Below are 59390 nucleotides of genomic sequence, written 5' to 3'. Positions count from 1 at the left end.
TGCGGGGAACTGTTGTGCAAAATGCAAAAATAATAATTAAGATGAAACAGATTTTGAAAAGAAATGAAGCTGGGGTTTGTGTCACCGTCTTGCGGCACTTTATACACGATGTGTTTTAATAAAATTGATGTTGTTGTTTCAACTATGGAGGTTAATAAGTCATGAATAACAGAATATTCATAGAATATTTTAGAATGTGCAAATATCATGACCGATTAATTAAATTTGCACTGGGTTTTTAAAAAAAAAAGGTGTGCTTAAATTTTAATGTCAGTTATCAAACATTAAAATGTGATTGTATCCGACAACTAAATATGCAGCAATGATCTAGACAAATGGTAGATGAAAGAAGCCGGGATCTGTGTATTCAAACATTTCGCAGCAGAATAATTATTTACGTTAATGTAAAGAATTTACTGCTCATGCAACTACAGCAACGCAACTACTGCGCAAAGCTGCGCAGAGGTTGCGCAGTAGTTGTGTTCATCAACACCCGTCGCATTGCTGACGTCATCATTATTGGCGGTATTTTGAAACAGTCGCAAACAGTCGTAGTGGAATAAAACAAAGAAAAAACATCTATAATGGTAATTCCAAACGTAAATTTATTCTTTCATTGCGCATATGTTAATAAAATAGCCTGCTACAAGTTCCCGTCAGTCTGTCATTGTAGACTAATGCTAAATATGCTTTAGCATCAGGAGCTATTCGATTGAATAACAGTGTGTGCATGGAGCAACTGGATTTTTGTCTTTTTATATGTGTGTTTTTAGACCGAAGAGGTGCTCGGCGGCCTGGCTCCAACACAGCTGTCTGGGGCCGCTCAGGGTGAACTGATGGACCTGTGTGAGCAGCAGTTTGCTCAGCTGGAGAAGGTAAAGGCAGAATGGAAACCACAGCAAAGCTACGAGGTGGTGCAAACCTGGACTTTCTCTGTGTTGCAGCTTCAGAATGAGATTATTCTGTGCGAGTCCGATTTCAGCGATAGTCCACAAGAACAGGTAGGATTCCTATTTGTACGTTGTGTAGTAGTCAGAGGAAGATGAACATTGCAGCTTCAGGCTTGGATTTGTGTTGCAAAGGCTCGTGTAAGATTATATAAGACGAATTAGTCCAGAAATGCTACTTTGGCACATATCAGTAATTAACTACACACCAAAGGTATTTTGGAACAAACATACAGGTATTGGGGAGCCATCACCATGTTCTTCAAAATGTAGATGTCAAGCTTTGAAAAGTAGTCAAACGGTGTGCAATTTATCGTGAAACCAAACTGATGTATTTTTGCAGCCAAGTTCTGTTAAATTGAGCACATTTGTTGTGAAAGGCCCGTGCCTTCGTGTCGCTCCTTTTTCTGTTGTTTTTGTGGTTCTGCTGACATGTGCATCTTCACTCTCCATTTGAAGTCGGTAAACCGGCTGATTGCAACAGAAGCCGAGCTGAAGCAGTGGCTGTCCACAGAGCCGGAACGTAAGCTCCTCTTCACACACCTCTTGTTTCCCAAACATTGAAATATGAATAGTTCAAATCGGCAGAAAAGATTAAGAGATCTTTGCTTAAAGTTGCCTGCAGGCCGCGTGAGTTATAATTCCAGAATATTGCAGTACTTCCACACATTTTAACAAGTTCTTTATCATATTTGGGGTATTATTTTTTCCCCCATCAACATGTTTTTTTTTGACACATCCAGTGCTGGCAGAAAATTCAGAAGTCTTACTACGAGCCGGTAAAGCAGAGGTGCGTTGAAGCCCTGCTTCATAGATTCTCCTTGTCTAAGTTCATTGTTCTGGCCTCAATTGGTTTTTACTCTGATTCATCGTAGATGCTGAAGTTGTGCTCTGAACTTGAGATGGTTTTCTCTTGCTCCGAAGCCAAAAGAGACAAACTCAGAGAAACCAAAGTGTGGTAGGTAACTTTTTGCAACATTGCCCACAAACTAAGCTGCACTTATTACTCAAAACGTGAGATATTGATTTAAATTACATTCATATGACGTGACTGAGACTATAAAATGGCTTAGCATAGTTTGTGTAATAGAAGCTATAAAGAAAATGAATGCAGTGACTTGAGCTGTGGTCTTTTTTTAGTGAAGAGAAGTGGCTGGAGGATAAGACGCAGGTGCTGAGCGCTGCCATGAACCACGTCGAACGCCTAAAAATGGAAAAAGAGAAGTTGTCAGAGCAGAGGTGCCATACTTATTCCCCTTACATTTCTTCTTCTTCTCTCCTTTGTTCACTGTACCACAAAAACAGTTTTATTAAAAGTATTTTTAAGTGGTGATGGACATACAAATTCCTGACAGTCAGCGGTGTCTCCGCTAGAGGGCAGCAAAACACATGAACGGAAAGTGAAAATAATTAAAATAGCCTTTTTATTCTTCTGCTTTCTAAGTGTGTTGAAGGACACCAAGATGAAAATCGAGAAAATGAAGGCATACGAGGAGAGCCTGATGGACTGTTTGGGGGACATACTGGAGAAGCACATCCCTCACCCTCAAAATGGAGCCAGTGGCTACAAGAAGACAAAGGTGCCTGGAATGTGTTTGCTGCCTGTTGTCTGCCACAGACAGTGTTCTGTCAATGTTTCTGTTTTCAGAATGCTTCCACAGAGCCGGAGGAAGACTTGATTTCACTTGGCGAAATTCTCGAGGTGGGTCCAACTGCATGAGCATTGTTTTCTAAAGGACGACTTTTGGACTTTTTGCATCTTTTTTTCAAAAATGTGCTTCTCTTTTGGACTTTTTGCATCTTTTTTTTCCAAAAATGTGCTTCTTTTTCCCTTCAGCAACTCATGAACAAGGTCTTGGAAACGCCACACGACCCTTACGTGACGATAGACAACACCTTCTGGCCCCCGTATGTGGAGATGCTCCTTCGCTATGGCATCGCAGTGAGACACCAGGAGAACAACTTCAAGATCCGCCTGGAAACCTTTTGCTAAGACGGCGGTTGCGTCGCTCATTCCAGCATCAAACTGGACCAACGCGAACTCCTTCTGCTTTTAGGTTCCGTTTACGATAGGTGGATGTGAGACGCTGTATATATGTTGTATCCGAACAAACGGGTTAAACAGTTAGTAGGAGGATGTTTAAAGTTTAGAAATGTTTAATAGGAGTTCACGATTGAAGCTTGTTCATATTTAAAAGATTCTGAAAGGTCACTGTGTAAGATTTGTCCTCTGCTATTATTAAAAACTTATTACAACCTTTTTCCAATCAAAGGTTAACAATGGTGGTTATTGAAAAACTTCTCCACACCGAAACAAATGTACCGGAACCTGCATCATGTTGACTTGCTCTAAATATCTCACCTGGGTATTTTGTCTCTTCTGGAGTCTTTTTATCCCACCACTTGGGTTAGAATTGATGTTTCATTTCTTCTGTTTAATAATTTTTTTTAAAGTTGCATTTAACAGTTCTTGTAACTGTTTAATCACAATCTTGAAACCTGAAAGCAGAATTTTTGAGTTCTACTCTATTAAACATTCCATTTAAATACGTGTGTATATATATATGTATTTTTTTTAAAGAAAGACCTATGTGTTTGTATCAAAAAGTGAATCAGTTAAATGGTTTCTAAATAATGATTATATGTTAATGCAATATAACTCACAAAAACAATTTTTAATACAATGTATTACAGAAACAATTCACCAATCTAACAGTTAATGTGACCGTTTTAACAGTCGCACAAAAACGATGCTAATTTTCTCTCAATTCTGTGCAACAGCAGGATGCAGAGGAAAAAATCCATATTCCGCTTCTGTTGCTCCCCATCATCCATTTAAAGGAACCCTGGCCGTTTCACGTGTTCCGGGAATACGCTGAGGTTCTCCTGTAGCTGGAGGGTCTCCGAAAAGTCACTCTTTTGAAAATAAAATTGGACATCTACAGAGCAAGATCCCGGAGGAATGGTCAAAAAAAATCAATAATTATCGATTACATTGGTGTTGCAGATGATAAATGACATCAACAAAAGCCAGAGAAAAAGGCTTTAGAAGAGGAGTTGTGCTAAAACATGACAGCACAGAACTTTACAACAGGCAGCTCGAGCCTTTATTACAATATCGATTATTACAATAATGATATTCTGGTATTCACTGACATAAGAGAATATTCAAAAGTAGCCCAAAAAATGGAGATCGAGGATTGTCCCTCCCCTCTCCTTACCTGGCAGAGTGAGGTTCCAGTGCACCTCCCCATCATGTGTTCCAGCCCTCTGCAGAACTGCACCATTAGGAGTCAGTCCCAGTTTCAGTCCCACAATTCCTAATAAACTCACTAAGGATCATTCCCTCTGGCACAGCTGTCACACACATGCAGTTTTTAAACCATGGCAGCAAAACTGTATGAGAAACTAGACCCTGAACTCTTTGAAAACTACCCAAAAACAATGGCAGCTCTGTATCGTGCCTGCATGAGCAGACTGAGGAGATCGGAGGGTGTGTGTCCCTTTAAAAAGCCCAGACCAGTAGGAGAAGGGTGTTGGAGCATCTCCAGGAACAGTGGGAGGAAGAAAATCATTGCCCCCAACAGACTTGTTGTTGTTTCCTTCGTCTTGTACTATTTTAGTAATGAAAACAAAACATTTTCACACAGGAATTACATCCATTTTTTTTTCAACATTTCTTTTTTTGCCTTCAGGCAAGAAGACCGACTGCATCCACTAACAAATGCCACCGATGATGTAGGACAGACTGTTCCAGAGATTAATGCTTTAATAATATTACTGTCCCATACAAACAACGTTGGGGGGCCTTAAAAACAGAACATGCCAGTCTCCTCTTCTAATTTGTCAAAACTTCCAACATTTTTGTCACTTTAACAGCAGAAGAAGCCTCGCAAACGTAAAACGTGTTCTTTGTTATTTCGACTTGAACTTAAGAGGAGACGAAAATGACCACACACCAAAAACGACTGTTGGTTTCAGCGACCAAAGTCAGAATCCATCAAGAGTTTTACTCGTTTGGAGGTTGAATCATTGCGTTTTTAATCTCAAAGGCATCTATGAGCTCCTGAAAAGAGAAAAATACAATTTTAATTAGCCCAGTCCCCTTGAAAAACAAAAACTAATTAAAACGTCCAAACCTTCCATGTCTTTGGGGATAACGAGATGATGCACTGCTTCCTGTTGGACAAGTCTCCATCTTCCATAGCTCGCACCTCTGTAGGTTCTGAGACGTAAAAAAAACCCACCAAAACATTCAGCACTGCAATAAATTTTTCCCAAAATATGTTCCAGTCATTTTTGATGTGCGCTGTTATGCCCTCTCACCTATACAAGGCAGATTGGAATCGTCCGGGTATATCCGAGCAAACCCGTCCTGAAACACAAAGGCGGGTGTCATTTCCTCCCCCGTCACTAGAGGGCAGTGATGAGTGCGCTTCAACTCACCCTAATCAAGAAGGAGGTGTGGAAAATGTTCTCTATGGTCCGGGAGAACGAGTTGGGGTCAATGACAAACTCATAATATGATATCGGGGAGGTTGCTGGTAGCGGTAGAGGCAGAGGGGCTTAATTAGGAATCATGAAATGACCCCAAAGTAACGACAACAGTTGACTTTAAACTCACGCTCGTCCCTGTAGTAACACTGAAGGTAACCCAGGATCCTCTCCACCTCTGTCTCTGTTGCCTCCTGATGAGAGCCCTCTAATTTCTTCAGGTAGTACAAAAGATAAACACAAGCAAGTTCAAGATGTAAACATGAATTTATATATTTTTTAAGAACAATGTACGGTAATGGTCGTGTAACTAGACAAAAGATTCAAATTAGCCTTCACATCAAGCAAATTAGTGCATCAGGAGCCAAAACACTGCAGTAAATGACAGAATGCTTCACCTAATCAGAAAATATGATGAGAGTGTTGTAATAATAAAGACTGAAGAAGTGAAATCTGTGAGGAAAATACCACAAACTTCAATGTATTTGCAGAGTCTCAAAGATCATTAATTATTCTCCCTGTTTACCTGAATTGGTTTAATTTCAATGACCTCCTTGCTGGGATCCTTCCTTTCCTGTTGCATCCTTGGCTTAGGAGGAGGTGGCTTCGCATGGAACGCACCATTCCTAATGAAATGAACCACAGGAGTGTGTGTGTGCGTGTGTAACCATAGATAATTGACCTCAGTTAAGATTTGCTGGCACATACAGAGACTCACATGAAATGAAAAGAGGGCGCTGTCCTGAAGCAGCATTCTGCTCTCCTGGCCAGCCGTTGCCAAGCAGCCAGCGACAGGTAACCATCAACCACCCGTCCGTCCTGCTGCTCGTCCCCTCTGTCTCCTAGTCGGTTGAGACCCATGAAGGACAGCTGTCCGCGGAGAAGAGAAACACATCTCACAGGACATCTGCAAATGCTGGACACAGATGCTGGATATGGACACATTCTACAACGCTGCTTCCACTCAGTCGTGTTAAATATCAGAGTGGGGATGGTTTCAGAAAGTCAACCCTCTCTCAGATCCTGTTCTTTTTGGAAAAAAAATGTCAACCGCACTTCTTTGATATGCCGTCGTTGATCTGGTTTCCCTTTTACAGATGATACAAATGCATGCAATGAAAGTGCATGCACGGTGTATTCACTTACAAGGTGTTCCGCAAAGATGTTGGGGTCAAAATCACTGCCTGAACAGATTTGGGTTGCTTTCTCCTTTGCAAGGTCTGTGGCCACAACAAGGAGCTGAGCATCCAGAGCGGCTTCTCTGACCTGCCGAACTGCAGAGAAACACTCAGAGCTCTGTGGAGGCTGCACGGCGTCAAAGACAAATCATGTATCATCCGTCATTCCTTTCAGATAGGATAGTAAAAATGATCAAACATGTGAATAAATAATGCTTCTAATCTTGTTTAAGTAAATGCCAAAATGTGCTCCGCTATGCGACTTCATTAAAAAATAGAAACCGTAATTTTCAGAGGGGAAACAAAGCTCCCAGCTCATGCTGAGGAGTCGTGTGGAACGAGGAAAAATCATCCATTCAGTGCAGCTAATGACTGACAAGATGTTTGCACATAGCAACAGGAATTAATCCAATCAGCGCCTCAAGGGCGATGTGTGCTGCCGTGTGGTGGCATCGCCACGAGGGGGCGCTGTTGTAACATTCAACGGATTAGTGTGTAACAATGTGTAAACCTATACAGGTTAATTGTTCCAGGTTGATTCTGAGCGTGTGTTGGCGAAAATAGTTATGTATGGTTTTAACAAATATGCCTCAATTTATTATCATTGGTATTTAAAAAAACAAAAAAAACAAGCAACGAGCACTGCAACCAGCTCAACTTAGACTGAAATCTACCACACATACCATCTTTGAAAAGTTCGTTGGCTTCTACTAAAATGTCTGTGAGAGCGTTGTTGGAAGGGTTCAGCATATCTTCTCTATTCTCTGGAATCACGACAGGAAAACAGCATTAGCAATGATGTGTCACAAAGCCTTTTTCAATGAGGAGAGAAGCTGTCCTGCCAGACTCACTCTGCATGGTGGCGATGAGCTCCCTGTACCTGCTCCGTAACTGCAGCCTTTCATTTGAGCAGTTTGGGCTGCTTTCTGGTTCGTTCGAATCCAAAGGAAATCCTCCGACTTCTGCTTCACTTTTCACTTTCTTTCGACCATCAGAACCATCCCGGTGGGATGATCCATCGTCCCCGTCCACACAGCTTCTCTTCATTTTCTTTTAGTCACTGTTCGATGACGATGTTTCGTTATTTATACTGTGACATTTCTTTTTAAAAAAACAACAACATAAAAACACACACCGTGACCGTAGGATTAGCAGCCTGGCGACCGCGTCTAAAGAGCTACAAATCTATATAAAAATCATATACAAATCCACTGATCTGTCAGATGGAAATGCTAAAAGTCAAAATAAAAAGATAAATGTAGTACATTTGCCTTACCGAAGACAATTTTCTGCTGTTAACGCTTATTTCTCTCTATTATTTATCATATTAAAATACAACCAACACATAATATGATATATTCAGAGCAAGCCGATGATAAAACTAATACTAAAGTAGTTCGGGCTGGTTTTTATTAAACCACAATAAGTCTGACTTTTGGGCATTAGGTGAAAACACGCTGATGCGCATACATTCGCAAATATGTGAGAAGGGAGAAAAGAAGAAGTGCAAATGTTTAATAATATTATTATTCAGAGGCTTTAATGCAAATGCGGAAGTACTGAGCATGTGTTGCTCTTGGTTTGGCCACGGTAACAAGTCTAGGCAGATACATGGCGCAAACAAACCTCCCTCACCCATTTTGTCAATGGTTAGAATCTACTTTGTTTATTAGTACCGTTCAGATATTGTAAATAGGCAAGACAACCACCTACGCTTCATTTAAATTAAAGAACAGATGCTAATTTTAGGGGATGTGCGCGTGCTTATTTTTCTCCCTCCAACTCACCGACGGAGATACTTCCTGTCCTCTCCTTCACAATAAAATCCCAAACGCCCTTTCTCACCACTAAACCGGAAGAACATAAACTGACTGTTGATGCTATTGGTCTTACACCGCGCATCCATGGCATTATGGCTCACCTTAAAACCGGAATATCAGCTTTTTTTTAATAAACCAAAAATATTCAAATAAAAGCCAACAAACTGGCTTTTTAGGAAGGTACACTAATACTTGTTTTTTTTTTTTATATGAAAACCTTTGGGAAGTGTCCTATAGGCAGAAAAGAAGGCTGTTAAAAGCGGGGCATGGCGAGTTGGCTAGCTAGTATTATTTGACGTGGGCATTTGCGGTACATTTATTTGTTTATTTGCTGTAATACATTATGGGGGGAATTTCTCTCTCCTAATTCACAACGAACTCGTCAAATGACGTCACTACCGCTGTCCAATCCGGTGCGTCCGGTGCGTCAGCGTTCGGATTCCTGTAGGCGGAGAGAGGGTTCCGGTTCCGGGTATTTTCATACTCCACTCGGCGGCGTTTATCCCTCCGATTATGGTCTTTTATCTGAAACTTCTTCTGATTGTCCACTGATTAAGGCTGGTTGTTTCGCAATTAAATAAAGTCTGGATAAAGGCGCGACCATGACGACCCGATCGGAGAGAGAGAAGGCCCAGAAACTGAACGAGCAGCACCAGGCCATCCTGTCCAAACTGCTGAGAGAGGAGGACAACAAGTACTGCGCCGACTGCGAGGCGAAAGGTGCGACAACGACACCGTCAGATTCACTGAATTCGCCCACGGCGTCTTCCTCGAGCACTTCCTAATAACCTAGCATCTGCGGTAGCTCAGCTACGCTAACCTGCCCGTGTGTAACTGGTTGAGGCCAGTCAGCTGACAGCTCTTCCCCACAGCTAAACAAAGTGGCTAACTAGCGGGCTAACTTCCCTGGAGCTCCACACAGCGCCCCTCCTTGACCGCCGCCTTCTGCTCAGCTGCAGCAACCTGTGGCTGAGCCTTCAGATCAATCTCTTAATGCCTGTTTTATTACTGTTAGTTCTCGCTTTTGCCGTTTTAAGCGACTTCACGGCGTGTTTATTCTCTGCTGGCAGAAAGGGTTGACAATCAAAACCGATCTGTGGTTTATTTTATTTCATTTTTTCCTTGTGTTGGCAGGTCCAAGATGGGCTTCCTGGAATCTGGGAGTGTTTATCTGCATAAGATGCGCGGGCATCCACAGGAACCTGGGAGTACATATATCCAGAGTAAAGTCAGTCAACCTGGACCAGTGGACCTCAGAACAAATCCAGGTACCGTTTTTTACGTCTCTATTTGGATCTAAATGGATAAATGAGTAGGAAAAAATTGAGTAATCCTGGCTGTTTTGAACCTTTAATGAAAGAGAAGTCAGTCTTATAAAATTCTGAGGTCTTATTTTTATGATAATGTGGCCCAAACTCTTTCATTCAGTTGGTTAGACCACACAAAACAAGTGTTAAACAAGCAGAAACACGGATTCAATTCAAACTGAGCTTTCTTTTCTTCTTAAAATATAGTACCCTCTATAGTCACGACCCAAAAGTGTCATGGTCGTCTTAATGATGATGTTTCTAATGCTTCATGGATAATAATGATAAACATAAGAAAGCTGGAATGATATTTTACTGTATTGCTGCAGGTCTTACAATGCAAATTAGGAGTGGCTGCTAGCATGCTGCACATGTTAGGAAGTTACTTTTAAATGACAGATGGGCTCATTACGTTTGACAGAAAACTATATTTACTGTTTAAATAATGATGACACATATATTAATGGTCTATAATGTGAAAAGAAAGGCGAGTTGCCACAGAGGTTTCAAAAGTATGACTATGTTTCAGCCCCTCGGCCCAGATCTGTTCTGTGTAAGGCTCATATATATCCATGTTGATACTATCGGCCCCTCTGCTCTGTTTTCCATCTCTCTTCTGGATTTTTTAGAGTATACAAGATATGGGAAACACCAAGGCCAGAAAGCTCTATGAGGCCAACCTTCCAGAAACCTTCAGAAGACCTCAAACAGACCAGTATCCTTCATCCTTAGCATGTCCCAAAAAAAAGAGTTGACACACGTTACACTTTATACGCTTCCTCCTCTTCCTTAATTCTGACCACAGAGCTGTGGAATTCTTCATCAGGGATAAATATGAGAAGAAGAAATACTACAGCGAGAAAGTGACCAACGGGAGCAGTGTATGTACCACCTCGTCTCTCATGACGCCCTGTAGCGTCTACAAGATTAACGGTTTTTGTTTTGCCAGCCAAAGGATGCTAAGAAGGAGCGGGACACAGAAAGAGGGAGCAGAGCCTCATCCTACAGCAAAGTGAGCATAGGTTCCTCCGCCAGAAGCTTCTCACAAATACAGTTTTTCTTCCTTCATGCGCTATATACATATTTTTTTATTTCGATCCCTTTAAAGAGCGAAGAATCGAGGCCAGTTCCTAAAACTAGCCCGGCTAAACCTACAGAACCCTCCGTCAACCTACTGAGCCTTGGTGAGTGTGGATACTATTGATGATGGCAAGATGCTCAATTACAGGTTTCCTGGGTGTGTTGTGTCTTTTCTTTTTAGAATGTGTCAATTAAAATGGTTGATTTTGTGTATTTTAGCATAGTTTTAATGTTTATCCGCTATTGGATCGAGGGATCTGTTACTCGAACTGCAATGAGCCCAAATGTTGTTCATGGGGCTCCTGATGATGAAATACAGAAATTGTGCAAAGATACATAAAACAACAGGCAGCAAACTGGCTTAAAGGAAGCAGGTCGGTTGATGGGAATCCCCCTGTGAGGTGATTTTCCCTGTTGTCTCACAGGTCCATTCATGGATCATAAGGATTTCTTTCAGTAAAATAGCTTTAGTAGTAATGTGGAAGTTCTTTGTGATTCAGAACGGTGTTGATTTTGTCTTTTGACATCCAGGACAGGACAGCAGACAAGTGAATGCAATGGCAGCACATGTTCAGATTAGCGGGACCGTTTCATCTGGCACCTCAGGCATCTTTTGTGCAAGTTTAACCAGTTTTTCCATTACAGACGCACCGACAGCTGCATCAGCTAACAATGGTAGCACGAGCACAAACCAGAGTAACAATGACCTGGATATATTCGGCCCCATGGTGTCCAACCCCCTCCCAGCGTCCACATCAGCAGCCCAGTTTACTCAGGTAAACCAAAAAAGGGAAAAAACGTCTCAGTTTGTGTAGCTGTGCCAGCGTGTTTAAACATGCATGAACACGATATTGTCCTACTTTTTTAATGCGAACACAAACATGAGGTGGAAGTGTTGTGGCATATTTTCATCAGTATTCTGGGCCATTGTCCTCCTCTCAGGTGAGCTCCAGTAACATGGTCTCCACGCCAACACAAGCGGTAGGCGGGGCCAGCACAGCGTCCGGACAGGGAGATCTGGACTTGTTCAGTGACACCAGTAGCGCCAATAAAACTGATGACACAGGCAAAAAGCCGCTGTCCAAGGACTCCATCCTGTCCTTGTATGGAACCAACAGCATGCCTCAACAGGCGGCGCCAGGTGAGTCTTTTCTCATCCAGATAAAGATCAGAATTGTCCAGATTAACAGGCTAAAACTGTAATTATCTGTGTCACCTCCCTCCTCCAGCTGGCATGTTTATGAGCCCCTCCCAGATGCAGTTTCCTGTCCAGGCCGCCCCAGGTTATCAGGCCTTCGCAGGCATGGGTGCTGCTATGCCCTCTACAACCGTCATGGGTGCCATGATGGCTCAGAGCGGGGCGGCCATGATGGGGCCCAGTCCAGGCATGATGGTTGGAATGACGATGCCTAATGGTTTAATGGGAAACACACCAGCCACGGGTGTCATGGGCATCGCGCCGAGGATGATGGGACCGCAGAGCGGCCCGATGCCTGCGGGAATGATGCCCGCTCAGGGAATGTACGCCATGCAGCCTGGCCAGCAGGCTCAGTGGAACATGGGTCAGGTATGCTAACACTGACACAAAAAAACCTCTCACAAGGATGGGTGTTGATGGGTCCACCATCAAGAGAACCGTTAACATCTGAGCTGCAAGGGAGTAGCCCCTCCCTCTGTAGAGAACCAGGGGTTCTAGTGAAGAACATTAGTGGTTAGATAAAGAGACACTATTATTATTTTGGTTTTAAAACGGCCACATCGCAGCCCCGTCTTAGCCAGTAGAAACGTGGAGGAACCTGAAGCTCACATATTGGTATTTTTCCTTCGGGTGGTAAATAAAGGGGCAGGTGGAATTTCTGCTGTTTTGAGTCTCCCTGTTGCGGTGCTGAAATGTGGTCCCCTCTGACATCCTCAGGTCAATCAGCAGATGTCGGGGCTGACTCTGAACGGCGGACAGATGGCCTTCAGTCAGCCTCCCTCAGCCATGGGCGGATGGGCTGCGGCTGGTTCCGGCCAGACTCTGAGCACGCAGCTATGGAAGTGAGTCTCTGAGAAGCCCGAAGGTTGAGTCAGAGTTACGGAAAGTACAAAATATATCTTTGTGCTTCTCTGTCTCCAACTACCGAGGCCCCCCCCCCAAAAAAAAAAAAACTGGAGCCCATTCCCATCACGGACCAGCCTTCAGAACATGTGTATCTCTTTAATTCCTCGTCCCTTCTCTCTGTCTCTCTTTCTCTCTATTGTGTGAGTGAATTGGGAGTCAAACAGGATTACAGCCTGGCAGTTTCTGCCTGTCGTATGGTTTTTGATTACAACTTTTATTTTCCTTTTTTTGGGAAAAAAAACAAACAAACATAAGGAAATAACAGTCCCAACAAAAATGATATCGACATATCAGGAAAGCTGCAGGACCAGTTACACAAGCTTTTATTGTATCACTGTATCATTACGAGATTCTAGATCATTTAAAGGAATAGTATTTAACGGGAGACGACGCGCCTATCGAGTCTCAGTGCCGCTCCCACATGTACAGCGCTGTATAACCTTCTTTTAAAGTACTTGTGGTTCCCCTACGACAATAAAGTGGTCATAAATAAGTGACGGCTCCTTTGTTTTCTCTGTGCGTGAGATCATCAGAGGGTATGGTTGAGGTTGAGCCGTAGCTCCGCGTTTGAGGGCGTCAGCCCTGTTTTGTCATCTGTCTGCGGCGGGAATGAAGAGCGTGCGAGGGTTGTCGGTTCGTGCCCCTTGTGCGGTGCACCGGGGTCTCCATACTGTTGTAGAAGGGGAAAAAAGGGCGCCTGCGCTTTTGTTGTCACGATGGAAGGAAGCCTGGAGCCTGCTGGGATGCGCTAGGTCAGGTTACTCCTGAGGTAGGATGTATTGAATGTCCCAGTCTGAGTTCCGGATCCATGGTCGAAGGTACGGTGGCTCACACCAAAGACGTTTGTCCTGACTCCTCTTATCGTTCCCGTTTCAACCTTTACTTCAAGGTGATGCCACAAACCCACCATCTGGCTACACCCCCGTTATTATATTATACACCTCTCACTTTCCCAGTCACATCCTGCCTGTTTTCCCAGACGCATCATATTTCCCGGCCATCGTCACTGTCAACACCTCATCAACCTGTAATTTGTGAAAAGCCTTTGCCATTAGGTGGTGTTTACGGTCACTCTTACTCAGTAGGAGTTGGTAAATAACAAAAAACACACCAAAATAAAGATAAATCTTTAACAGAAGATATCCAGATTTGATATTATTGTTCTTTTTTAAAGATTTTTTGGGAATTTATTCTACAATCTGCCTGTAAACAGAGTTTAATCAATAACTGTACTGTGACAAAGAGTTAAATTATTTAGGCTATTCCAGTTTTAGTAACATCTTTAAAGCCTAAATTCATTTAATACCTGGAGAATCCAATAACCAATTAATGAGTTAGCCTATCAAACAGGAATCCATGTTTTCCTTGACTATTCAGGCTTCATTAATATGAAGTTAGGTTATTTTTCTAAGAGAAAATCACCATCTTAACAAGATGGAAAACACATCACAGTGCTTAAATAACATACTAAAATTAGGAGGTTTGTAAATAAAAGACATGCAAGGTGCAGATCATAAAAATAGTACTATCCTATATAATCATTATCCTGTAATAAAGGTGCAAACTATTAAAGATAAAAGTATAAAATCAGTAACATGGGTCCACAGAGTATTTGTGTAAAATAAGTAATCCTGGACATGCAGGAAAATGCAATATATCATTTTATTGGATAATAACCATTTTTAACTTAAATTGTTTCCTTAACTTTAGACCTATACACGTGGATGTATTACTATAATTTACCAGTAGGTGGCGCTGTTCGCCAATACGTGGTTTTGCAGGCCTGTGTTCAGAAAATGAAGTTAAGTTTCATTAAAGTTTCCAAATTCTGGCATAAGCAATAATTTCACTGTGATTATAAAACTGTGGTATGAAAATGATGTAATTTTAACTGTGATTTACATGATTTTAACAATAAAACTGATGCAATTTCAGAATCCACTCTACATATGCCAAATGAACTCGTGTCTGAATATAACATATTCATTTCAGAATTAATTTTAACTGGAAAATGAAGTGTTCAGTTTTACTTTTATAAAGTAAACCAACTCCAGTATTTTGAAATACTTGAAATAAATCCAAAGGCCGCTGAAAGCAACACTTGGTGGCGCTACTGATCAAGGTTTCTAACAGAAAGGGCCTCAGCCTGTGGTGGAAATCACCGTTAAACCTCCCCGGCTCTTTATGCTGCAGTCTAATTTGCTCAAATTGCCCTTTGCAGTTGTAGTTTTTCTCCATTTAAGCACATTTATTCCTCCCCTGCTGGTTTCACTGCTGATACACACTAATGTTAAAGTTTTTTTGTCAGCCGCTTGGTTCACTTGGCCAAAAAAGACCGAATGTGGAAAGTCGGAGTCAGTCTGAATGCTTATCGTAAGCAGCATTTTTGTAGGGAAAATGTGCCTCACTGCCTCTGAGCCCCTTTCATTAGTACTCATTTCACTTCTCATTCTTGCCCTTGCTGCCAGGATTTGTTACCTAATGCATTCTGGGACACGGTCCGCAGGCCTCTGAGATCCTAGGCCATGTCCCTGACCATGCAGTTTTCTTATGTTTTCGTTAATCACCGTAGCTCAGGCGCAGCTTGAGCAAGATCGGATGCAGCGGCGTCTCGAGACCTTTAGCAGAGAGGATCGGCATTCCTCCCGGCATGTGTCAAACCTAACACTCCTCCAGAATAGAGTCCTACAGGCCAGTGAAGAATGTTTCTCCTCTTTGCTGCCCCTGAATGCATTTTCTGACCCTTATACATCAACATTCCTGCCAATATGGGCGTCAGCTTCCAGCGTTACTGTAGCAACCGGTTCAAGTCAACCAAGCGTTTCACTGACCCCCATTCGGGAACTTTTTGCAGCAGAATTGAAGTAACTTTATTTGGGAGAAAAAACCCACAAAAGGGGTTGTGGGTCTTCACATTCGGGTCTCTATCACTTTAAAGCGTAGACACATAAAACAGACGTCCCACAAAAGAAGCACTGTTGTTCCTGGACCTTGATCTGCTGCAATCAAAGGCTGTTTTTCTGGCATTATCGCTGTTACCAGGGCGATAGGCGGGAGGCTGTGACTCCCCGTCTTCCATCTCGTCCTTCGTGACTTGACCGTGAACCTGTCTTGGTGACTGAACCAGCCAACAACTTATGTGTCAAGTATTTTGTCGTGACAAATGAGCGGCGCTCTTCTCCTGTCTGATCTGACTCTTTGCTGCCCTCAGGCTAGGCTTGAGCGGCAGGCAGCCACCGCTGATAATAATCTTTTGTACGACTGCATGTACAGACAATCCTCCCTTTCACGCAGCATCAGTGCCAGTGTCGGCTCCCTTGTTGCCCTCTGTCTGCCCTGATCTACTAAAGCCTGAACTTGCTCCACAGTTTATTGCTTTATGAGCTTGATAGGTTGAAATAAATCCTCCCGCCACTCCCACTTCCACTTATGTTGACAATAAAGGGAAACAAGCACTTTGCTGTTATTGACACCCAATTACTGAGCTGTGGCTTTTGTCAAAGCCATCAATTCAACAGGGGTTTTCCTATTTTAATAGAACCCGTCCCTCTATTCAGCAGGGGTAAAGATGTCATGATTAGAACGGGACCTGGGCTGGATTATAAACAGTCGATTGGGCGGAGGAGTGGAAGGTTCTTGGTTCAAGACCTGGTGCAGACAAAACATGGAAGGTGACCTTGTTGACCCCGTGACCCTGACAGGGATGAAAACAAATGCATAATACACATGTGAAGGTTCCAAAATGCAGCATCTGACAAAGGAGTGCTTGATTTATCAAACAAAAAAGATTTACTTTTGAATGTATGTTGAGAGATTTTCAAATGCTCCTTCAGTGTCTGCCTATTGTACCTACTGTAGATACTGAGATCAACTCAGGTCAACTCGTATCTCCTGCTGAATATTACACGTTACGGTTTGGCAAAATGTTGAAGTTAAAATGTTAAAGTTGATTTAATTGAAAGCGATGGGCTCGGACGAATCACATCTGTAATAAGAAAACTTTGACACGCTCTGGTGAAATGAAACCGGCTCCAAACACAGGCGGGTAAAGTTCCCCGGGACCTGTTGGAGCACACATTTTGATCTCTGTAATCTCCTTTCCCTCTCCAAAACCAACATTACGTTATCATTTCAAAATACGGTCATCTTGATAGGATTTCCCTGAAATCCCAGCGGCTGGAACCGCTGTACCGGGGGGAGGGTGAGAGCTCAGATATCCCCCTCTCTCCCACACTCTGACGCACACACACACGCTCAAGGCCTCAGCACAGTTCCACACAAAGATACCGGCAGCTGCGGCGCTGCACCCACGTGTGTTAATCACCGTTCACAAAGTATGTCAAGGTGCAGCTCGGATCACAATCTCTCTTTGTCTACACGACTGTGTGCTCTCACACTAGCAGTTTCTGTCCAGGCTCATGTATGTCGTGGTTGCTAGGTGACAGGAGTTGCTCACTGTTACACTCTGGTGAAAGTCTGCGGGCAGGGATTAGTCAACCGTTGGGTGTGTCTTGTTTGAGAGGCCTCATGGAGTTATCCCCCCCCCCCCACACACACACACACACAAACACACTTTCTTTCACTCGACATGGTTAAACAACTTGAACTTTCCTGCCTTGTTAGAGGTTCTGAAGCGTTTCTGCAGGTTGTTCTCTTCCCTAACCGCTCCTGTTAATCATTGTTTCCCAGTTCCTGGCATCCGCATTACGTAAGAAATTTCCTCAACTCTGCACCCCGCTGTAGAACAGTTTCCATGGCAACTGTATAAACAGACTGAAGTTTTTCTACTTCCTTTATTCCCGACAGAATAATAAAGAGACAGAACCTTGGGTCATGTATGCACCAGCGGGTTTTATTTTTCTCACGACACACACTGCAACTACATGCACGGACAAACGCAGCACTTTCGGCATTTTCCTTTCAACCTCCCGTTTCAGTTTTTGCGAACCACGCAGCGGCTCCTCACAACAGCCGGGCTCCCCATTATTCTCAGCTTGTCTTTTCAGTACAGTTTCAGTCGTCTCGTGTAACAGCTTTAATTTCAAACTATGTGTGCGGATGTGGTGTGTGAGAACAGTTGGTCCTGCCAGTTACACCTCTCAGCTGGAAGTGCGCACAGTGGTGGTGGTGATTGTGGCCTTCATTCCCCCTGTTGAAAATAATGGAAAAAGAAGTTGGCAGGGCTCAAAACTGTAACTATGCTCGACTGTTGTTGCGTAAGATGTCATTAAATCGGATCTTTCTTACCTGTGCTGATGGTTCTAAGATGAGGGAAGGGGGGGAAAAGGAAAAGAAGCCATGAACAAGGTGCTATGCAGTATTTCAATTGTAATATTGACTTAATTATATTCTTATTAACGTAATAGATGAATCATTCTATGTACCTGGACTCCTCTGTCTCCAAAAGGCCCCTGTAGGTGGCGATCTCCTGCTCCAGCCTGCTCTTGATGTCCAGCAGCATCTTGTAGTCCTGACCCTGCTGCTCGATGCTGGCGCGCACGTTGCCGATTTCTGTCTCCAGCATGTTGATGGTGCTCTGGAAGGTGGTGAGCATGGCGCTGTAGCGTGCATCCGTTTCAGCTAACGTGTTCTCCAGCGCCCCTTTCTGTGAGAGATGGAATGGGAGGACAGAATCGGACACAAACGGAGGCAAATCTATTAGCACGTGTGCAGAAATTCTCAAAAAGAGAATTTGACATTCTTTTCTGAAGCCTGAGTTTTAAGGGCATGTGTTTGTTGGCTGCCCGCGACTGTTACGACGGAGCCGTCCGCCCTTCATGAAGGAGTTTAATGATTTGCTGCAGCTGGGCAGAGATAATCTGTGGCAGGGCTCCGTTTCGGTCAGCCGGTTCAACATTCCTTTCGGCTTTCTTTTAAGCTCTTTTATGTCCTGTAGACTTTGACCAGATATCTGTGGGTAGTGTTCAGCAGGGGCCCAACCCTCCCTTCACCTCATCTCCCACCAGGCTTATCTTTCTCTACCTCCCACCATTCTTTCAATAAATCCTCTTTTCTTATCCTCCCTTCTTCTCGTTGCTTATTGCCAATTTTCCATTCCCCCCCGACAAGACAGCTATTTTGTTCATATAAGGCAGTATGCTGCGATGTGGACAGATGTTTTCTGTTTCTCACCATGCTGAGCTGAGACTGGAGTTCAATCTCCAGGCCCTGGAGTGTGCGCCGCAGGTCAGTGATCTCTGTCTTGGACGTCTGGAGGGTTTCTGTGCTTATGGCCACCTCTTTGCTCAAGACTGTCGACTACAGTGGGATAAAAAGTCAGATTTATAAAGAAGAGCTCATGTAGGTTTAATTAAAGTCTCTAGATATAATTCCAGTAATTTAATGTGGGCTTGTGTACCTGCTCATTAAACCAGGCCTCCTGCTCACGGCGGTGTTTGTCGCAGATGTTCTCGTATTGGGAGCGGATCTCGTCCAGGACTCTGTTGAGGTCTTGCTGGGGTTTGGCGTCCACCTCCACGTTGATAGTGCCAGTAAGCTGAGAGCGCAGCGCTATCAGCTCCTAAACGACCATGAGCGAGAGAGACGAGTCAGCTTTACGTGAGGAAACAAGCTCCTTGCCACACCAAACACTGATTAAATCACCTCTGCATGGTTCTTCTTGAGGTAGGCCAGCTCATCCTGCAGCCCTTCGATCTGCATCTCCAAGTCACTCTTTGTGAGGGTGGTCTGGTCCAACAGGCGGCGCAGGTTGGCGATGTCCGCCTCCACCGACTGGCGCATCATCAGCTCGTGGTCAAACCTGGTTAGAGATCAGAAAAAGCTCACATGAGACATCCCTCATCTTTGGACTGTCATGATTGTTTTTGAGGACCTAAAATTGGGCCATAGGGACACAAAGACTCCAGCTTACTTGATCTTGAAGTCGTCAGCGGCCAGTTTGGAGTTGTCAATCTGGAGCAGGAGGTTTGCATTGCCACAGGTGGCAGCACCAATCTTCAGAGAACAAAGTTTCAATGCGTTAATTTTATATGAACATATCAAGTCCTGGTCTGGGCTTGATTCTGCACCACTGTTTCAATTCAACAATAATATACGCTATCAAGGCAGTTAGCAATGCGCTGCACGGTTAAACCCACACTTGCTAATCATTAACAGAAGAGCAGACAGGCGACTATCTGGTGTTGCAGTTTGCACGCTCTACCTTGTCCTTCAGGTCATTGATGATGGCCCAGTAGTGGCTGTAGTCTCTGTCGGCAGCGGGACCCTTATTCTCGTAGTACTCCCTGATCTGGATCTCCAGCTTGGCGTTGGCCGCCTCCAGAGAGCGAACCTTGTCCAGGTAGTTGGACAGTCGGTCATTCAGGTTCTGCATGGTGGCCTTCTCGTTCAGGTGGACGGTGCTCTGGTCCAGAGCGCCGGCCAGGTCGAATCCACCACCGACCCCCATGCCACCTCCATAGCTAGAGGACACAGTGCGCATGCTGGTAGAGGAAATGCGGGGACCAGATCTGAAGCTGGCTCCTGACACACTGTGAGCCTTGTGGGGAGCGCTACTGGTTCTGTAGCTGTGGCTCTGTCTGACCATGGTGGGCCCGCCGATGACACTCTTGTTGTAGAACATCTTGGATGGATTTCTGGTCTATCAGTAGAAGAGAGGAGAGATGACCACTGTACAGCTGTCGACTCAAGCAGGACTGCAGAGGTTGGTGGAGGGAGGCGAGCTGCTGTTATAGTCCTGGACCTGGGGCGGGTCTGTTTCAGAGCAGAGAGGTGGGGAGAAAAGGGAGGGAGTTTTCTTTTACAGAACAGCCACTGACCCAGGGTCCCTTCCTTTCTTTCTCATCCTGTGAGGAAACTGCTATGGAATGTGTTTATTGAGAGGGTGAGGGGCTTTTGGTGGGCTGAGGTTAAACATTTCGTTGTACTGATTAGAGCCGAGAGGGGAGGAATAACCAATGTTAAAAATGGGGCTTGGGAACCATAGAAACACCAGCATACTTTCATTTGGTGTCATTCCCATGCACGATTTGTGCTTGACCTTTTTTGAACACTTCGATGCATCATATCGTATCTATAGTCATTTGGTATCCAAATGCAAACAGCAAAGGTGTGGAGTTATTGACAGTCTTCCACCAGGTCAACATTCACAAAAATCTCTTTGCAAACAGTAGCTTTCATCTGCGCTCTTTTGTTAAAAAATACCTTTGATAAACATTACATTAAAATGGTGTTAAGCCAGAAGAAACACTGCAAACTCAATAAACTGGGACCATAATCCCTGAAAGTCATTCCATGATTGATTTTGACTACCTAAACAACTGGACTTTTCATAACAGCTTTTTTTGTTTTTTTGCATTCACTGTGACATCTATCGAGCATATTGACACAAAAACTAACTTGAAACTTGTTTTTCCTATTTTCAAACTCAAAGGGAGTCTGACACACACCATTGTTCTCCATATCACACATCCCCCATCGCCTGGAATCCCGTGTGTGAGGGTGTGTGTGGGTGTGTGTGTGTCCATATTTCTGTGTTGGACTTTGGCCAGTATCAATGTTCTCGGAGCATAACATCTGGCCAAGCCAGGGGAGGCGAGGTGGGTGCAGCTCTCAGAGAGCTTCTAATGGAGGCCTACTCCTTTTATGCTTTACATAACGCACCTGGCGGAGATCTACAACAGATTATTTTAAGCAAATGCAGGTTTCTCAGGACCATTTCAGCCAAAACCCCAAGTTAATTGTTTGACTCTGAGGCAGACTCATGCTGTAGTCTTAGAATTGGCCGTTTTTCACTATGAGCAGGTTAAATGTTACATAGGTGCATGTTTAAAAAACAAAGAAAATGAAACAACTGCTGCGCAATTTAATTCAAAACTAAAAACTAAGTGGGCTTAGGAGTGGCCTTAGGCCGGAGTCAGACTGACTAGTAAACTACCCTGAGCAGAAGATAAGAAACACCAGGATGATCTTCAGTGCCATGCCGCACTGATACAGTAACTCCCACTGAAGGAGTGCTGACCAAGCACCGATGCATGGAAGTGCTGCATTCCTGGACTTTCAACACTCACACCAAAGGTGCTGAAAGAGAGAAATGGGCCAGGCGGTCAGTCTGTCTCGCTGCTGCAGAGAAGGAGAAGTCTTGCACGGTTCAATCTTAATATTTACATACTGTAAAAGTCACAATTTGTGAATGTTGAACCCTTAAAAGGATTCGGAATCTACTGTGTTGAAACGGAAACTCTAGAAGATAAGCAGACTGAAACTTGATGAAACACTTTCAATAACACTTTTATTTATTGTTGTTTTTCATTTTGTTGGGGCAAAAAGCTGACAGCAGACAACATAAAGGGTGTTTTACTTTAACTTTTCTTCCTCTTTTTTTCTTGACCGCTTTATCCCTTTCAGTGTTGGAGCCCATCCCAGCTGCGTAGGTGAAGGTAGCGTACACCCCTAAATGAGTCTCCGGCTCATCGCTGGACCCTATATGTGCATTTGGAGTCCATTACCTTGCTCAAGGGTGCCTTGGCAGCAGCGGGAGGTGTCAGAACTCCCTCGTTTATCCCCACCAGCCCGAGAACCCTCCACTTCTCACCCCAGGCCCCTACAAACGGCTCCAACCCCCCCAAAACCTCGATGTTGTCATCCAGTCTGCAGTTTTTCCATTGATCTGCTCGGCAGTTGTGGAAGTCAGAGGCCGACGGATGCACCGATATTCCCTGAGGGCGGTTTGGTGCAGGCCGGGCGGGGCCACTGTGCTCTGACTAATGGTCACTTTCCGATAATGTGGCGGCCGAAATGAAGCCAGAAGTGCTTTGGCAAAATGCAAACTCCCTTCTTCAAGTGTTCATTCAGTCAAATCTAATATAAATGTATAAGTTCGGCAAATTTCCATTACCATGGTGACAGATTAGTTAAGATTAGTGGTTTGATGACTGGAGCTGCACTGATTATCTGATGAGTCTGGTATAATAAAGTCTGAGAGGGGTGTTTCATGCACTTTACTACAACTAGTTTATGTCCTCACAACTTTCCAGTCACTCTCTCACACCCCTGAGCTGGAGTATGGTTTGTGTAGCCCACAGGAGGACAAATAAGAGGTCACAAAGTAGAACACAGCCCCCTTTCTCAGTATTTCTTTCACTTATTGTTGTAATTCATAATTTACTCTTGCCGTTTGTGTGCAGGTTTAGGGGCTTTTATAGGAAGTGTAACAACATCCCTTCTACAGAATACACTTGAGTCATGAGTGTGTCCTCTGTGGGGGGGTTCTTCTTTCGGCTATTTTAATGAAATGCCTACGTGAGGAACGGTATTCCACCTCTCCTGTGGCGTACCGCCACAAAGTGACCAAAAACTCAAAATAGCATCTGAATATTCCACTGTTTGTCTGCTGCATAGCAACAGGCCGAGTGTTCAGGTGTCGCTCCTCACGTTCAAATCATCAGACGTTGGCAACCTCCTGCACCTCATGATTTTCCCATCCTCACCATCAGCAGGTTATGTGCATGTGTTGATATGTCTCTATTTTTACATTGAAATGTAAATGCATGGAGATCAAAGAAATTGACAACAAATACTACATTTTGTTGTACGAAGAGAAAAACATGAATTAAGCTCTTTTCCCACATGGGGTATTTTTAAGACCTAAGACCTGTTCCACTGGGGTAAAAAAAAAAAAGGAAAGTCAAAGCAATTATACAGGACTGACCTCCGTCCTAGAGATGATATGGTCTGGGCTGGTCCCTCTGGGGTTTGATAATTCTGTGAATAAATTCCCTGGATTATATGACTTATTGTTACATTTGGTGTCCACCCAGGTAATCAGGTCTTTCCTACTCACTGTACAGTGCTGATTGGAGCTTTGGTGGAACAGCAGAGGCCTGGGAGGCTCCTCTCGCTCCACCACATCTCTCCACAGGCGTTATATCATCCTGGGCTTTTACTGAACGTCCAGAGTGCTGTGCGAGGAGCGGCACATGTGTTTAAATCCTAAAGACAAACACGTAATAGCTGCACACAATATCAGCAGTGTGTCTAAGCTGTATGTCAAATCCATCTAGCCACTGAGTATATAAAAGTCTGCTGTGTCAACAGACATACAGTAGCTTTTGACAGTTTCATTCAAATATTTGCCTACTTGATGTGCAAACCATAACATAAAACTGAAATATGAATGAAACGGGGACGTTCACAGCTGTCACAGCTGTCACAATACAATATCTCATACGGGATTGCACAACAAAGAGGTTCTCCTATAAATGGTAAAAACTATGCACAGTAGTCTAATAATAGTACATTAACTGACACTACTTTCCATATATTCGAATCATGCTACAAGTGTTCAGCATTTATGGTTGTTGGTTTTCAAAATGATGCATTTCCGTGAATAATAACCAATTTTATTTGACCTAACATACTGTATGTCGGAGATTCGCACGCAGCCGCGCCCTTCACGTTGCGTGAGAATTACAGCGCAACTGCGCCATCTAGCGGGAGGCCATGCAAAAACAGCTTCCTCTGTGGGGCTCCTGCACGGAGTCTGAGGTGAGCACAAGTGAGTGATCAAACCACACCCCAGAGTTATTAACCCTGTAACAGCATCTCTGATGAGCTGAACCCCCACAGTAGGTCAGATATTAGACACGTTCTGCTTTAGTAAGACCTTTAGTAGACAATGATTCATATGCATGTGCGTGTTGTAACTAGGTATATATATATATATATGTGTGTGTATCTTCTGACTGAATAGTTGCAGTTTGTCCCAGAATCATCTCCGTTGTCTCGGTGCTGTAAATTGCATTTATCACCAATAATATTGACATTTTGTGTGAAATGACTTCCAAAATCCAATATGTGAACTCAGCAGAGCAGTTCAAATATTTATTCTTTGACTCAGATGTACATAATAGAGGAATTATGCGCACATGAGGACGCACAATAGGCGTGGGTGGGGTCGGAGACTTCGGCTCTATTGATACTACAAACTGTCAGTGCTGCAGTATTTTAAAGATTCTGTCCGTCTCAATAATCAGGTAATATTCCGTTACACAGTTTTTTGTTTGTTCTTTTTATTTTTGGAGCTCCCAGTTTTTACGGTTCGTGAGACGGTCCAAGCACGTCAGCCCTCCCACAAACGGATGTTTGCACGGGCAGCCCGGTAAATATAGGCATGTATAGAACCTGTGCTGGTTTGAAAGAAACCCAAAGCGGTCCATCCGGTTCTTGTTTGATGTTTCCATCCCCCCAGCTCTCCGCCCTAACTCCCTCAGCTTCGGACGACAAGGGGAAGCAGAGGGAGTTAGGGCGGAGAGCTGGGTGGCTGTGAGATCCTGCTTTTGATTGGTCCACCCGCATTTTTTGCACTATACTCTAAAAATATTGGCGTGTCATTGCATCGGCTTTATTTTTTGAGCACAATCATTTATCACGAAGCAACTGTGCCGATGGGTTGAGTCGACATCTGTGTTTCCTGTGAACCGCAGGAGCGTGCGTGTCCCGGGATCTGAAACACTTTGAATAATACGCAAATAGTTTTAATGTATTCACTAATGAAAATGATGCAAATGTCTTCATGATCCATGTTTTTTATAAACATTAAATGTTAATATCTGTAACTGATATGTGGCTCTTTAATGGTTATTTTCACCAGAGACATTGTAAATAGATGCATATTTAATATCCAAAGAGCTCTTGTGATTTAAAAAAAAGGAAAAGAAAGCATTAATCCAGTTGTTGTCTAGCCGCCTTTCCGTTTTAACATGAATAAACAGCCAAGGTGCTCTGGGTTCAGTTGCACCTTGTAGATGCAGCAGCTAAACAAACAACAAAGAGCCAGTTGAAAATGTTTCAACGATGACATGGCATCGTGGCAGAGAACCCACGGGCAGAGCAGCATTTTTGTCTGTCCTTATGAGAACAAAAGAGCCTTTCTTCATTGAGAAGAATTCAATTTGAAGCTGGTTTGGAAGCCAGATGTTTGGCCTGTGACACACACCAGTCAGTGAACATCACGCAACTTCGTTTAAATACTTTCCTTGAACTCAAGAAGGCATAAAATAATGTATGATGTAATGAAACAGGGATGCTGTAGACGTTTTTATTTTGAAGATTTTTATTAAACTCTGCATGCACGTACGTGGGCTTGCACGTGTGTGCTTGTCCTGCCAGGTTTCTGCTTAATTACAGAGAACCACCTTTTAAGAGAGGGCAGAAATTCCGACATTAGCGTTTATTCTTGATTCTTAACTGTTGTATCACAGCTGATTATGGTTCCTACCTGTGCTGATGGTCCTAAAACAAGGGAGGAGAAAGAAAGGATGTGAACATCTGCATCCTTTTATCTGTTAGGAGGATTTTATGTCAAATACAGGTATCAGGTACCTGGACTCCTCTGTCTCCAAAAGGCCCCTGTAGATGGCGATCTCCTGCTCCAGCCTGCTCTTGATGTCCAGCAGCATCTTGTAGTCCTGACCCTGCTGCTCGATGCTGGCGCGCACGTTGGCCAGTTCTCCCTCCAGCATGTTGATGGTGTTCTGGTAGCCGGAGAGCATGGCGCTGTAGCGTGCCTCCGTTTCACCTAGCGTGTTCTCCAGCGCCCCTTTCTGTGAGAGATGGAATGGGAGGGACAAAAAAAATGCAGTTTGTGGAACTACCAGATGCACAAGCATGAGCGAAAAAAGAGCCTCCCTCTCAGGTCACCCGGCGCAACATTTGGACCACCTTTGTTTAGGTTCTCTCGTGTTTTCTTTTAGGTTTGTTGAGGATTTCTGTTTCTCACCATGCTGAGCTGAGACTGCAGTTCGATCTCCAGGCCCTGGAGTGTGCGCCGCAGGTCCGAGATCTCTGTCTTGGTCGTCTGGATGATTTCTGTGCTTTCGACCACCTCTTTGTTCAGGTTTGCCGACTGAGAAGAAATGCAAAGATCGCAGGTGTGAAGGTGTCCCCCTTGATTGTCATAGTTTCTCAGTAATTTGAGCCATCGAAGTGTGGAGAGTGATGGTTTTAGCTATGGGAAATTCTTCTACCTTCTCAGTAAACCAGGCCTCCTGCTCACGGCGCTGTTTGTCGCAGATGGTTTCGTATTGCAGGCGGATCTCGTCCAGGACTCTGTTGAGGTCTTGCTGGGGTTTGGCGTCCACCTCCACGTTGATAGTGCCAGTAAGCTGAGAGCGCAGCGCTGCCAGCTCCTAAACGACCACAGTGAGCGCGCGAGGAGTCAAATTTATGTAAAGACAAGCTTTTCTTGCCACAACAAACACTGATTAAATCACCTCTGCATGGTTCTTCTTGAGGTAGGCCAGCTCATCCTGCAGCCCTTCGATCTGCATCTCCAAGTCACTCTTTGAGAGGGTGGTCTGGTCCAGCAGGCGGCGCAGGTTGGCGATGTCCGCCTCCACCGACTGGCGCATCATCAGCTCATGGTCAAACCTGGTTAGAGATCAGAAAAAAACTCACATGAGACATCCCTCATCTTTGGACTGTCAGGATTGTTTCAGGGAAAACAGAAGGGTGGGACCCGAAGACTCCGACTTACTTGGTCTTGAAGTCGTCAGCGGCCAGTTTGGAGTTGTCAATCTGGAGCAGGATGTTTGCATTTTCACAGGTGGCAGCGGCGATCTTTAAAGAGCAGACATGTCAGAGGAAGAAGATATGAGATTAAACTGCAAAGATATGAAAATGAAAACAATGTCTAGCAAACTTTGAGTCACTGACAAAATAGTTTAGAAGAAAAGAAGCTGAATACACTTGGTAAACACCACTCATTCAGACTAGATGCCCAAACTTGTCTCGTGCTTGCACGCTCTACCTTGTCCTTCAGGTCATTGATGATGGCCCAGTAGTTGCTGTAGTCCTTCTCCGCAGCGGGACCCTTATTCTCGTAGTACTCCCTGATCTGGATCTCCAGCTTGGCGTTGGCCGCCTCCAGAGAGCGAACCTTGTCCAGGTAGTTGGACAGTCGGTCATTCAGGTTCTGCATGGTGGCCTTCTCGTTCACCTGCACGCCACCAGAGCGCTGGCCAAGGTCCAGGGCGCTGGACAAGTCAAAGCAACCACCACCAGCCCCAGCACCACCTCCATACCCAGAGGACACGGTGCGGACGCTGGCAGAGGAGATGCGGGAGGGCTGTCTGAAGCCAAATTCTGACACACTGTACGCCTTCGGGGCAGAAGGACTGCTCCTGTAGCTAAAGCCGTAGTTTCTTTTGATCATGGTGAATCTTCAGCTTATAGAGGATGAGTCAGGTAGAAGGTACTAGTGTGCAGCTGTGGACTGGAGCAGGACTGCAGAGGTGGCTCGAGGGAGGCGAGCTCTTGTTATAGTCCTGGACCTGGGGCGGGTCTGGTGTGCAGTAGAGAGGTGGGGAGAAGAGGAGGGAGGTTTCTTCTGCAGAGCAGCCGCTGGTTTGGAAGCAGCCAGGCTTAATTATGTTTAATACCCAGATCTTAGTTCTTTCTGCTGTTTGTGGAATCAGCTGTAACTTGTTTGCTGCTTTGTTTAACTGAACACGTATCGCGGCGTCGCTTTGCATCTGTACACGCGTCTGTATATGATTGATTAGCGCAGGGGCTGCTCCTAAAAGGTGAAATAAGCGTATCATTATTAACTTGTTTCAACTGTGTAAATGTGCATCTGCTCTCCCACGCTGATATCTGGTGCCAGCAGGGGGGAGGAGGGCGAGGCCCTCGGCAGAAGTGAATCATGCAGTACGTCTCTGAGCTGACTATGTACAAGGATTACATAATGCCAAACAACAAAGTGTTGATTGATGACAGCATATGTGGAACATTAGTTGCAGTCCGAAAATCCATGATGCATTTGCTCAACTCGGGGCCGTTTCATACGATGGTGCCATAAAACAATAAAATCCAGACGTGATTGTTGTGCAGTATCCTTATAAGTTAAACTCATAGATAGTGTAGTTTGCCAGTGTGTATAAATGCAGAAATGCACATCTGAGCCAAGAAGGCAAACAGATGTGCGTGCGGCGTCTTGTACGGGCTTGTCTGATATGGAGCTGCTGTATCAACAGGCAATTATATGTTGTCTTTCAACATCTTGGTGATGGACTGTTGCCTGAAGAAAGGTAGTGGGATGGAAAATGAAGGGTTATTTTGAATTTTGACTATATTATTTAACTATTAAAACATACAATAATGAATGAAAGCCATGTTTGGACATTTTCCAGTCGCACAAGAAGCCTTGATTCAATTAAACAAGCTCAAATTTCCCCCGAAATCATTGTGGAGCGCATGTTCAGAATCAGCCCACGGTCTCATTTTCTAACATGAAACCAACTATTCAAATAATGACGCATTGATCAGATATCACATCATAAAAGCACACATTTGAAATGGCTTTACGATGTCATGCTAAATCATGACGGCTAGGGCGGGTTAGCCCTCTCCCAATCCCCCATCCTAACCCTTATAAAAAGTACTCATTCTCTCTCAGGTGGTCAAACAACTGTCGAAATAATAAAACAAAAGCAGTTACATCACTGTTGGACTACTTAGGAGCCCAAAGGAAAGATGCTAGTGTGGAGGTTGGAGTTGACATGAGGTTAACCAACCAAGTGGAGCCGCCAAACGGAAATAGTCTGGTGAACCAGAGGCTGATGATCCTTGTCCAGGCTGGAACTGACACACAAGCCTATTAAAAGGATTAACAGATGGGGTGCATGTCCTGTCCTTTGGCGAGCAAAACCAGGGCAGCAGTCATAATTAGTAACCCATGATGCAGCTTAGAGTTAAAAATTGACAATCAAACGAGCAGGAGGAAGGTGGTGGCAGCGGAGATATGTGCTGTGCATTTACACGCCTGGTTGCTTTGATGGTTCTTCCTTAAGCTCCTGTTAAACATCCTGCATTCTGCCGCCTTATTTACCAAACAATGACGCGTGTTGACTTGAGCGATGAGTCCATTTCAAACCTCCGTTCATTTTTGCCGTTTTGGCCATTTTTTTCCATTATGAATCTATAAAATCTCTGATTGTGAATGCTGTGATGATTCCACTAATTTGTCTTTAGCATTTGTTATTTCCTGTCTTTTGTGATCATGCTTTTCAGGCTACTTTGTGTTCCTGCCACAAAGGCCTGGGTTATGTTCCTGTCCTCTCTAAAGCTACCAAATGTCCTTGTTAGCTGTGTAAAACAGGTCTGACGGGTTAATCGTTCCCATTTTCTAATGACAAGCCTCCATCACAATAGTGGTTATATTAAGTATATTAACGAATACAAATTACTGCTCCATCCACCCTTCATCTTGTAAAATGCACTGCCTTTATTTTACTTATACTACTCTTTGCTTTTAAGGTTCATGTTAAAGTTTCATGTCTTCTTTTTTAAGGCAGCTATTCTCTTTGCTTCTCTGTTGTGGTCACGACTTTTGCAGGTTTTCTTCTTTCCCCTGCGGGGATGCATAAATTAGGCACGCATTGCTTATTGCTAAATCAATATATATTACAAAAGCTCATTTAAACCTAATGTAAAACAGTGTTGTGCAGCCACCAAAACACAACCAGAGAAGGAAGCAGGGTAACTAGTGATAGGAGTGATGCCAGGCCTGGTAAACTAGCTATAGTGTGTATTTTACCCAGATGATGCATTTGGATAATGAAGCCTGATGTCTGGAATCCAGTTTTATGGTATGAACATTGGTTACTTATCCCTGAGTCATTAATTACACTTCTCCTTTAGTTCCTTGAGTCCCGGCAACTTAGCTGTGTGTATGATCACAAAGAGCTCCTTCATTTAAACCAACTTCTAAAAGATATCACTGAATTCTACTGATGGCAATGAGTACCATTGTGGATCTAAGATGTACTGAAGGTGTGCTGTTGTATCTGGCACCACGGTGTTTGCAGCAAAGCCTTAAAGTCCTCTAAGCTGCAGTGGTGGGGCCCCTGTGGCTCGGACTTGTATGTTCGACACACCCTAAAAATGCTCGCCTAGATAAGGCTCTGGGGAATTTGCACCTGAAACTGTTTCTGACAGGATGCACAAGACCTATTTTGTCATTGCAGCACATTTTGACATTTCCAGGTACAATAATCCCCTTTGGAGTCTTAAAGTTCCTTCTATTCTTCTCTTATGCTGCTGAAAGGGGCCATCGGGGGAAATCATTTCAATGAAACGGTGATCATTGTGCAACAATGCTAAAGTAGGTTGTGTGTCTAAAAGTAGCATCAACGGGGATGTTTCCTCACACTGCATCGCACTGGCTCCACGGCGGCGACTTCATTTGGACTTTGAGCTGCGGCTCCAGCCTTTGCTCTCCAGTCAGCCCGTCGCCACGACCCTTTTTAATAGGTTTTCCCTGCTTTTAACGCGTCAACTTTGGGAAGATCTCCTGTTGATCTCCTTCCATGCTTTTCTCAGTGTGAGCAGCTTTATAAAGCATCGCTACAGTTGCAGAATTCCACTCTCAGTCTGGACTTAGACAAGTCCGTTCAAGTTTGGGAAGCTTTTAAGTGGTGTTCAGCGTAGACTGAGACTCATCTGCTGGAATCCACCTTCAAAAAAACAGTGATTGAAAACTGACTCCTCCAAAGACAGAGAACAAGGAACCACTCCCACTAAAACTAGCTCGGAATAGAACACTAAACTCCCAGAAGGGTTCTAGATTTTAAAGGTTGAATATATTCAAACGTTGCCCTGAGGGCTTCCTATACCAGCTCAACAGGACCAGCGCATTAAACAAATATTTACTTAACCAGGGAGAGTTGCAGAGCAAACACACCATGAACATATTTATTCATTTTATCACACAATGCTTTATTTATAACTTCTATAGCGTTTACAGCCTGGGTAACACAACTCCATCCAGCACCTGAGTGGTCCACGTCAGAGCGAAAGATGTGAAATTAGAAAGAAGACAAACCCCTTTAATGAATCAATTTGACCCTTTTGACAACGAGACTTTCCCAACGCCCCTGTGAAACCCGTTCAAGTAAACAACTAACAGTGCTGATAAAATAGCTTGAGCTCATAAATCTGCCCCGAGCCGCCAGCAAATACACGGCGTCAGATTATGGCACCTTGGCACTGAACAGGAAGACAATGCCAGTTAAAGGCGGCAGTAATAGTCCATCCTTTTGGGAGTTTCATCTTTGACTTGTAAAGGAACAAAGAACCGTTTGTATTTAATGTGAAAACAATGAAAGGATATCCACCGTTCTCTCCTATAGATTGCAACCCCGAGGTTCACGCGGCCTTAAGGCAGCGTCAGATGTTCCGCTTGTTTGTTTGCTGCAGACTGGCAGAACCTGCAAGAGTCAGTATACGTGATGGTGGCATCTGGACGACCTCTGCAGCTGCACACGCCCGACTTTGTGTCCTCGGGAAAGAGAAATGACTCACGTTCCCAAGTGTCTCAAAAGTGCTTTCTTCCTTTACATTCTCGGAACCTTAAAGTGTCACATTATATCGCAGCTTTGTGATCCTACCACGTTTTAAATGTTCTTTTTAGAGCTTTATACAAAAATCAATATTTATGCCTCACAAAAAGCTGAACTGGAGTGAAACCATTCGTGTTCCCTGGCACAATTCCGAAGTCTGTTGCCAAAGCTGAAAGAGGAAAAAAAAAAAAAAAAAAAACCTAGAACAATAGACACTGTGTTCTTTCCCTCTAAACCAGCCCGATACCGACATAAATATGTTAAGTGTTGTGTTGATGAATATTTTGAACATTACACATTCGGCACAACCTCAAACTCAAAATATATTTAGAAAGATGAAAAAAGAGGGGGAAAAAAAGATGTGATACTGCATCAACGCATCTGGATGGACTCGATTCAGCAGATGTATGATCCGACAGCCGGACCCTTCCTGTGCCCCTCAGCTGATGTGCCCCCTCTAGTGTCGGACCCGCTCCCCCCCCCCCACTGCTGGAGTTCTGTACAGGAGGCACAAATGAGTCATTGGGTCCACCTCAGGGAGCCAATAAAGCTGGAAAATGTCAGTACCGCCAAAAAAAAAAAGACTCAGATGGCATGTTTCACACACAAGCAAAGCCCTGACTGCAAATGGAGATAAAGGTTCTGAGTGGGTTCTGTAGGATGCAGGATGGGGAAAATGGATCCCTTTATTACTGGCCCTATTTGCTTTGCACTGCAGTTTAAAGATGTGTGACTTGGACCAGTTGCAGTGGTGTAAAGTTACAATTCAAATACTTTTACTGTGCAGGTGTAATCATGTAAAGGATGAAAATCACAAATGATGGACGATTTAATTGTATTTGGGGCAAATAACGATCCTGATAAGCTTAGATTTCATTTGGATCCTGAGTTCATTGTTTGGATGGAAAACACCTTTTTTCAAGGTCAACATTGATGTTCAGAAGTGGTTGCTAATGAACGCGTGAAAAAAAGATTGTTTCTGATGGTACAGAATTTAAAACATAGACAAATCATGGTCATGCTTTATTGTGCATGTGCATGCAGTGCACGTGACAATCCAGATCAGTGACTATGTGGTTTAAATTAGGTTTGTTTTAAGGCTTTTTTCGTTAATGAAACTCCCCAAACATCCTAAAAACATCCTCAGGTTTCACTACTTGTTGCTGCCATTTCAAAGCAACAGTTCCAGAGCCACCTGATGACCTTGGCCACCATGTTGGCACCAACCAGGAGGCCAACGTGCCCCGAGAGGGCGAAGGAGAACAACGGCCCAAGCTGGCTAAATGGGAGCGGTACCGTAGCATCACCTCAGGAGGTAAGAGACGGGTTTCCTGCGCCACACAAGAGCCCCCTCCTCAAAGACAGACTTGCTTGTAGATGTCCCATTTGCTGTACGACTGCAAACAGTGCGCGAGTCAGAATCCCAACATCTATTACCGCCATGCACACTTACATCAGAGGCACAAAGGAAGAACCTTTGAAGATGACCAGCAGCAGCGTTGTGTTGCCTCCAAGCTCAAGGCCAAAACAATCATCAACACTGATGCTACAAAACCGGCTGCTGACGGTGAATCGAGTCCATTTACTCCATCTCCGTCTTTCCTGGGCTGCCACGCAGGTGAGACATGCCTCATGTCCGGCTGACCTTTCATTGCTTTCCATCCCATCAGGAATGAGAACGAGCATTGAAGGGTTAAAGATCATCAAGCTCAAGAGGAGGCTTGAAGAGGTGAGGGTCAATCTGGGGCACACCATGTGTGTATGGACAGGCTGCGCAAGGCTAAACGGTAGTTTGGAAACCAGTAGAGCAGATGTGAGTGCATCTGTTAACACCTGACACACCCCTGTGTAGGCATGGTTACAACACACACATGCACGGTTACCAATCAAACACATCGTTACCCAACTTTTCATCAACTCACAGCTCCAGTTTTCATAGCAGACATCGTGGTTTCCATAAATCAGAGGAGTCTTTTGTGGACTCGGCCAGTCAAAATGTGCACCGCTGCTTTCCCTCTGATAACTGAGGAATTTCCACAATAGGTGAAAGAAGCTGGGCACCTCCTCACCTCCTCGCTCCGCACACTTCCGTCTATTCTTCTCTCCCTCCATTAGCTCATTTTGCCTGTTTGTTTGGCATTCACACATAGAAATACTACAAAAGCTGCTCCATTTCTTTTATTAGTCTCAGATAATTGAGATGTTGTTCATTGACCTCTGTGGCTGTGGACGTATCTCCTTAATAATAATACAGTTAACTCCCTGACAAGGTGAGGGGCAATAAATGTTTGGGAGAGCCTGTCTAGCAAGGTTTCCAGGAGGTAGCATAAAACCTTTACGAGTGTTGGTTCAAACCAGTGATGTTATTTTTCCTGGCCTGCTCAGATGGCATCAGTAGTTTGGAGGATGTTTTTACTTTATATGCTTTCAAAAGTAAATAAGATTACCGGGGTAAAAAGTAGTTATGAAATACTGGTCGCCTTGGCAGCAGCGCCCCCTGGTGTTTCATTAATTGTATGACAACTCAGGTGCAGTCTGTCTGTCTGTCTGTCTGTCTGTCTGTCTGTCTGTCTGTCTGTCGCTCGATCTATCTATCTATCTATCTATCTATCTATCTATCTATCTATCTATCTATCTATCTATCTATCTATCTATCTATCTATCTATCTATCTATCTATCACCAAATCAGGATGTTTTTGTTGTGTCTGTAGTTGGATTGTGTCTGTGTGAAGTTTATAGTGGTTATTAAGGTTAGAGTAATGTTTGCAGTTAGGGGTTAGGGATAGTTAGGGTTAGTATTTAAAGAAACAGTAAGGGTTTTCATGTTACATTTAAGGTCAATAATTTGTGCCATGATGTACTTACTGGAATAAATAAGAAATATTTCCAATTTGTGACAGACAAATTGCGGCACTGACAGGGAACCCAAACTGAACAATTCCTCAGGTGATATATTAGCAGCAACATAAGAAAAACAAGCATACACAGAAAGCTTCTCAGGGACCGGTTTCACACCCAGTAATAACAATAATACAGTTAACTCACCACTGGCTTCCAGTTAAAGGTGTTAACAAGAACATCAGCAGCTGATGCAACCCTATCTGCCTCCCACTGGTACCACCAAGTATGAAATTAAACCATAAGACTTCAATCAGCAATTTAATCATTTTGAATGAGACAGTTAAAACACACAATTAGAAAATGACTTTATTAAATTATTATTATAAATGATACGTTTGGAATTTCCTGGCTAACTGCTCTAATTTATCTCTGAATTATGATGCAATTGTCATCTCAAGCACTAATGTGCCTAAAATAATGATGATTAATTAAGAGAGGAGTCAACCAGAATTAATAACTAATTCTAAATTAATGCTCTCCCCTCAGCCAGGCACTTCCTGTAGCTGTGGATCAGACCTACTGAATTTTAGCCCGTTGTTCTTGGCAGAAACCTATTTATGTATGTATATATGTGTCTTCCTGTGTTTTTTAGTGTGCATGTTTTCTTGTCCCTTCTGCATTTCTTGTTTTATTTTAAAACGTAACTCTAACTCACTCTATCTGTGAGTGGTTCCACCTATGAGCCCATGTTTAAACTCTATCTTTTCCAGCCCGGTGCCGGTTTGTTGTGTCTACTGTCTAAACATACCAACAATTAAAGCTGTATTAAATTTATGAGTAAGTACGGTTCAGTTTGCAGAGGTAGGATGGTTTGTGTCCAAGATTTTTTGTGCATTTCTGGATTTCAAATCCAAAATCAAAGTGTATGAATTAACCACAAGTTTGTCCTGCATTTTGGACCTGAACCATTAAAACCTGTCTTGTTAGTTATGGAGAATGAAACTGTGCCTGGATCAGCTACGAGCATCTCAATTAAATATTTGGGCCTCCTGGTAACATACACAGTGTGGAGAAGGTAAACAGCACAGGCCCAAGAACCTTGTGGTGTCCTCGATTTTTTTTTTCTTTATAAAATCTCAGTCCAATCACTACCGACACTTTGGTTCTGGACTCTCGGTTCACGATGACAGAAACTACACCGTTTGTGGGCACGTGTTCTGTAATAAGAGTCTGGGCCAGCAGTACATGGACAGATGACACACTTGATCCTAACAAGTGTTTATCTGTTATTTTTTGTTGTTTTTTAATCACTATCCCCTGTTGTTTTAAGGCCCAAATGAGCTTGAGAGTTTGGGGAGTCACTGTGTTGCATCATCTAACACGAAAGGAGGGGTGGAATAAACAAGGGTGGGTAGACGACAGAAAGAATAAAGGAATATAATAACAGCCCCACAAGTGAGGAAGAGCTGCCTGGCGTCTCGTATAGCAGAGGGCTGCTGCAGCTGGGTGGCTTCAGGCTCTAGTCTCAGATGATGGACGACCTGCCGAGGGTGGAGCTCTGCTACCCCGAGCTGGCAAATTCCTCCTGCAGGGGTTCAACACGCCCTCGCTCCGAGGCTGTCCTCTTGTACGCGCTGCTCTCCTGCATCGCCACGCTGACTGTAACCCTCAACCTGCTGGTCATCATCTCCATCTCCCACTTCAAGCAGCTTCATGAACCAACCCATCTCCTCCTGCTCTCCTTGGCCACGTCCGACCTCCTCGTCGGGCTGCTGGTGATGCCAGTGGAGATGATACGCTTCATAGAAAGCTGCTGGCTCCTGGGCGATCTCGTATGCGCCCTTTCATACATCGTGGGCTTCACCCTCACCTCAGCCTCTGTGGGCAATATGGTGCTCATATCCATCGACCGGCATGTAGCCATTTGTTTTCCTCTGCACTACTCTGCCCTCATCACCAGGGGCAGGATGGAGGTGTGTGTTTGTCTGTGTTGGGCCTGTTCTCTGCTCTACAACGGGCTGATCCTGAAGAGCCACCTCGGGGAGCCGGACAAACACAACTCCTGCCAGGGAGAGTGCTTGGTGGTGATTGACTATGTCTCTGGGACCATCGACCTGGTCTTCACGTTCATCGGGCCCTGCTCAGTAATCTTCATCTTATATGGCCGAGTTTTCATCGTTGCAGTGTCTCAGGCTCGGGCGCTGCGTTCTCGTAACGCGGTCGTCCCGGCGGGGAGAGTTAGAGTCACTGCCAAGAAATCGGAGAGAAAAGCAGCGAGGACGCTGGGTATTGTCATACTAGTGTTTCTGATGAGCTTCTGCCCGTATTACTACCCCTCCCTGGCAGGACAGGACATCTCCAACAGCGCCTCGTCCTGGGCCATTGTGTCCTGGGTGTTATATTTCAATTCTTGCTTGAACCCGCTCATATATGCCTTTTTCTATCCGTGGTTTAGAAAAGCAATTATGCACATTGTCACCTTGAAGATAATGGAAAAGGGCTCTTCTGAGGCCAACATAATGTAACGTAGATGATCCAACCCCCCTCCTCTCCAGTGAAATCAGTTTTGTCTTTTATTCTTTTTTCTTTGACGTGTGATTCTCAAAGCCCACATTCAGGGAATGGAGACTGCAGAGGTGAAAACTGCCAGTAATATTTGACAATACAGGTTTGAAAAGTAACAAGATGTTGAGAACTTTGTGGGGAAAAGCAGCAGATCTCTGGAGCCTCTGTGAGGTCTCGGTTTCTGCTGGGACAGCAAGGAAGAAGGTGTTGTGTTGGGGTTGAAAACACACAAGCACACACAAATGCAAATGTGTCGTATATTTACAATTCTGCATTTCGTTTAGTTCCACGTGTACAAAAAAATGAACAAACACAAGAGTTGGTTTCGATATGTGTAAAGGAGATTAAATTAAGAAAACTCAAGGCAACATATTCTCATGAATTATATGTTATCATCGATTAACGTGTCAAAAACACACAAAATCTTTGATGCTGAAGTCCTCCTCCTTTTGGATGGAGAATGAAATCGCCTCAATTCTGCAATTAAAAATAATTACACAGGTTAAAAAACAACCCCAGTAAAGGTTAAAAGCCTGAACTGGAAAGAATGACTGGTTAAACTCTATTTTAACAAACACACCTGCAATGTTATGTTCATATGTTCATTAAAACAATTCTATTAAACGACTAAAAATAAGACAGCTTTTTCACTACTTGATCAATCGCTCATTTATGCGAGTGTGTGAGTGTGTAATGTATAAGAAGCAGGAAATCTAAACTTTCATAGTGTTGCAGCGCCCCACAGTGGTCAAAAGAACATCATCCAACTGACTTATTTATTTAACTGTTAATAAAGGTTACATCAGTTTTTGTTCCAATATCATAAATTACTCCAAACAAGCCTTTTATACTTACAGGGGATTTCATGAGGCCAAAAGTCACCGCAGGTTGGACACTTCGGCTCTGTTTTCTCTTTAAAGACTCTGGCCACACATGGATTATGGATCTTAATGCCACACGCTGGATTATCACAAATTTGGCACTAGAGAGAAAAATAAAACATTACACACCAATGAGAATGATGGAGAATCACAAAAGAAAACAAAATATGTAAAACCACTGTGATAAGAGACAAGGTGTCAACAGGTAGAAACTTGCAGGACAACTAAAGAAAATACATGACTTTAAATAAAAGGTGTGTTGTCCCAGTTGTGGCGGCCATGTTGACCTGTCGGCTTCTCCTGTAGGTCCCTTCCAGGAAAACCTGGAATCAGTCGGCCATCCAACACAGCGCAAACCTCAGAGCGTGGTTTCACATGATAAAAGGTCCATCGGTCAAACTGCTATTTAGCTAAATAAACATCAGGTTTTCAGAATGCCCAGTGTCCTCTCTCCTTTGAGCCAGGGTTGCAACAGAGTGCTCTTCCCACCCAGTGTGCGGTGTTACTTTGCCTTATTAGAAGTTCCAAAGGTAAAAGGAATTACAAAACATAAAATGTGATGGAAAGACACAAAAGTGCTACCTGAAAAGCGATGTGGTGGCAGATCTGACATTTTTTCACCTGGTCCTCATACATGGTGTGGATGTACTGGTCCATCTCTAAGATGCATCGGGTGGAGAGTGTGTATTCACCTTGGTTCTAAACAAAACAATTAAAGCATTACGGCAGCAAAGAGAAGGGTCACAGTTAAAAGCAGTTTAAACACTTTAAGGCCGGTAACAAAAGGGCCGGGAACTCTCCAGAGCACAGAAACCCTGGTCACTGATTAGTGCTGAAGCACGAAAAAATCAGCACATAGATTATTAATAATAAACCATCTGTTTCTACCTCATTCAGCCATTTGTCGTGCACAAGTCTGTTCAACAGCTGCTCAGTCTCACTCTTTTTCATTTTTTTTGTGGTCAGCGAGTCGGCACTGTTAAGAACGTCAGTAGAGGAGATCTTCCCACTTTCAGAGCCAACGACCAGCTCAATCTGAATCAAAATAGCAGAAATTAATTGTGATCTGCTGTCTTTGGCAAAAAAAAGGACATGACACGGAAGAAATTCTGGTTCTGTTAGATGTTCTTCAAGGTAACTCACTGTTTTCCTGAAGAGCTCCAGCTCATTGTCAGCATAATCTGAAGACATCCTGGTGATATCACTCTGGGATGTGTTTATCTGAAGAGGATTAAGGGCAATGTCAACTGTGCTTTTAGTAAAAGTCACACTCAATTTATCTTCCATATCTTAAAACTGTTTTTCATAATGACTTCCAAAGAGGCTGCGCAAGAAATGTAAAGTCAAAAAGTCCTCCGCAGACCAGCAACAGCTGTGGTTATGACTCTGTACCTTCAATACACGGTTGGATAAACACAATCTAAGGAATTAGCTCCCACACACATGCTGCTGGGTAATATTTACTGATCTCCTTCAGATTAGAAGCTCACTAACCAAGGCGTAGCACTGTTCACCACTGTCTTCAGACATCCCTTTTCTTATTTCCATGAACAGAGGCTGCAGCTTTGAGTTAATAGTTTTAATGAAATCATCCAGTTTGTGTGGGACATGCTGTGCTGCAGAAAAGAGGATAATGCATTACTAAAATGCTCATGCCAAAGGGTAGAACTTGTCATGAATGCATCAATTTGTCCACTGTGTTTAACCCGGTTAGGCACATTAATGTGTTCTGAAGTGACTATAAGATGCATTTATTAACCCGTAGAACATACACGCACAAAGCTTCTCCGAGCCTACATTTTGTTAGTGATGTCTCAAACTTAATTTTTCGGTCTAGGTTAAAAAGTTTAGGTCAGATTTGCAGCGACTCACTGTTGTGCGCTTCGCAGCAGAACCGGTAGAGGGCGTCTGCCTCGCGTCCGGTCACCACAGCACAGCCCATCATAGTCTGCAAGAATCTACGATGGCTGTCTCCCATTTGTTGTGACATGTTTCTGGAACGACAACAGAAAGGCTTTAACCTTAAAGCAACGATCGTACAGAAAACCGGAGGCGGCCATTCAGCTTTGGGAATAGTTGGCACAATGTGAACTTGGAGCACAAATAGGCCACATAGTTTTATCAACTGCCGGCAACAATAGCCCAACATCCGAAACTGACACGGTTAGCACTTTATCAAACGTTAAAACTCAAACGATTTTCACATCTAGACAAACTAGGTCCAGTATGACTGTGGAGCGATTTTATTTTTTAATTTTGAAGGGGGTAGAAAATCATTTCCTTACCCGCTGGTTCGTCTTCTTCGTTTCCTCCATCAGCGCTGCTCTGCGCGGAAATACCGCCACCTACTGTCGAGGAGCGAGTACTGCCTGTGGCATTACGTCTACTGCAAAGAATTTCTTTTCCAGTCACCAGAAAGCTTCTAATTTATAATTTTTAAGTTCAGAATAAAACAACTTTTGTTCTAAAAAAAAATTATATTCAGTTATCTCAATATGCAGTTTCTGGAACCCAATATGACCGTGTAAATCTATATGTGGTTGTTCAAAAAGATAAAATGCTAACATCATCTTGGAGGTGATTGCATTTTAACAGCTTTTACCAGTAAAAATGGTGTGTGGGTTCTAATCTAGTTAAACTGGAAAAGAAAAAACACATTATTAAGGTTTAAATGGGGTGCAAAAGAAGAACACAAACAAGTTATTCTAAATGCTTTATTCTTCTAACAAATTAAATAACATAAAATAAAAGGTGTCTGAGTCTTTTGATTATAATATAGCCTATTATTAACATTTAAATACAGTATCCAATGCTGTCAACTTTACTGCAGCATTTAACCCAAAATAATTCCAACAATATCCCACTTTTCTGAGACTCGTCTAAATTTCAAGATCAAACGGTGTCAGAAAACAGCCGGGTTATAAAACAATGCTCAGTATGTTTATGTGCACACAAAATAAATCAATTTGTGTAGAAAGTATTAAAGGTCCAGTGAGCAGCTTCTCTTGAGGAGGCCGCAGTTTGACATCAGCAAACCGCACCTTGCCCTATTTTCAAATGGTGTCTGCCAAAAATGCACGTTTGAAGATGAAAATGGTCTTTTTAAATGTGTCTCTTATCTGAAGATGATGAAACCTGACAGTCTCTTTCTGCAGGTCCTGCACACTGGGCATTTAAAGTTTTGAAACCAGTTTCATGGTTTGTATTGTTCAATTATACAATCATAATCATTTGTTCTGGCATTAAAATCCAGTGAATCCAGTTTCCTAGTTACTCTCAAAACTGAGTTCTATTGTCAGTTTACTAATGAACACATTACATGGAACTCTAATGTAATGTGTAGAACATAACTGAAAAACCCACCAATGTCCATCAGAGTAAATGCACCAGGATGATGCTGCTCTCTTCTATTTCCTGTAGCTATTACCTAGATTTGGACTCCCTGGTTCTTTCCAAAATAATGTAATCTGATTCAACTCTCACGAACGAGACCTTTCTGATACAACTAAAATGAGCCTGACAGCGCTGGTACACAAATACAGACACTGACGATAGCGACTGAAGGATTCCAGACATCTGCCTGCTCGCTGCGTTAAAGTGTAACTATGAGGACACCAACTGAAACACTTCACCTCCACCAATTGTGTCAAACACTCCCATTAGTGTAGGTGTTTATCCATTTAAATACTGTAAGGTCGCATGTTTTTACCTTCACACACCCCTGACTGATTCTTAATGATATGATTGGGGCTGATGTCACTCCAGATTGGGTAACTTAATAGTTACTCATCCTTTCAGCCCAGTTCTGGAGACGCAGGGTAGTTTTTTTTTTTTTGATCATCCATTCATTCACATTCCTGAAAGCGATCCATTGTTGACTGAATGTGCTCCTTTGTAGCTGGCAACACACCTGAGAACTAAATATAACAAAACAACAGCTCATTACAGTGCAGAGAAATATCATTTTATAATAAAGGCGACAGTTTAGCAAACATTGTACTTGTACAGTGTGCTCTACCTTATGTTCTAATGACTTGTAGGAAACTGTCCAAGAGTGATGATAGACTGTTGCAGCTTCTCCTCTTTGGCTCTTCTGCTGTGGCAAAGCTGCGGAACATCACAAAATACGTCACTACATGACGCGCTCCACTTCAAATCTCCTTGCTGTCGGGCGAAACTCGGGTTCCTCACCGTTCTCTTCTCCATGAAACTCGTCAAAAACTCGTCGATGTCCGTGCGCCCCTCCAGGAAGCTTTCGGCCATTTCCTCCGACTCTTCCTCAGCCTGGTGGGCTGCGACTTTTAAGCGGGCCTGTAGGGCGCTGAGACTGCAGCTCTAGCAGAGAACACGCATTTAAGAACCTAGAACGTGCAGCTGGGACTTCCCTCACCTGACCCGACGTGCCGCTTACCTCGCTGAGCTCATGCTGCCTCTGTAGCCTCGTCTCAAAGGTCGACTTCATCTGGGTCAACTGTTCAAACTGTGATGAAAACAAACACAATGACGAGCAGGAATATTGGCTGCGTGTCTGTGTGAGTCCAACATCCACACCGTACCTTGTACAGCATTTCTTGTCTTTTCCCTTCCAGCTGAGGCTCCACCTGAAGGTTTTTTTCTGCAAACGAGACAATAAACAAGTCAACAAAAAGCTCAATATGGTTCCCAACTTCATGTACCTTAATACCAGATGCAGAAATGGGACTTACTTGCCATTTCCACTATATTTGTGATCAGCTCCTCTTTATCGCTGGTGACCTGTTTGAGTTGCGGCAAACTGACAAATAATTCCAATAACACGTCTTCATTTTCAGAAAGGTTTGACAGCTGCATCAGGCTGGAGTTCATGGAGCACAACATGTGAAAGAAGTGAAAAAATGTCATAATCGTGGCATTGAATGTCAATTCCTTAAAATGTCTTCAGTAAAGATGATTTTACTTCATTTCTGAGAGCTCAGGAAAGGACTCGGGGATCTCAGGCATCTTGTACAAATGTCCATTAAGTCCTGCCTGAAACAGACACCATTGTCTCATTCAGATTCAACATCAACCTGTACTGGCAAACACAGAGCCCGCTTCAATGTGGAGATCAGCTACTGCAACATCCCAGTTTCATCTTTAATGTACCTGCGAGTCTCCAGTAGGAACTGGCAGTGGCAGATCTGAGATCAGTCCATATGGAGCTGGGACCCGAGGAGGTCCCTGAGCATTTTCAGCCACTGGGTGTGTCATGGGTGCTGGGCCTGTGGGTTGTGCGTGACTGGGACCCATATGGCGAGGGCCATAGTGGAAAGCCTGCGTAGGGTACGGATTGATGCCCGATTTGTACAAACTGTCGAAAAATAGAGGATAATAAATAAATAATTTCAGTAAGAACACATAATTTACAACTCAAAAATACAGTTTATAAAGACACATGCACACATATATATATATACACACACCACCTCAGGCACACACTTAATATTTTTATCTTTTTTTAAGAAGATATATTGACATGAAACAGTAAGAAAAGACTCACTACTGAAACCCAGAAAGGCCACTGGACATCAAAACTGGAGGACTCTTCCAGAACTCATCAAGCAGACTCTGGATGACTTTTCCCAGATCTGAGTGCATCCCAAACTAGGACATACACACAATCACACCACTTAATGTATACTGGATATACAGGCGCACTTCTCCCTTGTGGGACGCACAGACAACTTGCAGGAAAAAAACAAACAGTGTATTAAATATGGATGTATTACATGGTTTCACAGGCGTCATAAAAAAAAAATATCAACATACTCACAGTTACAACAGGCATTTAAAAATAATATCACAATCAGCATCTAAGCTAAGGTAAAATAAAGATCCTGAGCGAAAATGTGTTTTTTCCCCCAAATCATGTCCAATAAATTTAACACTGGTGGGCTCCAAACAATCTCAATCTCCCTTATAGACACGAATAAACGATTAGAACCATGAGCACAGAACTTAACTTACATTACTGACGAGGGGACTCGAGATCATGGTACCGTTGTTGCTGTCAACTAAATGATGACCAACAGGGGGGTAAACACTAACCACCGGCTTCTCTTGGGGGAACTGAGGGGGCAGCAGGCTAGATTAAAGATAAAGCAGATTTAGTTAATTTCAGGAATCCTAAAATTTGTTCAATAGTTCAAATGCTGTGAAAACAACCAAAACACAGTAGGTAAATAGAAAAACAGAAGTACCACTTAACTTTATTAAATGGTTATTTTGTTTTTAGTACATATGCATGTCATATATACAAAAGGAGAGCAAACTCAGAGTCACAGATACCACATGATTCATTAATTTGCCCACTGTGAAGTTACAAAACGCATTAGTGTGACTGCAGTCACGGTGGGTCATGTGCTTCGTGCTGATGTACTCACATGTTGACACTGATGGTGGAATTGTTGACCGTGAACGGTATTCTGTACTCAACATCCTTTTGAATCTCTGCAAGGCTGTTAAGAAAAATGAAATACAACTTATGCTTTGGGCAGAGAGAACATTTTTGGGGTGGGAAATAGATAAAGTAAAGCAGAACAGTCTTTCATGCATAAAAAAAAATCCCATTGTGAATATTGTTTCTTTAATACTAAAAAAAAGTCTCATATTAAAGAGAATTGCTGGTACTCTCGCTGCAGGTAACCTGCCAATGAAACCTCTTTACTGGTCATGGTCGTTAACAGAACAAAGAATTTGCCATCTGAATAAAATTGTCCAGTTATGCAGGTGAGGCCACAGGTGTGTATAACCACCCCAACACCAAGTGTTTTCCTGTCAATGAATTAAACGGTTTACATCGTCTCCTCACTGTGGGAAATCTTATCCACAGCAGATTCCATTTTAGTAAACAAAGGCTAATACTTTAATCTGCGCATGTAATTAGCCGAGTCTTCCGAAGACGACACGCGTTGTTGTTGTGGGATTAGTGGGAATATTCACTCTATAATACAAGCCAGCCCAAATTTACACTTATAAACTTCAAAAATAAATATGTTACACCGTAGCGTGCCACACGATGACCTAAATTAGGATTAGCTGATCAGCTAACGCCTAGCTAGCAATCAGGAAGTGCTATTAAAACACCGGTAGGTCAAGGAGATATTAAATTCATAGTATGGTATTCTGGTCAAATAGTAGCAACTCATACAACAGAATTGTCAAAATGTCAAACATAAATACATGATGTACGTTTTGGGAGTCAACTGTCTATGCTACTCGGGTAAACACCAACCAAGTACAGTAATCACCGTGCGCAGATGATGTAAGTCAATAAATCGATACATTAGTGAGAGAATATAAAGCATTTGTATTTGGGTCTGGTTCAAGTGACCAGCGGCTGTTCATCTTACCTTGGATGTGCAACTTTGAGCGACTCTATTTGCCTCTGTCTTTGTTGCTGTAGGCTGTTCAGGGGTGGGGGTCCGGAGCCTTTAGACAGGGGGAAAAGCCAGTTCATCCTCTCTCGAAGACGCACACGCTGATCGATGTAAGTGCGTAAAGGCCCAGCAGAAACCAAAACAAAAATGGAAGGGAAAGTGAGAATAAACCGCACACGGCGTGGAGGTCTGTGTTGCTAACGCCCGTTAGCTGGTTGTCTGACGACTCGGGTTTGTTGCCCTCACAAAAGTGGATTTATACCTATGTTACGAAGTCAGCTGACATATCCTAAAATGTCGGAAAATAGATAATACAGCCCTTAAAGAATACAAATGCTGTCATTACCAGTGGTAAAGGGACAGATAATTTTAGCTACAGCCTTCGCGTTCGAGGCGCTTGGTCAACTTATTGGCGTATTACGTCAACAGCAGTTTTACGTCTTACGTAGTTTCCTGTTTAGAGGACGGTTGCTTCATGACACTTCCGCATTAAAAAAAAAACACAATACAGATTTCATAGATAATACATAAATCGTATATTAATATCATTCAATAGTTTATTCCCTTTAACACAACGTATGGTAGCAAGACAAGAGAACATATTCGTGATGTTTATTAAGAATTGTAAAGAACAAGAGAGTCCTTTACATCTACAGTATCTACGACAATCTGAGCTTGTTACGTTGTAACATCACATAAAGAAAAAGCTCATCAGCCACCAGAGTTAACTGATAATCGATTAGCAGCTCTCACCAGTTGTTATTAGACATATATAGCTACCACTCTGATCATGCTCTCTCCCTCCGCTCTCCCAGAGGAGATAAGAACGTTCATCAACGACAGAGATCCTATGAATCGAATCATTAATCTCTGCCCTCTTCACGCTCAGAAGAGAACATCACGACTCTTCATCGTGGATAGCGAGACCAAACACTTTAGAAACTCATTTCTCAAGTCACAAACTATAGAAATGATCCCTGAAAGTATAGTCTTAACGTCAACAAGCGCGGAACCGGGTACTGGTTGTCAGTACAACAACTCTCACTCATGGTTATAAGTATTGACACGCAAAACCAACCGGCTATATAGTGCACATCTAACACAACGGATACATTACTTGTGTATTTTTTCTTTTTTTTACTTTTTACTGGTGTCCTTTAAGTTGTTACGACTGGCTTGTAAAATACCCACAATGCTTTGCAAAAGCTGTGAACTCGGATGCCAGCAGCATATTACATATTTTAGTTGTCTTAATGGATAATAGTAATACTACTTATTTGAGAAACGATGTTTTTAAAATGAAAACAATAATACAGAAGGTGCAATTTATTTTACAGCAAAATAGCGCTTTTGAAATTAATTTATACAGCATGGTCCTTCTTGTATCATGTTCCTACAGGTAAAAAATAACTACAACTATAGTTCCGCTTAGATAGGGTGGGCATTGGTTCTTCTCGTATTGTGAGTCCTCTGTGGCTTATGTTTTATGTATAAATGTATGGAGAAACGTGCAACAAACGCAAATATTTCTACTATACTGACTGCATTAAATCCTGAAGGTGCACTACCAACAGTAACTATTAATAATAAGAATAAGATAAATTGAGTTAAATCTTAGAAACACGAACTGCAGTTAAGTTGTTAAGGGGAAAGTACGAGAGCGAAAAGGTTATTTTGATGAAATTTAATGAAACCATTAAATAAAAAAACTTACCCAACCTTCCAGTATTGTGGGCGAAGCTTCTTGCCTCTCCTTTAAAAACTATATATTTTGACAAGACGATAAGGTGCTCTATATAAATGTAGCAACTACAAAATAGAAACGCACTCCCGCACCTCTGCCCAATAAGTTATAAATGTGGCCGCAGTCATAGCTGCTAATAGTAGTCAATTATCTTAGCAAAGAATGAGCGTTGCGCATGCGCAAAGCAACTCCCTCTTTAGTTGCATTAAATAAGGAATTCCTTCAAATAGTTTATTCATGCAATAAATGCCTCCAAGAGAACAATAAGCAAATAACGCATTTCTACATTTGTTATGTTAACATATAATAAATCAGCAAAATTCAAAGAAAACATTAAAATAATTTTTATAATATATGCTTCATGATAGGTATGAGGCCTTAACCTACCTTTATCAACATTTTAAAGTTTGGTGCCATACATAAATAAAAGCAGTCAATTATACAAACCAGTTTGTTTTCAGTAAAACTCTTGGACCATGCCCACTATCATAACTTTACTGAAGAATTGAAAATGTCCCCCAATGGAAGAAACATCAATCTGTTATTGTCATATATTCCAAAGAACACACTAGATTATGGCCATCATCTGAAGATGACTGGCCTATGGGGAACTGCATCACCAGACAGCTGTTCTGATTGAATGTGGGGTAAGCTTTATATCATCTGGAGAAGTGTACCATTGTTAATCCAGGTCAATATAAAAATCCAAGATAACTTTGCTTAAAATGTCTGAAGGTCTTTCTTCAACTGTATTTATTGCTGTTTCTTCTGTACTGGTTCTGCTTCTCCTTCCTCCAGAGCTGTTGTCTGTGTTGCCTGGCTCCAGGACTAACACAGGTGTAGACAGAGGTGCTTTACCTGTGAAAGCACAGACCAAAGGGGTGTAATTATACTGGGATACATTCTGGAAGTAAAAGGAACCACTGCAACATTACTCAATCTGCATTATTTTCAAAGGCAATGAGTTACGCTAACGGAGACTGTAAATTATGATAAACAAATTAAGATATTTTATGACACTTACCTGCTTGCCAGCTCTTTCTTCAGGCATGATCTAAAGGAAGTGATGCGCTCCATAGATTTATATCCCTAGAGAGATAGTTAATGGTAGGGAAGGAAATATAAGAACTATTAGGATGGGTGTGTCACAGAAAGAGAAATAAAATATATTCTAAAGACAGTAGAGGCACGCCTTCTTTAATGGAAAATACACTTTAGAATGTTAGTACTTTTATGACATATGAGTCAAAGTGTTAAGCTTGTAATTATGAACTCTGGACGGTAGTCTGGTATAACATTTTACCACTAGAGGGCAGTAACCGACCATGGCAGTGACGATGAGCGTTTGCTCAGTCCACTAATCACATACACTCACCGGCCACTTTATAAGGTCCACCTGTTCAGTTGCTTCTTAATACAAATAGCTAATCGGCCAGTCATATGGGAGCAACTCAGTGCTTTTAGGCATGTGGACTTCTTGAAAGCCAGCATCAGAATGGGGAAGAAAGGGGATTTAAGTAACATTGAAGTAGCGTGGTTGCTGAGTAGCTGGTCTGAGGTGGTGACGGACAACCATCTCTAAAGTTTACAGAGAATGGTCTAAAAAAGAGGAAATATCCAGTCAGTTGTGTGGAGGAACCAAAGCTTTGTTGAGTTAGAAAGGCACCAGGAACTCTAATAACCAACCAAGGCGTGAACCATGTCACCAAGCTCTGATCACCTCAAACTGGTTTCTGGAACATGACAATGAGTTCCCTGTACTCCAGTGGTCTCCATGGTCACCAGATCTCAATCCAACGGGAGATTCGCATCATAGATGTGCAGCCGACAGATCTGCAGCAGCTGCCATCAGGTCAACATGGACCAAAATCTCTGAGGAACAGCTTGTTGAAGGTTTCTAGGAAGGATTAAGGCACTTCTGAAGGCAAATGCGGCTCCAACCTTTTACCAGCAGAGTAGACCTAATAAACACTGGTGAGTGTGTATCTATCCTTCATTTATACCTTATGCATTTTACCTTTACATTAGTCATAATGTAAAAAAATGAAACCTTCTGATGAAATGTGCAGCACATCTATAGGGTTTGTTTGAATCATAGATTAATCTCCATTGATTTGGCCATATTTTTCCAGCTATTATCTTTTCTTACCCTGGCTCCCCTGTGCAGGCGGTCTTTCATTATTCCAATGAACTCCTTGTAGGAGAGCTGGTCATCGTGATCAACGTCAAAGATTTTGAATATGGTGTGAACAAGGTGACGCGTCAGCTGCTGCCCCGTGGCCACGTACACCGCTCTCGCAAACTCATCTGTGAGCAGCAACAGGAAATGCTTGTCGGTCATTTAAATTTGCAGCCAGTGCTGGGAGTCCTCAAATACGACCATTAGGTTCCTCTGACTTTGACTCTCACCTTGGCCAATGGAGCGAGAGGCAAAATTGTACATCTGCATGGCGATGGCAAAGTCCTCAAGGTTGTTGAGAAACTGGAAGAAGGATCTAAACTCATCAAAGGTGATGCCCTGAAACGTCACAAAACACACATGTCAGGTAATAAAGTGTCCCTAAAATCAGAGCTGAATAAGGGAAAAGCACCATGACCATTCGTGGAGGTATACATACTAATGATGAATATGTAAGCAAAACATAACTGATTCTAAAAGGCGTCCAAACTACCAACGCAGCTCCTCCACACACACTTCTCTTCATTCTCCACTGTGGTTGCTCTTTGCTGTAGTAAATGGACTTCTGTGCTACCTATCTGAATAACTTAATAAAGGAACTCATGATGTTGTTTGGACCATTTTTGTCGTTATTGATTAAAAATCCAGCTCCGAGCAACGTTGGCGGAATTTTCCAACTACATTTGAGGCTCTTCTCACCCCCGAAATCCTTTCCCCCCTAATTATAGCATGAAATTCCACAGCATCGGACAATCGATTCAACAATACTAATGATAAAGCATCAAGTAACATTACGTTTTCACAGCTACCTTCTCATCGGGTATACAGTGGCGGACGTTCTCCAGGTAGGAGCTGATGTTTTCCACATTGGTGAAGCGCAACAAAATTTTGGCAAAGTCTTCTTCGCTGATGGTGGTCATCCCCTTGGAGTAGGTTAGAAATTCAATTTCCAACACCTCTGTCTGGAGGTTATCCATAAATCTAAAAAAAAGATGCAGGGACAAAGAGTAAACATGAACAAGTTCTTCCTGTTTTGAGTGGCCACATCTGCAGCGGAAAACTAAGCTATGAACTACCAGGGTTGTTCTAAGGGTAAATACGCACGTGTAGACGAAACTTCACACAAAACTAACCAGGTAAATAAGAAAAGAGCCAAGTAGAGCTGCAGTAATATGATCCTGTACCTGTAGAAATCATCAAATGTAAGTTCAGCCTTTCCCTTTTTCCCAAAGAAGTGGACCAGGAGGGTGGTGTCGATGGTGATACTGTCATCAGCTCGCTGCGAACCATCAGAGGGGAAAAAGGGGTGAATTGGTGATGAACCAACATGCCACAAGTAATGGTAAATGAGAAGCATTTGGATGTAACATTGTTGATATTCAAAAAGAGCCAGCAGGAAGCAGCTTTGGACCGGAGGTGAGCAGAACATGGGCATGAAAAGCAACAACCAGAAGAATAATCCAAGACAAAAAAGGTGGCTGTTACTAACAACAACAACAGTCCAGGCAGCAAGGTGGTTTCAGGTCAACCATGCAAATGCAGACAAGATTATAATTTAACAGCATGTAAAAAGGAAACAAGGAAAATAGTTAAGTGGAGAAATATCTGTTTGTTTGTTTGTTTGTTTGTTTTCCCAGTGTGTTTTAATTCAGACCACAATAGAATCCGTCTCTTTGCTGCTGCCAAGACCGTGATGCTGCAGCAACATAAAACACACACCGAGATACAAGAAGTGCTGAGCTTGCAACACACACACACACACACACACACACACACACGCGCACACACACACGCACACACACACAGTGAAAAACAAAGTCATGCAAATATTCAGTGCGCTGCAGGTGGGACGGTTTGAATATGGCTGACGATGTGTTGAGCAGGACCAGCAGCGGGTGGAGAACAAAGGAGACGGACAGAAGTGAATACAGTTCAAGACTAAGTCGCCGTCCATACGCAGACGCGTTAAAGCCGCCGTGTCTCATGCATTTCTGTAGCGGTGCTACAATGACGGAACCTCGTCATCAACAGCAGCCCGGAAACAAAACACATCCTGCCAAAAGAATGCATAGAATGCGAGTACCACCTTTTTCTGTCAACGAACGTAGACCAAAATCTCATTTTCACACAAGTTTGAGCTACTTGTTTTGCCCTCGAAGGACTGCTACTGAAAGGTCTTTCAAAGTTTCAAAATCTTTGCTTCTAGGCAAAAACTATGCTTCTCTCGTTATTCACGTTAAAAACAACAGCTAAGTGACATTTAATCAATCTTGTATGTGTGTTAACGTGCGTATTTCTTCCTTTTTTTTTGTCTGTTTTCACTCTCAGAAAAAGGTGACAGTGTTTTCAGGCAGTTCCATGAAAAACTCAGCCAACGTTAGGCCAGGAGAAGGAGCACTTCTGCCATTTCCATCAACATCATTAGCATCATTATCATCAGCGATCGTCACCACGATGCCGTTCGTGGTTCTACCTCGAGAGTAAAATCCTAAAATTCGTTGACAAGGAAAAAAAAAAAGCATCACAAAAATGACAGGTTTAAAAAAGATGTTTAAGTTCACACAGATTCACATGTCTGACAGAGACGCTGCGCTGGTTGGTGTGACGTATGTTGCAAGATAAAACAAAAAGAGATTCACACATAACAGAAAGGACTTTACTTGAATTTCGAACAATACCAGCCAATACGTGGACGAATGTGTCGTTAGTATGATCAACAGCTCATCGGCCCCATGATGATGTCATGGTTGCCACACCTGGTCCATGCATGTGTTTGTATGTCCATCTGTGTGTGAGCTGCAACAGACTTTGATCATGAGGCTGGAGGCAGAAACAGTAATTACTGGTGTAAACACTAAATAGTCTTCCTCACCCTTCCTATCTGTGAGTGATGCCTCGCTGTCGGCCTTTTGTCATCCAGTGGAGGGAGGCCAGCATGGGGCTGATGTGATGACGTCTGCTAGTGAGAAGCATTTGCTGCTGTCTCACCTGGACAAGATGAAGGCATGTATGTCTCCAGCTTGGACTGGAGATGGATTTTTTTCCCTTTACATGCTTTTTAAAAGAGGCCAAACCTCTGCCAGAGTTTTAGGAGTGAACAGGGGGCCGAGACTGAAGGGATGAAGGGAATGTGATGGGCCGAGGCAGTTAACTGCAGCAGGCTTTGGTATTTGAGCTCCATCTGCAATGTAAAGACAAGCTTTGTCTCTTAAAAGACTGTAATAAAGTTTAAAATAGACTGACAGGAAGAATGGACAGTGAGATCAGCTCCTTTTAAAAAAAAAAAAAAAAAAAAAAATCTGTATAAAAATGAGTTAGAACAGCAGCTGTAAACAGCTCGGAATAACTGCCGGCAGGTGTTGAAGTGAAGACAGCATTTGGGATGTACAGCTCCAGATCTACAGCGCTTCTTCTCCATGATCTTCTTTCCTTTAACCAACCCATGGCTCCTTTCCACTCCCTTATTCCTGATGTCCTTTCTCCACACGTTGCCCCTCAGTACCTCCTTGGCTTGACAAACACGCAGGTGATTTGCGCTGCCCTTCCTTCCCTCCCTGCTTCTCAACCTGTCAGTCAGTCCCTCATTCTCTCCTCAAAGGCAAGGAGGACATAATAGTGGCTAATCTGTTGAGTAAACACATCTTCTCCAAACACAACGGCTTCTTTAATGTGCTTCACCAACATCTTCCCTTCACACCCACTTTGTTCTTTGACATGTGTCGTCTTTGTTACCCGGGGTCTTCATTGAGCTTCACAGAAATGTGACTAAATTCCTTTGTTTTTGCAACTGCGTTTGTCTGCTCCCCCTTCTGTGAGTTATTATAAGCCACACTTTCTTTTTACATATTTCACGTTTTGCACTTGTAATCTTTGTCTGTCGGACATCCCAGCAGATGAAAGGCCGCTCCGTGTAAATACAAGGTCAGTCCCATCAGGCTCCACTGTCATTAGCTCCACTTGGGTTTCCGCTGCCACCACATTGCCAACCCTGTCATTAGTCAACTAGCACTGTTAGCTGTCATTAACTGTGACCAGCGGTTTCACTGGGCGTCCTTTTAGGCGTCCTGGACGGGTTATTTGCAACAGTTGCACACTGGAATAAAAGTAAAGAGTCACTTTGTGGAAAACAAAACCTCATTCGGACGATGATAAGGCTGTTCATGACCTCTAGGTTCTTGGCTGTAATTCAGCTACTTTAATAATATTAAAGCGCCCCGGGACTCAAACATATTGTAACCAATGTTAAGTTCGGTACGTTACTGTATCTGTTTGCAGCCTCGCATCCTGACTGACCAACCATCTATAGCTGCATCTCATCACAGATTGCTAATCTTGGAAATACAAGTTATTTATGACTCCATCTTAGATCAAAATACAGTCTTGATTTAGTCTGAATCATTCCTCAGATGTCGCAAAGGCTTTGTTGTTTGAAATTCATGGCAGCATGTAAAAAAACAAACAGATTTTTTTGTTATTGTCTTGCTGTCATTGAATGAATGCTATTCAATATGCGTTATGCACCAACAATGACACAACATCAAAGCTCACGACACAGATAACAAGGCACAGATATACACTGAAAAGCTCAATGAGGACACCGAGCGTGAGGTGGGATGACAAAATAAGTATACATTCATCTACAGCTACAATTAAAAATCCTGCGTCAAAGCAGCTACGCCAGTTTTAAAAAGCAGGTATGTGAAATAAACTCTGATGAGTCCATCAGGAATAAGTGAAGGAGACAATGGCACGGGCACTTCAAAGGTTTGGTAGGTGCTGAGCTATTCTTAGAAATACCTTTCAGAAGCTTTTAAATATATTTCACCGCGGAAAAGGAAAGGCAGGAATATCAGCATCAAACCAACTCAGAATAAATGAGGCAATCAAAGTGATCTTAAAATAATCTATTATTGACCAATATATTTAGCTTGTTCTTGTCATTTCAGAAGAAGAAATTACTTTTATGGGACATTGCTTAGGAGATGTAAACAGTTATTCTGGTCTAGATTGATACCGCTACGTTATTCTTAATGTGTGGAGCGTCAACACTAAGTGGGAGATTGAACACTGACTACACACAACAGAGGAGGACGACGAAAGGACAACACAGAGATGTAAGGATGGACATGTGTACCTCCGCCAGGTCTGAAAAGAGGACTTGACTGGCGCTTCGCCTCAGAACGTCCCAGTAACTCCTCGCCACAAACTCCTGATTGTCTTTTTTAAGCACCTGTAGGAGTGGTCAAGCAGGCCCAGGGTCAGTTCACCTCCAGTTCAGCAGTAATGTTCCATCCATTGCCATAATAGAGGAACATCTCTTGTTTATCACATCTTCTTGTATGGGGTCAGTAACATGCAGCAGAAATAGTACAAACTCCAGTGGGAAGCTGCACCATCTAGTCTGTGTGCTATAATATTGGGTCACTGGCTCTAAGCTAACTGGATCATGATGAAACACTGTTATTAAATAGCTGCAACAACTAAATACGGTATCCTAAATAAAATACATGGGACTAGACACAATTTCCTGTCTGAGTTGATCTAAGATGCATTACAGATGGACAATAGAAAACCCTGTATTGAATTCAAAGGTGAGTCAGAACCAAAAGAGTAAAAAATAAACTCAAAAAACATGTAATAGGTTTAATGGTTCATTTGCATTCCAGTATGACTTCACTATGATTAATCTCTCTCTTTCTTCCTGACCTGACTGATAATCCTGCAGCTGAACACACTGCTGTCAAGTGTGACAGGTTGGTTAGGGCCAGGTTGGTTCTGCTGGGGTGTTCTCTGCTTTATAACAGGCAGCCACGGGGCTGCGCTCCTGACCACCCACCTTGTGTCTCTCCAGGGAGAACACAGCATTTTAACGTGAGCCCACACTGCTCTGACTTAACTTCACAATGACAATGCAGCTATCCATCACAACTTTGAAAGAACTCCCAGTGTGTGTGTGTGTGTGTGTTTCCTACAAATATCAGAAATGTTGTTACATACTGTAATACATCTCTAATTTAAATAATCACTAATGTTCATGAAAAAAATCTTCTCTCTGAGGGGGGTAAATGGGGCCGGTTCGCATTCCCTGAGACAATAGAAGATGATTTCTCTCTTTAGCCAACACTCCCTGCAGTAAAGAAAACAACAAAAGACCTCTTGCTTTGCATAAAAAACCAATTAGGCCTCTGACATGAACAAACTAACACACACATCTGTAAACAGCCTCAAATGGATAGTGTGTGATTGTGTTAGGAGCTTTAGAGTGCCTCCAGTCATTCTAAATTATATCAGTCTCTCTTTGTAAGAGTTCATCTCTCCTGACCCCTAAATCTATTACTACCCCTCTGCCATCCCTCTGTCCATTCAAGGCACACTCAGGAATCATCCCTCGATCAATCCCTGGGCAGACCTGACAGATGGACACCCTGTCTTCCTCTCTGCCTCTCATTCTTTCTCTCCATCTATCCTTTCATGGGGTCGACTGTGGACATTTTCCTGACAATGCAGTATCAGGTGGACTGGGTCAGGGTGAAGGGTTCTTCAAAGACCGGGTCAGGAAACAAAAGTGGGCATTAAATGCACTCCTCCATCCAGACGGGTGGACAGGGAGGATATTTACCAAAGTGTTCCGTAAGCAGAGATCACAAGGTTCATTATATGAACAAACTCAAACTCAAACTCATTACTTTTGGTCCTTTAAAGCTTTTGTCTTTACAATGTTCTGGCCTTCCCTGTAATGCATCATTATCTTTAAAACATCATTAAATAAAGCTGTCAGAAAAGGCCTCATAAGCTCGTTCTCTCTTCATTGATTCACTAGTTTCTCTAAGTTAACTCGAAACAACAGCAGAAAAGGCACTAAGGGATTTGGATACATACGCTGTTCATGGGGGCAACCTGATATCCATAGAGCTGCATACTCTAACATACAGAGACAGACATGAGGAAGAGAAAGGGAGGACAAAGCATGCAGTCAGAGAGGAAGAGGAGAGAAGGCAAAAGACATGTTAGTACATGCGAGGAAAGAGGCCGTCGGAACACTCCGCAGACGGATGTGCCATTTTCAACACATCTGTAAAGGTTGCAACAACACTGACACTGCAACTGTGAGAAAGAAAAAAAATACTTTAGTAGTAGTAGTACTTTTCTTTCTTTTATTGGACTGATTGGTTCTAAAAAACTATATTTGGTGAAACGCTAGCAGCGGGACATGAATGGTGGCCATGGTTTGCAATGACTAAACCTGACATTGGTGTCTCTATTGTTTGGAAGCATTGAAGAAGATGGCATGATAACATTTCTGGGGCTTTTTATTTTTAACCTCTGGCTTCCCTTTGGACCTGTAGGCTTGATGGAAAACAAAGTTGCAGGTGCTGGTTGGGTCGCTGCAGCGCTTCACCTCTGCATGCTGAAAATGTCATTTTCTTTTAAGAGTGTGTCCCATTTTAAGTTGTGTACGGTAAGTTGTGTCTCCATGAAGAGAGACTTTGTTCAAAACCAGATTCTGCTAGGCAGCATGCTCTCAGTGATGCTCACAGGAAGGTTACAGCAACAGTTTTGCAACTACCTGAACACATATGACACATAACATCAAGGATGATGTTGCATACATTCGCATGTTTGATGCTTTTTATTTTCCAGCTTCATCAGAGGCCCATAAGATTACTGACAAAGGTTTGTCCACATGGTTGGGTGCAAAACTAGATCATTGTAAGTACTCATGTGGTCTGAGGGTAAGAAGAACTAGGAGTTAGTGAGCATATTGGTCCCGATCCACATAAATAAAGAATGTTAGAACTCCTGAATTCATATCAAATACTTTGTTTACATAAAAAGGAATGCTGGAATGCTGAACCTCCTTACCAACTGTGCAGACTTCTCAGCATCCCCTTTCCTGTTTTTCTTTTCATTCTTCTTCCTGAAGATCTCCTGAAGCTGCAACATGATTAAGGATCTCATTTAGCATTTAAAGAGCAACTAATTACCTGTTAAAAAATCAATGTGGGAACAATGAAAGGACTCAAAATGATCAACGTCTGGATTCGATGATCAATAGCCAGTTGTTGGGTTTCCAGATTGCAACTACAGGTTTACTACTAGACTTTTATGAAATGAAATATTATTTATATTTATATAAAAACTCATATTGGTATTAAATCAAATCAAACTGCAGAAATTCAATATCACCTGAAGCCATCAGCAAGACCTCTACACTAAGATATAATAAGGAAAAAGCATTTTTATAATTCCTCTTACCTAAATAATATTCAATACACAACACATTTATATCGAATGCCTAACCTTTTGTGACGCGAGTACAGTCGAGTTAAAGAAGCCATTTAAAGCCGTTACACTCACCACTAAAAACTCCCTCTTGTCGACCATCTGGTTGCCGTCTGCATCAAACATATTGAACGCAATCTTAAAGCCAGCGTGAGGCTCTGGGAAACAGACAGGAGATCACATACTGTGTGAGCCACATACAAATTCTAAATATGATAGAGCCTGAATCAGGTTATGTCTTTGTTTTAGGAATGTTTATAGTATTAGCTACATTTCTGTTATAGCATTCTTAAACATTTCTATTTGATGTACTCATATCTTGTGATGCTAAATACCAGATATAAGTGTATAAGAAATAACACTGTTCACATTTCCACGTGAATTTCCTGACGGGGACGCTGATATAACATGAGAGCTGACGTGCAGAGACACAGAGGGACTTACTTGTCAAGATACAGAGCAGGAACAGGTACTCTGTGTAAGAAATGATGCCTAAAAATGAGAGCGCGACAGCGGGAGTTAGCGAAAAGGTCACATTTAACACACAGAATGTTTACAGATGTTCAAAAGGCCGTGGGCCTCACACTCATGCAGACACACACACATACTCTCTCTCTCTTTTTCTCTGACACACTTAATCCTCCTTTTCATGAAGATAACATCTCAAAGTGTCTTCTGGGGGCTGAGCTGCCAGCAGTCATTTGGCCACACACGTTTCTTTTTCTACACCCCGAGTGTCCAAAGTAAAGACTCTGGCTGGGCGTGTGTGTGTGTGTGTGTGTGTGTGTGTGTGTGTGTGGATGTGGGTATGTGTCATTGTTTAGTTAAGCAAGTGAAAAATGTTTCAGGAGATGATCCTTTCTTGCCTCAAGCCCATTTAGGAATCTTTGTAGCACCGTCTACTTTTCTGTCTCTTTTTCCGCGTTCTGTTCTGATCGTTCAGATAGTTCAGGGTGACTCGCTTGAGTGTTACGGGAGACCGCTTTCCTATGTGTGTGTATGCATGTGTATAGGTGAACATGACACCACTGAAAACCCAGTGTGAGCCTTGTGTTTTGCTGATGCGCGATTGTTTTGTGCAGAGGAGCTGATTTGGAACTGAATTCTCTTTATTCTCGTGTAGCCTGAGCTGTCCAGGAGATACACTGTGAAACAACTAAGGTTTCTAAACCACATTCTGAGTGTTTACATTCACATACACTTGGCTATAT

General features: G+C 42.9%; 9 protein-coding genes and 1 non-coding gene across 18 annotated transcripts in view; 3 read left to right on the top strand and 7 right to left on the bottom strand.

The window, feature by feature from the left end:
* Nucleotides 1–479: 479 nt before the first annotated feature.
* cenpk (centromere protein K) lies at nt 480–3219 on the top strand. The gene is made up of 10 exons (XM_011613048.2): nt 480–587; nt 774–875; nt 945–1001; nt 1407–1470; nt 1691–1737; nt 1823–1905; nt 2088–2186; nt 2392–2527; nt 2596–2649; nt 2785–3219. Exons 1-10 carry the CDS (start codon nt 585–587, stop codon nt 2938–2940), a joined length of 801 nt encoding a protein of 266 aa, XP_011611350.2. The 5' UTR covers nt 480–584; the 3' UTR covers nt 2941–3219.
* Nucleotides 3220–3603: 384 nt separating this feature from the next.
* Nucleotides 3604–8486, bottom strand: LOC101066730 (EP300-interacting inhibitor of differentiation 3-like). Of its 4 annotated transcripts, XR_965243.2 has the most exons (13): nt 8333–8412; nt 7755–7788; nt 7471–7679; nt 7303–7383; nt 6588–6715; nt 6160–6311; nt 5968–6067; nt 5572–5656; nt 5394–5488; nt 5274–5322; nt 5087–5172; nt 4907–5013; nt 3604–4561 (listed from the first exon to the last, which is right to left on the bottom strand). XR_965243.2 is itself a non-coding variant. In XM_011613044.2 (12 exons), the coding sequence occupies exons 3-12, from the start codon at nt 7664–7666 to the stop codon at nt 4957–4959; spliced, it is 1029 nt and encodes a 342-aa protein (XP_011611346.2). In that variant the 5' UTR covers nt 7667–7679; nt 7755–7788; nt 8333–8412; the 3' UTR covers nt 3604–4956. The 4 variants fall into 4 exon arrangements, 3 of the variants coding, with proteins under 3 accessions (XP_011611346.2, XP_011611347.2, XP_011611349.2); XM_011613044.2 differs by having other exon boundaries at nt 3604–5013; XM_011613045.2 differs by lacking the exon at nt 7755–7788 and having other exon boundaries at nt 3604–5013; nt 8407–8486.
* Nucleotides 8487–8858: 372 nt separating this feature from the next.
* On the top strand, nt 8859–13423 carry LOC101066958 (stromal membrane-associated protein 1-like). Its single transcript, XM_011613050.2, has 11 exons — nt 8859–8911; nt 8997–9159; nt 9574–9707; nt 10376–10461; nt 10552–10627; nt 10696–10758; nt 10855–10930; nt 11472–11602; nt 11769–11967; nt 12056–12393; nt 12742–13423. Exons 2-11 carry the CDS (start codon nt 9042–9044, stop codon nt 12868–12870), a joined length of 1350 nt encoding a protein of 449 aa, XP_011611352.1. The 5' UTR covers nt 8859–8911; nt 8997–9041; the 3' UTR covers nt 12871–13423.
* Nucleotides 13424–17761: 4338 nt separating this feature from the next.
* Nucleotides 17762–20609, bottom strand: LOC101069545 (keratin, type I cytoskeletal 13-like). The gene is made up of 8 exons (XM_003972497.3): nt 20093–20609; nt 19802–19884; nt 19534–19690; nt 19289–19450; nt 19063–19188; nt 18315–18535; nt 18178–18191; nt 17762–18079 (listed from the first exon to the last, which is right to left on the bottom strand). The coding sequence occupies exons 1-8, from the start codon at nt 20510–20512 to the stop codon at nt 18030–18032; spliced, it is 1233 nt and encodes a 410-aa protein (XP_003972546.2). The 5' UTR covers nt 20513–20609; the 3' UTR covers nt 17762–18029.
* A 5375-nt stretch (nt 20610–25984) lies between these two features.
* LOC101069775 (keratin, type I cytoskeletal 13-like) lies at nt 25985–28199 on the bottom strand. 2 transcript variants are annotated; one of them, XM_003972498.3, is made up of 8 exons: nt 27698–28198; nt 27425–27507; nt 27162–27318; nt 26916–27077; nt 26669–26794; nt 26272–26492; nt 26168–26181; nt 25985–26084 (listed from the first exon to the last, which is right to left on the bottom strand). In XM_003972498.3, the coding sequence occupies exons 1-8, from the start codon at nt 28100–28102 to the stop codon at nt 26071–26073; spliced, it is 1182 nt and encodes a 393-aa protein (XP_003972547.1). In that variant the 5' UTR covers nt 28103–28198; the 3' UTR covers nt 25985–26070. The 2 variants fall into 2 exon arrangements, with proteins under 2 accessions (XP_003972547.1, XP_029707369.1); XM_029851509.1 differs by having other exon boundaries at nt 25985–26181; nt 27698–28199.
* An 8353-nt stretch (nt 28200–36552) lies between these two features.
* Nucleotides 36553–37655, top strand: LOC101067182 (trace amine-associated receptor 13c-like). The gene has a single exon (XM_011613079.2). The coding sequence runs from the start codon at nt 36660–36662 to the stop codon at nt 37653–37655; it is 996 nt and encodes a 331-aa protein (XP_011611381.2). The 5' UTR covers nt 36553–36659.
* A 282-nt stretch (nt 37656–37937) lies between these two features.
* nsmce1 (NSE1 homolog, SMC5-SMC6 complex component) lies at nt 37938–41140 on the bottom strand. Its single transcript, XM_011613051.2, has 8 exons — nt 40862–41140; nt 40449–40570; nt 40071–40192; nt 39720–39797; nt 39465–39611; nt 39159–39275; nt 38551–38677; nt 37938–38172 (listed from the first exon to the last, which is right to left on the bottom strand). Coding segments are annotated over exons 2-8 (711 nt in total). The 5' UTR covers nt 40567–40570; nt 40862–41140; the 3' UTR covers nt 37938–38170.
* A 136-nt stretch (nt 41141–41276) lies between these two features.
* On the bottom strand, nt 41277–47809 carry vps37a (VPS37A subunit of ESCRT-I). Of its 3 annotated transcripts, none has more exons than XM_029850886.1 (13): nt 47688–47809; nt 45947–46074; nt 44978–45052; nt 44562–44679; nt 44095–44198; nt 43701–43905; nt 43513–43583; nt 43283–43410; nt 43133–43191; nt 42988–43056; nt 42768–42911; nt 42595–42683; nt 41788–42493 (listed from the first exon to the last, which is right to left on the bottom strand). In XM_029850886.1, exons 2-12 carry the CDS (start codon nt 46051–46053, stop codon nt 42603–42605), a joined length of 1161 nt encoding a protein of 386 aa, XP_029706746.1. In that variant the 5' UTR covers nt 46054–46074; nt 47688–47809; the 3' UTR covers nt 41788–42493; nt 42595–42602. The 3 variants fall into 3 exon arrangements, with proteins under 3 accessions (XP_029706747.1, XP_029706746.1, XP_003972548.2); XM_003972499.3 differs by lacking the exon at nt 47688–47809 and adding an exon at nt 46320–46984; XM_029850887.1 differs by lacking the exon at nt 47688–47809 and having other exon boundaries at nt 41277–42433; nt 45947–46984.
* Nucleotides 46752–46966, bottom strand: LOC115253397 (small nucleolar RNA U3). The gene has a single exon (XR_003891728.1). It is a non-coding gene; the product is annotated as a small nucleolar RNA U3 (small nucleolar RNA).
* Nucleotides 47810–47937: 128 nt separating the features above from the next.
* micu3a (mitochondrial calcium uptake family, member 3a) overlaps nt 47938–59390 on the bottom strand; it is a 16993-nt gene continuing 5540 nt past the window's right edge. The window contains exons 5-16 of one of the 3 annotated variants that reach the window (XM_029850884.1): nt 58624–58671; nt 58255–58337; nt 57760–57831; nt 56776–56817; nt 55031–55126; nt 52370–52384; nt 51081–51175; nt 50706–50877; nt 50127–50235; nt 49867–50024; nt 48742–48806; nt 47938–48575 (exon numbers count right to left, since the gene is read on the bottom strand). In XM_029850884.1, the coding sequence (XP_029706744.1) occupies nt 48572–48575; nt 48742–48806; nt 49867–50024; nt 50127–50235; nt 50706–50877; nt 51081–51175; nt 52370–52384; nt 55031–55126; nt 56776–56817; nt 57760–57831; nt 58255–58337; nt 58624–58671 (959 nt within the window). In that variant the 3' untranslated portion in view covers nt 47938–48571. The remainder of the gene's footprint in view (nt 48576–48741; nt 48807–49866; nt 50025–50126; nt 50236–50705; nt 50878–51080; nt 51176–52369; nt 52385–55030; nt 55127–56775; nt 56818–57759; nt 57832–58254; nt 58338–58623; nt 58672–59390) is intronic. The other 2 variants (XM_003972573.3, XM_029850885.1) reach the window with 2 other exon arrangements.

This window comes from Takifugu rubripes, chromosome 17 (assembly GCF_901000725.2).
Source record: "Takifugu rubripes chromosome 17, fTakRub1.2, whole genome shotgun sequence".
In the NCBI taxonomy this organism is placed as follows: Eukaryota; Metazoa; Chordata; class Actinopteri; order Tetraodontiformes; family Tetraodontidae; genus Takifugu; species Takifugu rubripes.
The sequence above is the reverse complement of the archived record's forward strand: the minus strand, read 5'-3'. Positions and strand labels throughout refer to the sequence as shown.

What these genes read in the sequence shown, in the direction of transcription:
- cenpk (XM_011613048.2), top strand. An exon ending in GCGATAGTCCACAAGAACAG is followed by an intron (nt 1,002 to 1,406) that starts GTAGGATTCCTA and finishes CTCCATTTGAAG; the next exon opens with TCGGTAAACCGGCTGATTGC. An exon ending in CTCAGAGAAACCAAAGTGTG is followed by an intron (nt 1,906 to 2,087) that starts GTAGGTAACTTT and finishes GTCTTTTTTTAG; the next exon opens with TGAAGAGAAGTGGCTGGAGG.
- LOC101066730 (XM_011613045.2), bottom strand. Translation starts at nt 7,666, where the DNA reads ATGAAGAGAAGCTGTGTGGACGGGGACGATGGATCATCCCACCGGGAT. An exon ending in CAACGAACTTTTCAAAGATG is followed by an intron (nt 6,716 to 7,302) that starts GTATGTGTGGTA and finishes GTTTCTCTGCAG; the next exon opens with TTCGGCAGGTCAGAGAAGCC. An exon ending in ACACCTCCTTCTTGATTAGG is followed by an intron (nt 5,323 to 5,393) that starts GTGAGTTGAAGC and finishes TTTGTGTTTCAG; the next exon opens with GACGGGTTTGCTCGGATATA.
- LOC101066958 (XM_011613050.2), top strand. Translation starts at nt 9,042, where the DNA reads ATGACGACCCGATCGGAGAGAGAGAAGGCCCAGAAACTGAACGAGCAG. An exon ending in AAGTGACCAACGGGAGCAGT is followed by an intron (nt 10,628 to 10,695) that starts GTATGTACCACC and finishes TTGTTTTGCCAG; the next exon opens with CCAAAGGATGCTAAGAAGGA. An exon ending in CGTCAACCTACTGAGCCTTG is followed by an intron (nt 10,931 to 11,471) that starts GTGAGTGTGGAT and finishes TTTCCATTACAG; the next exon opens with ACGCACCGACAGCTGCATCA.
- LOC101069545 (XM_003972497.3), bottom strand. Translation starts at nt 20,512, where the DNA reads ATGTTCTACAACAAGAGTGTCATCGGCGGGCCCACCATGGTCAGACAG. An exon ending in GCTGACGACTTCAAGATCAA is followed by an intron (nt 19,691 to 19,801) that starts GTAAGCTGGAGT and finishes ATCTCTAACCAG; the next exon opens with GTTTGACCACGAGCTGATGA. An exon ending in TCAAGAAGAACCATGCAGAG is followed by an intron (nt 19,451 to 19,533) that starts GTGATTTAATCA and finishes ATGGTCGTTTAG; the next exon opens with GAGCTGATAGCGCTGCGCTC.
- LOC101069775 (XM_029851509.1), bottom strand. Translation starts at nt 28,102, where the DNA reads ATGATCAAAAGAAACTACGGCTTTAGCTACAGGAGCAGTCCTTCTGCC. An exon ending in TGCAGTCTCAGCTCAGCATG is followed by an intron (nt 26,493 to 26,668) that starts GTGAGAAACAGA and finishes CATCTCTCACAG; the next exon opens with AAAGGGGCGCTGGAGAACAC. An exon ending in TTGGAGACAGAGGAGTCCAG is followed by an intron (nt 26,182 to 26,271) that starts GTACCTGATACC and finishes CCCTTGTTTTAG; the next exon opens with GACCATCAGCACAGGTAGGA.
- LOC101067182 (XM_011613079.2), top strand. Translation starts at nt 36,660, where the DNA reads ATGATGGACGACCTGCCGAGGGTGGAGCTCTGCTACCCCGAGCTGGCA.
- nsmce1 (XM_011613051.2), bottom strand. Translation starts at nt 40,566, where the DNA reads ATGTCACAACAAATGGGAGACAGCCATCGTAGATTCTTGCAGACTATG. An exon ending in GTGAACAGTGCTACGCCTTG is followed by an intron (nt 39,798 to 40,070) that starts GTTAGTGAGCTT and finishes AATCCTCTTCAG; the next exon opens with ATAAACACATCCCAGAGTGA. An exon ending in ACGACAAATGGCTGAATGAG is followed by an intron (nt 39,276 to 39,464) that starts GTAGAAACAGAT and finishes TGTTTTGTTTAG; the next exon opens with AACCAAGGTGAATACACACT.
- vps37a (XM_029850886.1), bottom strand. Translation starts at nt 46,053, where the DNA reads ATGAACTGGCTTTTCCCCCTGTCTAAAGGCTCCGGACCCCCACCCCTG. An exon ending in GGCCTTTCTGGGTTTCAGTA is followed by an intron (nt 43,906 to 44,094) that starts GTGAGTCTTTTC and finishes ATTTTTCGACAG; the next exon opens with TTTGTACAAATCGGGCATCA. An exon ending in AAATATAGTGGAAATGGCAA is followed by an intron (nt 43,192 to 43,282) that starts GTAAGTCCCATT and finishes TCTCGTTTGCAG; the next exon opens with AAAAAAACCTTCAGGTGGAG.